Raw genomic sequence first — 72,089 nt, forward strand, 5'->3', positions numbered from 1 at the left:
TTCTAAAAAAAAAATATTGAGGTCCATATATCCTTGAGGGAGGCCCAGCTCGTTTGAGCTGTTTGCACCCCCTCAGGGACGCCCCTGCTCATAAGCTGCATTATCGCTTCGTGGCAGCTAACGGTAATCATAATTACTATGAGCTTGTAACTCATAGGCTGCATTATCTCTTCGTGGCAGCAAACGGTTATCATAATTACTATTAGCATTCAACTCATTGGCTGCATTATCTTTTCGTTGCTGCAAAAAAATATCAATTTTTAAGTATGACCAATTAGTCCATAGGTTGCATTCTCTCTTTGTTGCAATAAACGGATGTTAATTTTGAAATACTATGAACAATTAGTCCATAAACTGCATTATGTCTTCGTTGTAGAGAACGGCTTCTATCATAACGCTCAAAAAATCAAATCAACTGCATTTCTCATAAGTATATGATAAAGATAAACAAGTTATTTTAGCACTTCTCATATAGACATGCATCGAAAGAAACACACATGCATCAACAACAAAAGAAAACTTAACACTTTTCATCTCAAATCTTTATTTATTAATTTTGTTCGGTCTGCAGCAACTTAACCTAATTTTTTCCACTAATTTGCTTTATTAGGTTTGCAATTATTTAACCTAACAAATTCAATCTAAAAAAATGCATCACACCAATTTCATTTATATCTTGCCTTTTTTTTTTTTGAAGGAAAAATATTTTCTACACTTATTTGAGATCTGGAGAGAAGGTGGGAGACCATCAAAACTCATATCTGGTTACCAATTTCATGTAATGAATCCTTCTTTTACATTAGTTATTTGTGCTTTAGCCATGAGTAGCTAGATCCTTTGTGATTAGGTGAAGAGATGCTTCTGTTCTCACTCATGTTTATGTAACCAGTAACTCTTAATCTTTATGAATACCATTCTAGTTTATTCAGTATAAATCGTTTTTAATGCTTTTATGATTCTGACCCAATATAATTGATTCAAGAGTTTATATGACTACTGAAACTAGCGTGTAACTCTAACATATCTATACTGTTCAATCTAACGGAAAATCTAGGGATGGAGCGTTGTTAGCTAGGTTGTGATAATTGAATTAACGGGCACAAAACCTTTGATGATTATAGGTTCACCTAAGGGATTAGGGAATTATAATCAGAAAAGAGGGCCTAGGATCAAGGGATTGACCTAAGCTATTTTGTCATTAACTTTATAGCGTTCGTAGACTTATGAAGCAGGTTGATAATATGAGCGATGAGCAGATGAATTGAATGACCTAGTCATCTCTCCATATTATTTCTGAAACCAATTTTACCTAAACCATTTTATTTAAATTTGCAATTCAAAACAATTGCCTCAGTGCATACCTTCCCCCCCCCCCCCCCCCCCACCGAGTGAAAGTTGAAAAAGTTGAAACAGTCCCTTTGGATACAAATCTTTATAGATTTTATTACTTTGATATAAGTTAGTACACTTGCTAATTATCTGTCAAGTTTTTAGCGTCGTTGCTGGGGACCGTTGAATCATTTCAGCTTGGAAATTTCGTTATTGTTTAGGATTTCTTTCATTTACATTTTTTTTGTATATGTTAAAAAAAATTGAAAAAGATATATTATGATTTATGCTCTTCATGTTTATCTCATTGTACTTTGCTGCTAAAATGTTTATCCAAGTTTTGCAGCAATGATAGACAGGTTACGCCTTTATAACACTTATTTTGGAATTATTTTATTAATGTATCATGCTCTATAAAGATTAAAATCATAATGATATATTTTGGGTTGAATGAAAATATGAGTATACATATAAATTGGGATCTATAACATGTTTGATCTATCAAAGGTTATAGTAATTAGGTATTAGGAATACCAACCGGTACTTCTAGGTCTTTAGTACTCTTCAGATGGGGACAAAAGAATACATGCTTATATACGGTATGTTGGGGGACAAGAGCCTTGTATAGGACGATGGATAATTAGAGTTTTCCATTATTCTGTATATTTAATTATAACATCTTTTTAGACTCCAAATAAATTATTACTCCTCTTATTATGATGCTTTATCATTTTAAAAATTCAAAAATTAGAAAATTCATAACATTAGTTTTAACTTCCGAAAGTTTTGTCTAATCAACTTAATAACTTTTATATATAATTTTTTTTAGGGTTAACAATGGCGATGTAAACTCATCAGTACAAGATGTACCTAAGAGTACACCCTAACCAAATAAGAGTCATACAAGTTATATGCATGAGAACACAACATAGGATCCGACCACCATATGTGAGTGCCATACACAAACGTAGTGTTTTTAGCTTTTAGCCACCTCAAAGAATGAAATTTTACTTTATTTAAAAGTTGTAAAATAGGCGTTTCTATGCTGTTAAAAATCTTATTATTGTGTTCTCCCCATATCAGCCAGACACAAAGAACCCAAAGTAATTGAAGGAACGTTCGGCGAGCCTTTGATGAACCTGTATAATGAGTAAATTGGAAGAAGTGGTCAATTATATTGAGAGGGTCTACACCAGACACACCAATCCAAGACCGGATATGCTGCCATAGCGACTCGAAAACATCACAATGGAGAAACAAATGGGACGCTGACTCCGCATGACCGCACCCTGACACACAAATATCTCCCTCGATCGTTTCAAATACCCTTAAATCATTATTTAACAAAATTAAAAAATTCATTACAAACAACAAAATTTTAACTAAAAAAAAAAACTAATATATAATTTTTCATCATTTTTCAATACAATGTTTTCATTTTAAATTCTTTAACAAGAGTCTCAAACACATTCCTTTGCATTTCCAATTTTATATTACCCCAAAGCATCTCAATGGGGGACATATGTTTCTTTGCTCACTATTTTATCCTTTTCATCATTTCATGGTACCCCCACCCACCACTCTTCCCCCTATCAATTACGTTTCAACTTTTTCTTTAGTGAAAATCATTGAAGAACCATTATTTTTGTTGCCCCGTGCCACGTCATTAATTGTCCCAAAAAATTAGAAAACTTGAAAGGGTTATATGACACTTCCAATTCTCCTTTTTCTATAGCCGTGTGGACCAGTCACAACAATCATACCACCCACATGTAAGAAACTTCCTTCCTATTTTCTATTTCCTTTTTCTATGTCCTATTTCATGTTATTGCGTCTTTTTTACACGTTTCTGTTTTGAATTAGCCTTTGGAGTAAACATGAAAGTTGTAGATAATTGAGTTAGCTATATCCAGTGGCTTTGATTTGACGTGAAAAGGATTTTTGGTTCTTGAGATATGATGAAAATACTCCAAAGAGGTTTTAGTGAAATCTTATGAAAATTCAGCATAACCGTTTCTAAGTTAATTCAAAACTAGAGGAATAATTCAAAACCTCAAAACTAGAAGTACTATGAGTTCAAATATGGTGTTTAAGAGTATTTAACCTACGTTGTGATGGATCTAATTTAGTTTGACGTGAATATCTTTGTTGGATAATTTGAAATACATATATTATATGAATGTTGTTGTTGAATAATTTAAGTTACATATATTTATGTGGAAAATGTATGATATATAAAATAGGCTAAAGTGCACCTTTTCCCCCTATCTTTCAAAATCTTGCAATTTTGGCCCCCTAAGTACCAAAACCACAATTTCCCCCCCCCTAAGAATTAGCCCCTTTGCTTATTTCGTCCTTTTTCTCTATTTTGACTCAGTCAATGATGATTTGGCACACAATGACCGTCCACGTGGGTAAATATTTTTTTTTTTATTAAATTTTAAGCCACGCCGGATTTTAATGGAATTAAAAAAATAAAAAAAAAATACAAGTTGCTTTGGCACGTGAGAGTTTCTCAGTTGTTTCAAATTCTAGGGTAACTTTGTGTTTGCGTTTTTGGCCCCCTAAAATCGCTCAAACCATTCTTCTACCAAATTCCAAATCTTCATCAGCTGCCAAACTTGATTCTTGACAAATTCCAGTGTTTAATTTCGAAGTGGCTGGAAAACTTCATCAGCGACCAAATCGTTGAAAATGAAGTGGCTGGAAAGTGGAAAGTCGAAGGCGAATGCGAGTTCAGCGAAGGCGAATGCGAGTTCAGCGAAGTCGAAGGCGAATGCGAGTTCAGCGAAGGCGAAGGCGAATGGTTGTTTTCTGAAAGGGAGGTATGGTGGACATTTGTTATCAGCTGTTGGTAAAGATGGTAACAATCAAATGATCCCCATAGCTTTTGGTGTTGTGGAAGCTGAAACTAAAAGAAAGTTGGGATTGGTTTATGGAGCTGCTTCTATCTGACTTGAATGGAATTGAATTCAAAAGATGGTCTTTCATATCAGACCAACAAAAGGTAACATTTAATTAATTTAATTCATTTAATTAATTTAATTTGATTTACAATGATTAATCTAATTTTGTGTATTTTTTTTTTCAAGGGTTTGGTTAATACCATTGCTGCTATTGGTGAGCATGTTGAGCACAGACTATGTGTCAGACATTTATATGGAAACTGGAGGAAAAGGCATGCTGGAGAGAAGTTGAAAGAGGCTTTGTGGAAAGCTGCAAGGGCCAACACAATGCCTGAGTTTAACAAAGCTATGGAAAGTCTAAAAATGTTGAGTGTGCCAGCTTGGGAGGAAATGAAGCAATATGCACCAGGTATGTGGTCTAGGGCAGGATATAGCACTCATACAAACTGTGACTTGCAAGTGAATAATATGTGTGAGGCATTTAACTCTGCAATTCTTGATTTAAGGGATTTACCAATAATTTCACTTGTTGAGGGTTTGAAGTTCTATATTACAAATAGAATAGTAAAGTTAAGGGATTATATGCTGAGGTATCAAGGGGAAATTTGTCCAATGATAAGAAAGATAGTGGAAAAGGCCAAGAGGGATGCAGTTGGTTGGACACCAATATGGCATGGTGATAGTGAGTACTCACAATTTTCTATTACTGATGAAACTGACACTTATGATGTGAATCTCATAGCCAGAACATGTGCATGCAGAAAATGGGATTTAAGTGGTATCCCTTGTGCTCATGCCATATCTGCCATTTTTTACAATCAAGCTAACCCTGGTGATTATGTAGCACACTGGTACAGGTTAGTGTATATTACCTATTTTATTGTTTTTTAAGTTTTATCAAATGCACTTAATGATCATGCTTGCTGAGTTCTCTGTTTTGTATTCACTTGGTAGGAAACAAAAATTCCTGGATACATATGATAATCTGATCCTTCCTTCAAATGGCCCAAAACTATGGCCAGAAGTAAATGCTGAACCAATACTCCCACCTAAGGCCAGAAGGGCACCAAGGAGGCCTAAGAAGGCTAGAAGGAAGGAGAATGATGAACCAAAATCCACTAACAAGAAGGGCAAGAGAAATCAGGAAACTGTGAGGTGTAGAAGGTGTAAAGAGCTTGGACATAATCAAAGGACATGTGGGGGAAAGACAGGTGCTGATAGAAGTATTCGACCTGGAGGGAACAAGGTAGTATTGTTATATATTGATTTGTATCATAATTTAGTCTGCAAAAATAAGTTAAAACTTACATGTTAAATTTTACCAATATTTAGGATGCACAAACTGAACAAGCTACCACACAAGCTGCTGGCCTAAATGCTGATGCACAAGGTCCTACACATGCTGCTGGCCTAAATGCAACTGCACAAGCTCCTAGAAATGGTGCAAATGCAGTTGAACAAGCTACCACAATTTCTGCTAGAACAAATGCAAGTGCACAAGCTGCTGAACAGGGAAGCAAACAAAGCAAGAAGCAGACTGCTGCTGCTGTTAACAAGACTGCTGCTGTTAACATTGCTGCTGTTAATACTACCACAACCAACACATCTGGTACAACTTTAGGTGGCAGACATGTTGTTGGTGAGGTTTCATTGTTGGTGCCAAGAAAGTCTAGAACCACAGGGGTTAAGAGGTCAATTCATGAGGTTGGAAATGTTGGAACTCAACAATCAGTGAACAAGACTTAACCTATGAAAAAACATGATGAGAATGATGTTACTCTAAATTATATTTTGGTTATCTAATGTAATATCAAGTACTCTTAATTATATTTTGCTTATGTTTAGGTTAAGTGCTCTAAATTAGACTTAATTATCTTTTGGTGATGTACTCTAAATTTAAGTACTCATAACTCTGTTTTGGTGATGTTAAGTACTCTGTAATGTTAAGCACTCTAATTACAATGTATTTTGGTATGTGAATGCTAAGTTTTGTGGTTACATTTTGGTTATATTTTGGTTACATTTTGGTAAGCTGTAAATGCTAAGTTTTGTGGTTACATTATGGTAAGCTCTTTCAACTTCTCAAACTCCACAGGATACATACCAATCATAACATCAAACATCATAACAACAAATATAACTTTATTAGGACAATATGTCATTCAAAATATCAAACTTAATTTATTTCATACATCATAACAACATTACATAAGTTTTCATTATATAATAGCACTACATAACTTATCCAAGCTTAATCAAAATGACCAAAACACTAACAAACAACAACATTCCTAAAATTACAATAGTAAACACAAGCATTCTCTCTTTATTCTTCAATGCATCATTTTTCTTTAACAGCCCTCTAATTATTTTCTTCTGCCTTTGAGGAACTTCTGGATCAAACCAACGAAAAAAACTGCACTTTCTTCTCTGCCAATACTTCCCACATCCATGGAACCTCCTTCCTGGGTTTTCATCAGTCCAAGCCGTTACTAGAGGGGAATCAACGCCACAATAACATACCAACTTCGTTTTACCCAGACATGATGACCCACTCACTGTTGAACTTGATGAATATGGTTCACCCATTATTTTTCCTTCAAATCGATACAATAACAAAGGTTGGTTGATGAACTGCAATTCGAAAAGAATAAAAGGAAGGAACACAAAAGGACTTGATGAAGAAGGAATGAATCGAAAGAAGAAAAGAAGAAGAAAGGAAGAAGATCGATTACAGGAAAAGGACTTGGTTGATGAACTGCAATTCGAAAAGAATAAAAGGAAGGAACACAAAAGGACTTGATGAAGAAGGAATGAATCGAAAGAAGAAGAGAAGAAGAAAGGAAGAAGATCGATTACAGGAAAATGGAGATTGGGGAAAAAATTGGGGCTTTTAAAACCCTAACATTTTACCGTTGAACAGCTCTCACACGTGCCAAAGCAACTTGATTTTTTTTTTTTTTTTTAATTCCATTAAAATCCGGCGTGGCTTAAAATTTAATAAAAAAAAATATTTACCCACGTGGACGGTCATTGTGTGCCAAATCATCATTGACTGAGTCAAAATAGAGCAAAAGGACGAAATAAGCAAAGGGGCTAATTCTTAGGGGGGGAAAATTGTGGTTTTGGTACTTAGGGGGCCAAAATTGCAAGATTTTGAAAGATAGGGGGGAAAAGTGCACTTTAGCCTATAAAATAATGTTGTTATACCATTCAAGTTGTTGTTATTAATGATGCTATGTTGTGAAAGATGTTGATATGAAGTTGTAATGGTTATATTGGATGATTATTGTTGATGTTGACTTGCTGCATATTATTTAATGGGGCTACCTTGTTGTCGCGATTAGGATGCTAATGTTGGTCTAAGTTGTTGATGAGATAAAACCGCAAGTGCACAGTCTTACCGAAGTAGTATGAAAATAGTATCGTTCCGACAGGGAGTAGTTTAATTCAATTAACCTTTGAAAATGATTAGAGGAGAAAAGAATTGTAAGTTGGGGTTTTCAAGCGTTTGAAAGATAATAATAAAAGGAGCCTTGGGATCGTTGGTTCATCTAAATGATAAGTCCTTCACAAACCAAACTAAAAGCTTATAACTTTATGTTAGACCTAATTTCTCAAGACAGTTTCTCTTATGTTCCTCTAGAAACCAAGCCTATTTTGCTTACTTGATTACTATTAGATTTTCGTTCCTCTAACAACCAAGCCTATTTCTCTGACTTGATTATTATTTGTTCCCTTGAAGATCGAAACTATATGTCTCAAAGATTGCAAAGACTATTTCGCTGCCTTTGCAATCCTTGTCTAAATTCACTTGTTCGAATATCAAAGCTCCACTTTCGTTTTATGAATTGATATTTGGAATGATAGATAAACAATTATCAAACCCTCCACTTTCATTTCCACAGTTTGATAATGGTTGATCCATGTTAAAGCGGTGAATTTAGATAAGAAATTAGGGTTACATAAGATTAAGGCTTAGAGCTTGGCTTGATTAGGATTATGTCATTTAGACTTATCCAACAATCCCAAGACATGGAGAAGTCTACTCACTCATGTTCATCGTAGACATGGGGGAGAAGAGAGAAAGTATAAAAGTAAATGACAAGAAAATAAAGGAAAAGAAAAGAACTTTAATTAGAAAAGCAATTGTCACTTATTGAATTCCAAGTAAAGATGAATATTTGTGATGGATGGCTACTTTATTTATAGCATACATTTGACTTAAAATCTAAGCAATTACATTCGGGCTAAAAATAGAGTAGCTTAAACTCTAAGCAAAAGCAGCAAAAGTGACTCTGGAGGGTGGCACGGCCGTGCCAAGTTTCTGACTTGAGGGAGACGTATTTTTGTCTCCGAATCTTCGTATTTTTGCACTCAATCAGCTCCAAGTCCCTTTCTTTTGCTCTAAGACTCAATCCATCCAATATTCATTCCTGAAATAAAATAAAATGCAATTTGTAGTAAACTATCCAAAAAAGGAAATAATACTAATATAAAATAAAATAAAATCTAATTAAAACTAAACTAAAAAGCATATAAAAATAAGCAATAAATGACTCATCAGTTGTTTAAGTTGTAAGATGTTGATCCAAATTATTGGCGTCATATGAGATGTCTAAGTTGTTTAAGTTGTAAGATGTTGAGTCCATGCATACTCATTTAAGTTGAGGGTTTGATGCCCTGTAATGTAACGCCCTATCTAATTATTTGATTATTTTTAATGAGTTTAGAATATACTTATATGATTTGTATGATTTATATGATTTATTTTGATGAGCGATATTTTGTTATGATATATGTTGGTATTTATTAGTATAATATAAATGTTATTTGATTTAGAAATATATATATATATATATATATATATTATTTGATTTAGAAATATATATATGTTATTTGGTGTAGAAATATAAATGTTATTTGTTATAGAAATATATATGATTTGTTGCAGAAATAAATGTGATTTGTTATAGAAATAAATGTTATTTGTTGTAGAAGTATATATAATTTTTTGTAGAAATACACATGATTTGTTGTAGAAATATATGTTATTTTGTGTAGAGATATATGTTATTTTGTGTAGAAATATATGTTGTTTGGTGAAGAAATATATATGATTTGTGGTAGAAATATGTATGATTTGTTGCAGAAATATATGTTATATGGTGTAGAAATATATTTCTTCTTTGGTGTAGAAATATATATATGTAATAGAAATATATTTGTTATAGAGATATAATTGTTATTTGTTATATAAATATATAAATATATATATATATATATATATATATATATATATATATATATATATATATATATATATATATTAGAAAAGAATATTGAGATTTTGGTAGGCCATCTAATATATTTCTGTACTGAATAATATATTTTTTTACTTAATATAATATATTTTGGTACTCAATTGACATATTTAATTACTAGATCTAATAGGTGCATTACTTGTTTCCAAAGTTTCTCACTTATTAGTTGTAAACTATCTCTATAAATAGAGAACTCACACTGCATTCTACACACCGAAATTCACAGTTGATGCTTCCTGTGTTTTTCTTCTCTTCTCCCTCTTTTGACTTGTATTGACGAGTCTTTCTTCTTTTCTACTCCTTTCTGTCTCTTCGGAATTAAAAGTGTTCTTAAAACCATAATCCCTCTTCGGTTTAATATCCTTTTAGAGAAAAGAAAGCGGTAGAGTCCTTCGTCGATCAATCCAAGGTAAGGGTGAGACTAACTTTGCAATTCTGTTAAGTATGTGAATCAATGGTTAGGTTTAACATGAAGTAGAATGAGTTTTAGAGAAATTGAAAAGTAGGTTAAAATTCATAGAATTGATGATTAATCGGTGAAAACCTGTTATAATGATGTAGAAATTGTCGCTACACCTTAGATAATGATTATGATGAATTCTGGAATCGAGATTAGGCTTAAAACCATGAGAGTTAATGATTATGTAGAAATTGTCCCTAGACCTCAGATAATGATTATGATGAATTCTGGAATCGAGATTAGGCTTAAAACCATGAGAGTTAATGATTTGTAGGCAAAACAGCACTTCTGCCCGTAGCGACATTCATTGCTCGCCTCCCGAGCTATGATCCTCGCCACGGCGAGTGATGAATTTCATCGCTCGCCTCGGGAGTAAACCTTACCCGCCTCGCGAGTTGAACGTTGCAGCTCGCTATAGCGAGCAGTTGAACGTTGCAGCTCGCTATAGCGAGCAGTTGAACTCGCCTCGCGAGCACTAGTATTACAGAATGCCTTGTTTATGTTAAATACAATCTTTGTCGCACGAGTTGTTATGAGTTGAACCTTGGGATAGTAATGAGGAATATATAAGATATTAATGATGATCTGTGAAGTTGTTATATGATGATTTGATGATATTTATAATGTTATATAATTATATATATATTGCATTAATTATGTTTGATGATTGAGATGTTGATGACGTGCATTTGTAATTGTTATATATGATGATTATCATTATTAAATGATGCTATTTTGTTGTTGTGATAAATATGATTTACTTTGATGACATGATTAATGAGAGAATATTATATACTGGGAATTAATGATTAAATGCATTACTTGAAATATTATGGAATGATCAAGTTGTTGTTTGAAAATGAATTGATATTATGAAGTTATACTGTTGATGTGATATGATTATGCTGCTATTGTTAATTAACTAAGTTGCATGAGTCTGAATAAGATAATTGAAATGATGATGAACTCCAAATTATTGGATGTATAAGAGATTTAATGATTAAGATGTTTTGTTGATAGAGTCCATGCATTAGCATACATTGAGCTTTGTCCTCACCACGATTTGAGCTTTGTCCTCACCACGATCGGAGCTTTGTTCTCCACACGATTAAAGTATATTAATACTATGATGACGATTGGTACCACATGCATATAAGAGGTCTAAGTTGCATTGTCGCATTGTCGAGTCGAATGTTGTTATGTTAATTACGATGATAGAATGAAATGATTGCTTGATATTTTATTATCAATGATGCTATGATGTTTAAGATGATTATGTTTATGTTAAAGATTTATTATGTTGATTATGATATTGATTATGATATTGTTATGTTGTTATGATGTTGTTTATGATACTGATTATTATGTTATGTTATGATTAAGATAATGTTTATGTTGTATTGTATACAATTATTATTATTAAGTTATAATTATGTTGTATTAGATATGATTATTATTATTAAGTGAATATTATGTTATGATGTTATATTTTTATAAGATGATGAATATGTTGTTGTTATATTATTATAAAATGATGAGTATGTTGTTGTTATATTTCTATAAGATGATGAATATGTTGTTGTTATATTATTATAAAATGATGAATATGTTGTTATAAGATGATGTTTATGTTGTGATGTATATAATTATTATTAAGTGAAGATTATGTTGTATTATATATGATTATTATTATTAAGTGATGATTATATTGTGTTGTTTAATTTATTAGTGATGATGATTACATGATGTTATCTATGAGTTGTTAAATGTAATTGATGATGATTATGTTAAGTTGATAAGTTGTCTTTAATTCATGAATTGATAATGAGATGTTTGATAAATAATTATTATTATGAAATGATGATGTTACGTATAGTTGCTAAGTTGTCTTCTATTCATGAGTTGCTAATGAGATGCTTGGTGGAGAAATGTTATTACGAATTAATGATGTTGTTATGTTGTATATGAATTAGGATTAATGATGTTGTTATGTTGTATATGAATTATGATTAAGATGTTGTTATGTTGTATATGAACTATGATTATGATGTGATGATCTATGTTGTTATGATTTGGTTAATATGTGTTATATGATGATGTTTATAATGTGATGAATATGAAGTAAATGATAATTAGAAGTTGGTTGAACTATTAAGAATTATTACATAAAGAATTATTATTACTAATCGATGAAATTAATTATGTTGTTAAATATAATTATTGAATTATATGCTTGATATTATTGTTTTGTGAAATCTCACCCCTTCTACTTGGAAATGTTGCTCTTCGTATCAGTAACTTGCAGGTGATCGAGTTTAAGTTGCTGTTAGATTGCTGTTGTGAGTGGATTAGCTCTCATGTGTGTCTTTAGGTGCTCTGATACGTAACGGGATGAGAATTTTATTGTTGTCTTTCTATTCCTTATGTATTGTTTTAAGAAGAATTATGACTATGGTTTTAGATTGGATTATATGAGAAATTTATGAAGAGACCTTCGTGCCAAAGACTGTTTAGTTATTGAATAAATTCCGCTGCGAAGTGTTAAAGATTTTGTTATTGAATTTTAAAGGATAAATAGTTATTTATTCAGTTTATGATTTTAAGAAAAAGAATGTGACATTCCATTTATGTGAATACTCTGATTATATTTATGCGAAATTTTTATGTTGGGAAAACGGAGTGTTACATAATGTATATTTATACATATTATGTTGAGGGCTTGATGCCCTGTAAGTTAAGGGCTTGATGCCCTGTGAGCCTATTTACACTCAATACGTTAGGTGTAACGCACACCTTTGTTTAATCGTTTATTTAATCGAGTTTAGGCAATTATATTATAATTATATAGTATATGCATGATTTTGATATGTTTTGATGATTTGTGGTGATTTTAGTGATTTGATTGATGACGTGATAAGTTATGAGTTTTGGAAGATTTGATAAGGATATGAGATTTATTTTATTGTTAAATAGAATAAAGATTTGAAAATAATATAAAATATTTAGTTGAGGGCTGTTTTGATATTTTAGATAGTTTTGGGGGAGAAAGTGAGATAAGATAAGTAATTAATAGGAGATATAAAAGATTAGACCTAGTTTAGAAAAACATAACGTACGTACGACCGTTTTTGGAGAAAAGGGAGAAAAAGCCAAGTCTAGAGAAACCAAGGGGCAGTGCTGCGATTTTCTTCAAACAAGGTAAGGGTGAGACTAATAATTCAATAACGTTGATTGCTGTAATTCTGATGATTAATTGACAAAGTTAGGATTGGTTTAGAAAAGTTTTGGAATTAGGTCAAAACCCTAAAAATTGATGATCAAACGGTAAAACTTGTTTAGATTGATGTAGAAACCGTCCTTTAACCTTAGAACATGTTTAGGATGGATTATGGAATCAAAATTAGGCTTTGAACCATGTTGTTTGATGGATTTTCGAGTAAACCCTTAGTCTGCCCGAGCTTCTGTTCATCGCTCGCCTTGGCGAGGGATGATCCTCGCCTCGCGAGTGATGAACTTCATCGCCACGCGAGCAATTCCCTTCGCCTCGCGAGTTGTGTGACGCAGCTCGCCACTGCGAGCAACCTTACTCACCATCGCGAGCTAAGGCAGAGTGTATGTTAGATTTTGTGTTTCGACCTGTTTAGTTGGACCTTGTATGCCTTTGAGTGCCTGAACATACCTAGTATTGATTAGGAATGAATGTAGGATCAGAGGGAACCCAGAACAAGATTAGTTTGGGAGTTGAGTGGTACTCGCCATGGCGAGTAAGAACTCTCGCCTCGCGAGCACAATCAGAATGTAGTTGCTTGAGTGTTTGTGCGATCTGTGTCGCACGTGTTGACCAAGAGTGAACCCCTAATTGGTATTGAGACCTAATGATGACGTTTAATGCAGTCTGTAGACTTGTTTAAGTTATGTTGATATTAATTGAACATGAACTAATGTATTGTATATTCATGCAAGATATGAAGGTTTGATAATGATGCAATTTGTGTGCTATTGATATAATGATATCATCTTGTTATGTGACTTGTTTATGCTGCTTCCGTTATTTAACTAAGTGCATAAGTATATGATGAAGTTTAGCTCCAAATTATTGGATGCATGTTGATATGCTGATTACGATGTTTTGTTCATAAGTGTCCATGCATAGCATCTCATTGAGCTTAGTCCTCACCACGATTATTAGGAGTTTTGTCCTCCGCACATTTTATAGGAGCTTTGTCCTCCGCACGATTAAAGTATATTAATACTTATGATGACGATTGGTACCACATGCATATAAGGAGTCTAAGAGCATTGTCACATTGTCATGATTAAGATGCCTTGTTGATGATGATTGAATACGTGATTACGTGATAAATGTTTATCAATTATGTTATGTTGTTCATGATAATTGGATATATGATTACGGTATAACTGTTTAGTAAATATGCAATGTTGTTAAAGAAATGATTATGATGTTAATTTATGATTCGCAATTACATTGATTAATGTTATTTTGTTATGAAATCTCACCCCTTCTGCTTGAAAATGTTGCCCTTCGTATGGGTAACTTGCAGGTGATCGTGCTTAGTGTGCAGTTGCCGTCGTGAGTGGCCTTGTCTTCACTGTGTCGTCTAGGTCGCTCTGATACGTAACGGGATGGGGTTTAATGTTATACATGCTTCATTCTTTTACGTGATTAATATGTTATTTTTATCATGTTATGGATTACGAACTATTTTAATGGGGCCTACGTGCCAAACTGATTTATGATTTTCGAATTAGTATTCCGCTGCTATGTTAAGAATATTTTGTGAAGGTTAAATTATTATTTAACTGTTTTTGGATTACGTTTCTATGTGATATCCCGTTTATGGTTTTTACTCTGATAATTGTTTAAGAAATTTGTATATTGGGAAAACGGGGTGTTACATTGGGGGCTTGATGCCCTGGTTGGTACCACATGCATGATTAAGAAGTTGAAGTTGCATTTGTCGAGTTCAAGTTCTTGAAACCGCGTTGTCGTTTTCGTTAATTAAGTTGTAATTTATCAATGAGTTGTTAATGAAGAACTATGCGAAGTATTAATATTTATTAATCGTTGTTGTTTATGTTGTTATATGATGATGTTTATGATGCGAAATATTAATTATTATGTTATTGAATTTTGAAGGATAATTACTTAATTATTCCGTTTATGATTTTAAGAAAAGAAGTGTGACATACCGTTTATGTGGATTATTCTAATTATTTTTATGAAATTTTTATGTTGGGAAAACGGGGTGTTACAATTGGTATCAGAGCAGGTCGGTCCGTCCGGCCAAGTAGTTGAGTCATTTGTGTCGTGTGACAGTTGAATACTGTCGTTGTGTTTTCTAATTAATGGTTATGTTTTTATTTTTATTTTTTATGTGATCATGTCTGACTAACTAACTTTAATGTGATTTTTGTGTATTGATGAAGTTTCCATTTTGTTATATAGTTTAAGATATTTAAGTGATCATTGAATTCATTTTTCTCTTGTGTTTGAATTTCGAGTACGAAATTCTTTTAAGGGGGTAGAGTTGTAACGCCCTCTTTACTTATTTAATTATTTTATAGAGTTTATAGTCCACTTTGATAATTTATGTGATTTTATATGATTATGTGATGTATTGATATTTTATTTAAAGACTTGTTTTATTATTTACTAGAATAAGATTTGAAAATAAAATAAATATTGAGATGTGGGGCTGTTTTGGAATTTAGAAGAGTTTAGTGGAAATAGAGGAAATAAGATAAAGTGGATTGAGGAGAGATATAAGGAGGAAACTAGGTTTAGAATTTTTTTTTACGTGAAACTGCTTTTTGGAGAAAAAGGGAGAAAACAAGAAAAGAAGAGAACCCAGAGGGAGAGAGACCGCCGATCATCAATACTAAGGTAAGAGTGTGACTAACTTTCTCTAATTCTAGGTTGTATAATTCTGAAATTGAGTTTAACATGTTGTAGGTTGTAGTTATGGCAATTTGGGAATTAGGTTTTGAAGTTGTAATTGGTTGTTAATAGAGTAGAAAATCCGTTGAATTTATGTTTAGATCATGGTGGTTATTTTTAGTGCAATGTTTTATATGGTTTTGAGTGCCTTAGCATGTATAGAAATGGTTAGACAAGTTTTTGGATCAAATTTGGGCATAGGGAAGTTAAATTTGGGAATTTCGGGTGAAAAGTGGATTTTTCCCGAGTTGCTCTCTGACAGCATGTCCTGTTCCATGTTCTTGTGTCTTTTTCACACATTTCTGTTTTGAATTGGCCTTTGGTGTAAACATGAAAGTTGTAGATAATTGAGTTAGTTTTCCAGTGGCTTTGGTTTGACATGAAAATGATTTTTGGTTCTTGAGATATGATGAAAATACTCCAAGGAGGTCTTAGTGAAATCTTATGAAATTGAATATGAGGCTGGGTAGGTGGCTTGAATTGCTGAAGGACTATGAATTGAGTAGGAAGACTTTTCATATGTCCGCTATGATGGTAAAGGAGTTCGAGTTGCTTGAATAGTTCAAAGATTTGAGCCTAGTTTGCGAGATGTCATCTAAGAGTTTGAAGCTAGGAATGCTGAAGATTGATAATGAATTTCTGAAAAGTATTAAAGAAGCACATAAAGTTGATGTTAAGTTTGTAGACTTGTTGGTTGCTAGTAATCAGACTGAAGACAGTGATTTTAAAATCGATGATCAAGGTGTGTTGAGGTTTCAAAATAGAATATGTATTCCAGACGATGATGAGATGAAGAAGATGATTCTCGAAGAGAGTCATAGAAGTAGCTTGAGTATTCACCCGGGAGCTGCGAAGATGTAACATGATCTAAAGAAGTTATTTTGGTGGTCTGGGTTGAAACGCAATGTGGCACAATTTGTGTATTCTTGTTTGATTTGTCAGAAGTCGAAGGTTGAGCATCAGAAACCTGCTGGTATGATGGTGTCTTTAGATGTGCCAGAGTAGAAATGGGATAGCATATCCATGGATTTTGTGACAAGCTTGCCAAATACTCCTAAAGGGAATGACGTGATTTGGGTGATTGTTGATAGATTGACGAAGTCGGCTCATTTTCTTCCGATTAATATAAGTTTTCCTGTTTCTCAGTTGACAGAGATTTATATTCGAGATATTGTGAAGTTGCATGGTGTTCTTTCGAGTATTGTATCAGATAGAGATCCAAGATTTACTTCTAGATTTTGGAAAAGTTTGCAAGAGGCTTTGAGTTCTAAGTTGAGGTTGAGTTCGGCGTATCATCCGCAGACAGATGGTCTGTCAGAGAGGACGATTCAGTCGCTAGAGGACTTGTTGAGGGTTTGTGTGCTTGAGCAAGGAGGAACTTGGGATAGTCATCTTCCATTGATAGTGTTCATGTACAATAATAGTTATCATTCTAGTATTGGAATGGCACCTTATGAGGCTTTGTATGGTCGGAGATGCAGAACTCCGTTGTGTTGGTTTGAGTCAGGTGAAAGGGTGGTTTTAGGACCCGAGAATGTTCAACAAACTACTGAGAAAGTTAAAATGATTCAAGAAAAGATGAAAGCGTCGCAGAGTTGACAAAAGAGTTACCATGATAAGCGTAGAAAAGACCTTGAGTTTCAAGAAGGGGATCACGTATTTTTGAGAGTCACTCCTGTGACTGGTGTTGGACGTGCATTGAAGTAAAGGAAGTTGACTCCGAGATTTATTGGTCCATATCAGATATCAGAAAGAGTTGGAACGGTGGCGTACCGAGTGGGTTTACCACCGCATCTTTCGAATTTGCACGATGTGTTTGATGTGTCGCAACTTCGGAAGTATGTTCTGGATCCATCCCATGTGATCCAAAGTGATGATGTGCAAGTTAGAGATAACCTTACGGTTGAGACTTTACCGGTGAAGATTGATGATCGAAAAGTGAAGACGTTGAAAGGCAAGGAGATACCTCTTGTGAGAGTCGTTTGGGAAGGAGCGACTGGTGAAAGCTTAACGTGGGAGCTAGAGAGTAAGATGCTGGAATCTTATCCAGAGTTGTTTGCATGAGGTAAATTTTCGAGGATGAAAATCTTATAAGTATGGGAGAGTTGTAACGCCCTCTTTGAATTATTTAATTATTTAATTGAGTCTAGAAGTTATTAAGATGAGTTTATATTATATTTATATGATATATGTGTGATGAAAAAGATTTATATGATTGAGGCGTTGTGACTTATTTTATTGTTTAATAAAATAAGATTTGAAAATAAAATAATTATTGAGTTTAGGGGTTGTTTTGAGATTTTAGAGAGTTTTGGGGGAGAAAGAGAAATAAAATAAGATAAATGGAGGAGATATAAATAGGAGAGACCTAGTTTAGAAAAAAAAAAATTACGTACGATCAGTTTTTGGAGAAAAGAGAGAAAAAAGCCAAGAGGAGAGCAAGAGATCTAGAGTGCTGCAATTTTTTATTCTAAGGTAAGGGTGAGACTAGCATTCAATTCTATTATCCTATATAATTCATATGGTTGTATTTAGCAAATGTAGGATTGAATTATAGAAGTTTGAAAACTAGGGTTAATGAGAGAAATTGAGGATTAATTGATGTAGAATGGTTAGATTGATGTAGGAACTATTTACAAACTTTAGATAAGTCATAAGATGATTGCAGGAATCAATGTTAGGCTTAAAACCATGTGAAATAGTGAATTTTCGTGAAAACTGCAATTCTTCCCGAGCTATGATCCTCGCCATAGTGAGTGATGAACTTCATCGCTCGCCACGCAAACAAGTTTTCCCCGCCCCGCGAGTTGCACCTTGCAGCTCGCCATATAGTGAGCATATTCAATGGCCTAGCGAGTGTGACCAGAGAGGCATCATGATTTCATAATTTTGACCTTTAAGTTGAACCTTAGATGCTTTTGAGTGGCTGAACATGTATAATGATGATTAGGAAAGATTTTAGAATGAGGTTGAACCTGGAAAGATTTTAGAATGAAGTTTTGTGAGTTGCACCTGAACTCGCCATGGCGAGTAGAGGCTCTCGCCTCGCGAACTGCCCAATTACAGAATGCTTTGTTAGGTTAAATGTGATCCTTGTCGCACGAGTTGATGTGAGTTGATCTTAGAGGTTAGAAACTAAATTGTTTATCTTGATGTTGCTGTTTCAGTAAGCCTGAATTGTATAATCCAATGTTGTTGTTTCGATATTGTTATATCATGATGATTTGCATACTGCCTATGTTGCTGTTTGTTATTTAACTAAGCTGCATGAGTCGGTCTAAGTTGATTAAGATGATGATGTTGCCTTTGCTCACCACATTGGGGGCTTGATGCCCTGGAGCTTTAGCTCAATTATGTTGGGGGCTTGATGCTCTGGAAGTATATTAATACTTATTACGTTGAGGGCTTGATGCCCTGGATTGATACCACATGCATATAAGAGGTCTAAGTTGCATAGTCGCATTCGTCGAGTCAAAGATGTTAAGTTGCCAAGTTGTTGAAGTTGTGATTCTTTATATAAGTTATTAATGAAGTGATATATGATATATTATTATCCATGATGAATATTATGATGTTTTCATGTTGTTAAATATAATTGTTGAATTATATGTTTAATATTATTGTTTTGTGATATCTCACCCCTTCTGCTTGGAAATGTTGCTCTTCGCATGAGTAACTTGCAGGTGATCGAGAGTAGTTGTTGTTGCCTTGCTGTCGTGAGTGGTTATCCCTCACTGAGTCTTTTAGGTGCTTTGATACGTAACGGGATGAGATCTTTTGTGGCTATTTCTTATTCCTTTACGTATTTGTTTTATGAGTTTAAATGATTAAGTTGTTTAACTGATTTAGGAGATGTTTTGATGAGGCCTGCGTGCCAAGACTTATTTTTGTTGATGAATTTAATCCGCTGTAATGTTTTGGAATTGATTTATGTTGAAGGATAATTAGTTAATTATCTCATTTATGATTTTATGAAGTGTAGCATTTCGTTTATGTGTTGAATACTCTGATATATGTTTGAAATTTTTAAGTTGGGAAAACGGGGTGTTACACGGGGAGTGGTCGATCGCCGGTGCACAAGGCACGACAATGAACGACTCCCAACAGCTTATAGAGGAACTGAATCACACCGGAACGAGAGGGTTCCTGAGGTCGTGCAGGTATGGAACTGCATGGTTGAAGGAAAGCTTATAAGAATTGTTTGGTACTACCTATATCAACAAGATGAATCTTCTTTTCGGTAGCTCATTCCATAAGAACTCCGTACGAGTGAGGACAAAACACGCTGAAAAGACTCGTGTTGATTTGTGGGGTCAGTCGACAATCTTAGATGCAATCTGGAATGTTACATCAAGTTTCAGCTACCAAAGTCTACACTTTTACTACTAATGTCAAGTCTGAAACTTCCTTCTTATCTTCCATGTGGACCAATGTGGGACACTTCCTTTGAATTAGTAACGTGTACCGGTCAATGAAGGATGGATAGGTGGATGAAGACTAGTAATACTTATGTAAACCAATGCGTGCCTTTAAAATCAATGTCAATGACTTAAAAATCAAACTGACATTTTCAAATGGGTCCCTAAAAATTAATCAAGAACTGTGATATTTTGTTTAGACCTCAAAAGTTAAAAGTCGTTCTGATATTTATTATGTGTCCAAACAAATACTTAATCTCATCTATTGAACTGACATTTTCAGCTCTTATTATGTGTCTATACATTAACTTGATATTTATATTTGAAATTTGATTCACCTCTTGTAAATTCTTCATAAAGTTTGAAAGATAAATAATTAGTGTTGACATCCAATTTAAAAAGAGAAATGATATTTGTACAACTATTTTGTGACAACTTTTGTATAACTTTCCTTCTCATACTCACATGATGGTCTTATCCTCTCTCTTCCTTTTTTTCTCTCTCTCTCTATTATTTTTGACCAATAAAAAGAGAGAAAAACAAGGTTGTCATTAAAGTTGTCATGAAATGGATGTACAAATATCATTTGCTGATTTAAAAATGAATAAACTAAACAAGAAGCTATCATCTCTCTTTGAGAAACTTCATTTCAACATTTTAACCATTAGAAGAGTGAGGAAAATACAACATGTTAGTAAGCTAGGTGTGTGAAAATGATTTCATTTATAATTTCAGAAACTCAGTTCAAACGACAAGCAGGAAAAAATACTTCAACTTACAAAATGATTGATGTAAAATCATTATTTTTCATTTCTAAATTTTATCTGATTCTAATGTGTTGGTTGATTTAAAATATCATTTTAGTTGTATTAAAATATTTACATGGAAATGTTTAATTTGTAGGTGATTGATAATTTCTAGTTGAAAAAATATATTTTATTTAAGCTACAGAAACGAGCAAGAAAGTAGAGGGGAATGAATACCCTGTATGGTTCCTTATAAAATGAACCCATGAGAATATTGGTCCATGATGGACCAATTTTTTCAATAGTTAGATTAGATGAACCCCAAAATTTTATCATGATCTATAAACACTCAATCTAACCCATCTTCCCTTATCATTTTATAAAAAAATCATTTTTACCCTTTATAATTATTTTAATTTAAAATATTACATATTGTTATGGTAATTTTTTTTTCTTGACAAATTTGTTACAGTAAATTTTTTTGTTGCTGTTTACACTTTTTTTCATGAATTTGTTACGGTAAATGTTGGACAGCTGCATATTATTATTTGATTTTATTTTTACGAAAACTTACAAGTTTTTTTTAAGGAGAATTTTTTTTTTTTTTTTTTACAAATAGGTGAAAGGGTACATGCTATTTTTTTTAATAAGAAAAGGTACGTGTTATTTTTATTTTTTTGAAAGAAAAAAATACATGTTAATGTTACCTGAAAAGTTTAATTTAGTTACCGTTATCAATTATTTATTTTTGCATTGTTTTTTTAGAATAGTCATATTATCCTTTCCAAAAGACTAATAATAGCAGTAACTGTTCATTGCTATCTTTTATAAAACAAACTTTCTCGTTGCTATGTTTAAGTAAATGAAAATAAATTTTTGTGAGTAAATATTAATTTAATATTATAATATAAAAGATATGTTAAATTATTAAATTCTAAATATTGATCGAAAATGATGGGTTTTTATTGAAAACAATTGAAGATTGAATGTTGAAATTACAGAAAGAAAAAGAAGGCAGAAAAATATTTTAAAAAGAGTAAAGAAAATAATCAGACATGTAAAGTGCATTATGTTATTGTGCATACATATAATCCAATGGTTATAAATATTGGTCCATTATGAACCAATACTTACATAGGTCCAAGCTAAAGGGAGCAGATTCCCTCCTGTGAAAACTTTCTCCAGTTTTCTACTGTTTAAATCTAAACCATTAAATACATTATCTCTCTTCATTTTGACATTTAATTCCTATTTAATTCTTCACATGTATTTATCATTTAATGGCTAGGATTCCACAGGACTCTCCAGTCACAGGAGAAGATCCAATCCCCAAGCTAAATGCCACTTTTTGAGACTTTGCCAAAGCTCGACATGGTGTAACCACACGGTTAGAAGAATTCATTTTACTATTTTAGTAACATAAATAAAGCTCTTCACAAATAAGAACTGCTTCTTCCAAAATGTGATTACGTCGAAAAACATTTAAACAAAGTAAGACTGCATTCGTTCCATACAAATTTCATCATATTATTATTCCTCATGGAACTTCCCAACAGGAAATCTAAAGTGAAACCAGTAGGAATTTTTTGGGCTTTTGTCAAAACGTTATGGATGCATTGAACTTGTCAAACATAGAAACTGATAAAACTTCCAAGCTAAGAGGTATTTAATACAAAAAAACAAGCAATGTCAAGAAATACATTTTGCTCCTCTAAGTATCTTTTGTATCTCTTTATTGGGAATCCTGTCATACCCATCTAATGTGTTCTTCCATACTTCTATGTTCTTTCCAAACAAGTTAGAACCCACTATTTCTAAAACTAAGGGAATGCCCGAACCATATGAAACTGCACGGTTTAAAACATCTTCATAACTTGGCGGTACTTTGTTATTCTTAAAAGCCGTCCACCTCAACAATTCAAGAGCTTCCTTCCCATATAGCCCTCTTACTGCATATGTTCTTTCTATCCCATGACAGGTTAGTAAGTGTTTATCTCGGGTGGTGATGATGACTCTGCTTCCAGGACCGAACCAATCAAGTCCTCCAGCCAAAGCCTCTAGCTGATCCAGTTGGTCAACATCATCGAGAATCAAAAGAATCTTCTTCCTACATAGCCTTTCCTTAATGATTGGAATTCCCTCAGAAACATCTCTTAACTTAATGTTCAGTTGAACTGTTTTTGAAAGGAGCTCCTTCTGGAGATGTTTCAAGTTTTTACGAGCTGAATTCTCTCTAACATTATGAAGAAAGCATACTCCTTCAAATTGATCAGCAATGAAATTATAAATTGCTTTTGCAAGTGTTGATTTTCCCAAGCCTCTAGTACCATAAAGTCCTACCATGTTGACCCCTTCATCAGATTCCTCATCAAGAAGCAATTTTACTTGTTGTACTCGGGACTGTAATCCAACAGGGTATTTGGCAACGTGTAGAAAAACACGATTGATCCTATCGGAAATGTGTTCGACTATATTCTCAATAAGCTCGTACTCATATCTATTCATGTCCAATAGATAAGTTAGTAAAATCACATCCATGTATTGACAATATATTATACAATTCTAACTGTTTTGAAACATATACTTGTTTAAAAACATAAATAAAAAACATGCTTCCTTTTTAAGCTTTAAGATGAGATTAATGGGGAAAAGAAATTAAAGAAAAGAAAATATAAAAAGGAAAAATAATATTAAGTAAAGTGGGGTACCCTTGACTAAAATGGTGGCCGGAGAAGTTAGCAGCTTGGGTAAGAGCCATCTTCCATTTCTTCAACCTCTCCATGTTTTCCTTGTTATTTTGGAACTTATCTTCATGCTTAGTAAGATGCTCACCATAACTCCCAGTCTGATGTCGTACGTGAGTAGGATCCGCACCATAGAAAACAGGCAAAACCGAACAACCCCTTGTCTTGTAGCAGTGAATGATGTGGACAAGTTCGTCCAAGCAAAATGAAGAAGATGCATAGTTTGCAGAAAATATGGGAATCAAAATCCTAGACTCTTCAATGGCCTTGACAAGTGATGGTGTGCTTTCATCTCCTCTTTCAAGATCGTTGTCATCAATGAAGGTTTTGATTCCCTTGTCAATAAGAGCCTTGTAGAGATTGCCGGTAAAACCGTAAAGAGTGTCAATGTCCCTAAAACTGAGGAACACATGGTATTTGAACCCAGAGGAAATTGAAGAGGAAGAGGAAAGTGATTGCATAGCCATGAGAATTGAGAGAAATAAGATGAAAAAAAAGTTTGAGAATATGAATGAGTAAGTTTTTGTGGTCTGTGATGTGGAGTCTTTAATATGGATCTATATAACAAGGAGAAAACTTGTGACAAAAATGATTTGTGAAACTTCTTGGCCACTTCCTATAGCCGTGTGGACCAATCACTATATGGACCTACCACCTCTTCTTGCTAATTTCCTCAATATGATTACTGTTCAATTTTTGGACACAACTTAAATAAATAAACAAGTGAAAAGCCAAATAATATTTCACTATTATTTTTTTCTTTGTTTCTGCCTAATGCTACAATATACGGTTTTCAATTTTTTTATTTGGACACATGATTTCCAATATTGTATTTTGACATTGTATACCATTGAGAGTGATGTTGGTTGGAGTGAGCACGACCACCCGAGAAGAGAAAAAAACTATTTAAGACTATGAAACCAATAAGTATAGCGTGTGTCTAGATCTACGTTAAAAAAAATTCTACAAGACATTTTACAAGTTTTATTTTTCAACCGATTTTATTCTTGTGTGTGATTTTATTCTTGTGTGTGATTTTCAGTTTGTAAGTTAATTAATCAGTCCTAAATAACATGAAATAAAAATAAATGCAGCCTATGCTATTCTAACATCTAATAAGACAGTTACAAAATTAAATCTGTTACTTAATTACTCCTTTTTCATTTTTGTTATGTTAACTATTACAAATAGATATATACATATATATGGTTGAAAGTAAGTAACAGAAGAAATTTGATGAAGACTAGTTCTACCTAATAATTTTGCTTATTACAGAGTCAAATTTTTTCTTTAAAAATGGATTTACATGTCATTGGTGATCAACTATGTCTTCAAAATATGACCTGTTTAACTAAATGATTAATTAACCATGCACACACAATTATTAGTGTAGGTTGTTATGTTGAATGCTTAATTAGCCATACAACTGTAACATAGAAAATTTATATATATTTCATTCCAAATATGACAAGGCTTTGGAAAAATGACTTTAAATTTAAATTTTCAATTGAAGATGAGATGGAGAAGCTAATTTTATGTAAAAGATTCTTCTAACTGAATTAACAATCACATTTCAAAGTCAGAAATATGCTACCCTTCCCAAAGGAATATATATATATATATATATATATATTACATATATTCAAAAGTTTTGATAGTATTTCCGTCTTAAACTAACTAGTTAGTTAAAAACAAGATTAGGGTAACATAGATATGAAATATTCTTTCCTTCATTTATTTTCTCAAGTTTTGGCTACCAAGTCAACACTTTTACTACCGCATGTTGAGTCTGAAACTTTCTTCTCATCTTCCATGTGGACAAATGTGGGACACTTCCTTTGAATTTCTACATCTGTACGTGTGGACCATTCAGCAATAGCACCACTCAAAGACCAACCTTCAAAGTCATTATCCTTAACCTGTTTCCATCAATGAAGGATATGGATAGGTGGAAGAATAGTAATACTTGTGTAAACTAATGCGTGCCTTAAAAATTAAACTATGAATTGCGAGCTGTGATATTTTGTTTAGACCTCAAAAGTCAAAAGTCTTTCTGATAGTTATTGTGTGTGTCAAGACAAATACAATCTCATCTATTGAACTGACATTTTCTGCTCTTATTCTAAGTCTATACAAGAACTTGATATTTATATTTGAAATTTGATTCACCTCTTGTAAATTCCTCCTCATAAAATTTTAAAGATAAATAATTAGTGTTGGCACCCAATTTAAAAATGAATAAAACTAAAGAATACAACAAATATAAAAGTATAAACTATTAACGGAGGGGGGACACGGTTCTTTACTCCCAAAGATTGTTTCAACATCATTTAATATAATCAGAGAATCAATTATCCTTTAACAACAAAAGCTAGCAACAACAACTTCATGATATTTTTTTATTATTTCCATTATCCAAGGAAACAAAAGTTTACAAACGCGTCGACATTCAAATACATTATTCAAGGATATGGCCTCCATAGCAATTATGAGCATGGTTGTAAATTTAATCAAATAAAAACACAAATTGCAATTATATTTTATACTGCATAGGTCATGACTCTGGCAAAACGATCTCATGAATGTTGGCTCTCAGATTCAGTTCTTTATCCCATATTACTATAGAAATATAGAAAGAAATTGTATAATGTTGATAATTACAAATTTTGAATAGTAGAAGTAATGCTAGTTATAGCAAAACCCACTAACTATTGGTACAAGATATACTAACACACAGTTTTTATTTATATGACCAAGCCTTTGCATATTTCTTCATATTATCCGATGTGGGACATTATTCTAATTATTATTATTGAAATCCTCCCGCAATTGTATGGTTTGAGAGAGAGATGCAACTTGGACAGTAAGTACTCGAACCTAGGATGAAGCAGGGGTTTGGTTAGAATATCAGCAAGTTGATCATCGATAGAAACAAAGGATACTCGAAACTTGCCATTTCGAACATTTTCTCGGAAAAAATGATAGGCTAAGGCTATATGTTTCATCCGAGAGTGAAATACAGAATTAGCACTAAGGTGGGTACGTAGCACCGAGGTTGTCACAATAGATGACTGGATTGGATGGTGGAGTGTGGCCTGAAGGTGAAAAACACAAGAAGGGGGGGGGGTTGAATTGTGTTTTCTTTTTCTCTTAAAAAAGGATTCTTCTTCTGATAAAACTTCAGAAGCAGTTTGATTGCTTCTGATGAAATGATCAGAGTCAGATTGCAGCGGAAAAGAACAGAGCAGAGAAAAGAAAGACAAAGACACAGGCAGTTATCCTGGTTCCTTCCACAACACGGAAGTAGTCCAGTCCCCCTTGCACTTCCAAGGAGATTTCACTATAATCACAAGATTACAACTGCTCAATACTTTCAAAGTATGAGACTTCACAAAACAATGCTCAAGCACACACGCAAGAGTCTTCCAATGCTCAAGCACTAAGCAAGAGACTTCTAATGCTCAAGCACGCAGGCAAGAGACTTCTAATCAAACAAAAATACAGAGAATTGAGTTTGAATTGAACACTTGATATACAATCAGTGGTGTTCACAATACAATACAGAAAAGACTCTAGACTTTGAATTTCTAAGATGTATCAAATCAGTGCAGAAATTCAGTGTGCTTTGTAGAATCAAATTGACAGAGTTTTGGCGCTTTTGAACTTATGTATCTCTATCTAAAATCTTCAAGTCTTCATTCCTTTATATAGAGGCGTGAAAGAGACGTTGAGATAATCAGCACGTCTAAAGAGTCGTTTGAAATCCTTTGATTATCCACCAGTGATCCTTTGCCTGATTTGGGTGTAGTCCTTTGAAGGATAAACTTCAAATTCATTCCCATCTTGAGTGTACAAATTCTGCAGGCATGGCTGTTGTTTTGTCTTGTAGCGTAGACAGAAAACAGAGTAGTGGAGGTAGTGGTTGTACACTTGTACTTTGTCAACTCTATTAATGAGAGACAAGTGCTCAGTGCTATCCATATATCCGTTGATACCTCCCTTTCAATTCTTCATTCTTCTTTGATAAGACTGAATTGAGAATCAGCAACTTTGAATCTTCAGTTTGACTAAAGGATCAAATGTAGCTTCTGGTGAAAATATTGCTTCTGATGAAAACTTTTGCTTCTGATGACTTTCTGCTTCTGATGACGTCATCTCTTCAGGAGCAGTTTAGCTTCAGGAGCAGTTTTCTTCAGATGCTCAGAATTTCTTTTTCTTTCCATTGTTCTTCCAAGACCTATTGAAATAACTTGAGTAGCCTTTGGTCCTGTACACTTGAACAATTATTAGTAATAACCAATTGACAATTTTTAATACCTTGTTATCATCAAAACTTAATAAGGTTCATTGTGAAACACATTTTGTTCCAACAATCTCCCCTTTTTGATGATGACAAACAATAGTATTTAAAATGTTCAATTGTTGTTGATCTAATTAATAAGTTGACTACTGGGACAGAGGTTTGTAAGCTCCCCCTGAGTCTAATAGTTCTTTAAGGTGAGGTTTGTAAGCTCCCCCTAAGTTCTATTCTTATTAATTAAATTTCAATAAAATACTCATAAAAATCAAATCAGAGGTATTTAAAAGAAGTTTAGAAGTTGTTATAGTAGGGCTCAGTGCCTTAAAAATACTCATAAAAATCAAATCAGAGGTATTTAAAAGAAGTTTAGAAGTTGTTATAGTAGGGCTCAGTGCCTTAAAAATACTATACATTTACTCCCCCTTTTGTCATCAACAAAAAGAATAGAAACAAAAGAAAGAGTATCAGAGCAAGCAGCATTAAACAGTAAATATCATCAGAGTCAAAGCTTGTAAAACATATTGAAGGTGAAAAAGCACAAGATCCAGAAACAATGATAATATATATAAAGAAGATTAAGATACAAGGACACAGCTACGAAGAACAAAAGTAAAAAACAAGCTAGAGTTGGGTGTGCAACTAAGGTTGGGCTTGCTTATACAACTGTTCTAAGAGATACTTGATCTGATCATCCTTCTTCTGAAGTAGCTCATCCTTTTCCCTCATTCTTCTTTTATATCCAGCCTGAATTCTAGCAGCCCTAGTGATGTACTCTTCTTCTGGATAGAAAGGAGTGATGTCCAGCAGAGGCTCAAAATTCAGCTCTTTCTCCTTAGCTGCTTCATGCATATCATCCAAAAGCTTCTTCAGCATAGCAGAGTGAGATGACACACATTTAGTTCTAAGCTGATCCAGCAGCTCATCAAAGCTCTTCTGTAGATCCATCCACTGATCATAATAGTGAATAGGAGGTGCAGGAACTGTTCTGCGAAGAATCAGTGCCTGAATCTCATCACTAAGTCTGATCAGTTGTTCCTCTATATACTCAGACTCCAGGATATGGTCAGGGATGGGTGAAGGTTCAGTTTGAGTTGTATTTGATATGGAAGGTTGGTCAGAGGTTAAGTCTATTATAGTGGGTGAATCTGGTTGTTGTTGTTGTTCTGTTGTTTGGTCAGAAGGTATATGTTGGTCAGAAGTTGTTTGGTCAGGAGCAACTTGTTCAGAGGCAGTTTGCTCCTGAACAGTTTGCTCAGGGATGGTTTGGGTTACTGTTTGGGTTTCCAAGACAGTCTTTTCAGGAACTGTCTTAGAGGCCTTAGTGGGTGTTGGTTGCATTTCACCACCTAGATGTTTTTCTAAGTTGTGAAGGGTTGAGTATTCTTGGTGTTGGGGGGTTTCTGAAGTAGTTGCATCTGAAGCTACTTCAGAGGCTTTTTGTGTGGTTGAGTTATGTGGTGAGTTTGTTGTAGGTTCTGGGTTGGGTTGAGGTTGTTGTACACTAACAGGTTCAGGATTATCTGGATAGAGTGGATGAGTAGGAGGCAAATTGAATTTCTCACAAAGTTTAATTCTATTCTTAGAAAATTCTATTTGAGTTTGCTCCCAGTCAAGTGTTCCTAAATCTGTTAGTTTGGTAGGTTTGGTTTTTAGAAGCTTGTCTATGTGTTGGCTAAGGGGTTGGTCATCTGATTCTGTTGATGATGAAGAGGGTGAAGAGGGTAGAGATGGAATCTGAGTATTAGTTGGAGCGTTAGATGGATTACCTGAAGACTGAGCTTCTGGATGAACTGCTTCTGGAGCTTCTGAAGCTGGTTCTGATGAAGTTGCTCCTGAAGCTTGCTTATTCTTCAAGGCTTGAGAAAGCAGAGTTGCTCCATACTTAACAGTTTCTAACTCCGATGCTAAAGCAGCAATGTCAGGAGTAGGCACATACCCTGCAGCCTTGAGACGTTCATCCCTTTCTTGTTCATACAAAATCTTCATCCTTTTCTTTTCTGCTATCTTGGATGCAGCAACCTCCCTAGTATACTGCTCCATTTCTTCAGTCATTTCGAAACTGGGCATGACTATGGGCTCAGAAGTTGCAGTCCTTTTTGCTTTCTTAGGGCTTGAGTCTTCATCCCAGTTCTCTTCCAGTTCTTCCAACATTTGTGCCCTTCTTCCTTCACTTGTCTTCAGATTTCTTGTTAAATTAGACCTTTTCCTTTTGATGGTCTGAAGAGCAGCTTCTCTTTTATTTTTGGGACTTGGAGGCTTTTCAGAAGCAGCTTGATCAGAAGCAGCTTGTTCTGAACCAGCTTGTTCAGAAGCAGGCTGTTCTGCTGTTTCTTGAGTACTCCTTGTCCTTTTTCTGATAAGAGGGACATCTTCCAAATTCTCCACTTCCTCAAGAATGGTGGACATAGCAGATTTTACCTTTTTAGCTTTCTTATGCTTCTGAGCACCCACCTCAGTAGCATTTTCAGCAAGGTATTCTTCCTTGGTGATCTGCTTCTTCTTAGATTTTCTGCTTTTGGCCACAGGCAGCTCACCACCATACATTTGGTCAGGAACATCCTTCAAGCTGATTTTCTGGTTAAAGGATTTGTAGTGATCCATGATATATGCCCTTTGAACCTCCAAGGGATCTTGTTTACAGATGGGAGGAAAGTCTGGGATAAGATCTGATTTGGCATCAGAAGGTTTCAAGTCAGTAGGACTCTTCTTCACATCTTTTGCTTTAATCAGATGCATAGCCCTTAGAGTCTCACCATTGATAATCTTCCCTCTAACAGTTCCCAACTGTTCATCTGTGAAGATCTGAGCTTCTTTCAGCATCTCAATAATTCCTCCCTGATGGAAAATCTCAGAGAGTAGTCTTCCATAGGGTACCCAAGACCTTTTATTCAGTTGACTCTCTCTGAGTTGATGAACCATATGTCTGAATATGTATCTGGGAATATTTGCCTCTACACCCTTTATGACAAAGTGTAAGAGGATTTTATGTTCCAGAGAGGGCTGATCACCACCACCACCTTTTGGTAGTAGGTTTTCGTTCTGAATCTTCAACATAACCTTTGTCTTGGTGTTCATGTCAGAATAGGCAAAGTCCTTTACCTTGTTGTAGAGAGTTTTGTTAACAATAGCATTCCAGGGGCTGTCCTTTGGCTTTGAAATCCCAGCCTCATGTTCTCCTTCTGCTGGTCTTCTGATGACAAAGGCAATAGTGTCCTCAGTGATCCAGACACGGATTCCCATGATGCTTGATCTTATCTGGGTTTTGGAGAAAGTTTCCAAGCCCATTTCCGCTCTAGACTTCCCTTTGAGTTCAGGATTGAGAAGAACTTTTTCATCTTCTTCAATCTTGGCGGCTTCCCTGTCGTAGATGCTGGCTCTAACCCAGAAATGACGAACCAGTGTTTGATAAGTTGGTCCATTTAGAAGATTGAAGTACCTTCCCAGACCTTGTTTCTCGTAGTACTTGCCAATGTCACAGTCGTGAGCGGCCAAAGAATCAAAATCCACCGGACTTTCTGATTGAATGTTTAATTCCCATTCCTCCAAGGACATAGTTCTTCCTTTGATTTCATAAGCAGGAGTATCTATATCCATATTCGATGAAGAACCACCGGCAGAACTTGAAGATGCCATTGATATGAAGTGGTTTTAGGGTTCTAAAGAGTTTTTGAGAGGATGAGAGAATGTGCTTACTTACACAGAGGGTTGAGAAGAAATTAGAAAGTGTTTGTTGTGAAGTGAGAAGTGTGTGAAATGACTTAGTGTTTTTTATTAAAACGTTTGTAATTCAGAAGGGACAAACAAACACAGCATTAATGACAAATTGGGGGCGCGTGTAAGTATGTTAAAAAGCGAATAAAAACATCATTGCCCTTTTTGTTATACTCCAATACAAATAGACCACGTCAGAGACTCTTCAGAAAACTACCTTTTGGGTAATGGGACAGCTGTTACATAAAGTAACTGCCAGCGTTCCCACTAACCAAGCTATTCAGAAGCAAAGAATAACACTTCTGAAGTTTTAGTGCTGACGTCATCTTCAGAAGCACATTTTCCTCAGAACCTCAGTTTAAGAGCTTCTGATGAACCAAAAATGCTCCTGAATAAACTTCAGAACCAAACTTCTTATTCAGAGGCAAGCCATTTTTCAATCAGACACAAAATGCATGTTCAAATTTTTCTTAATAAAATCAAATCTTTCAACAGACAAAGGTTTTGCAAATATATCAGCCCATTGATGTTCAGTATCAATGAATTGTATATCTAAAATTCCTTTTTGAACATAGTCTCTGATAAAATGGTGTTTGATTTCAATATGCTTGGCTCTTGAATGTAGAATTGGATTCTTTGACAAACAAATAGCAGCAGTATTATCACAATAAATGGGAATACTGTTAGCATTGATCTGATAGTCTTCCAACTGATGTTTCATCCAAAGTAGTTGTGTGCAACAACTTGCAGCTGAAATGTACTCTGCTTCTGCTGTAGACATAGCAATAGTTGCTTGTCTTTTGCTTGCCCAGGATATCAGATTCTCTCCCAGGAATTGACAATTTCCACTGGTTGATTTTCTTTCAATCCTATCACCAGCATAATCAGCATCACAGAATCCAATCAACTTATAATCTAGGGATTTCCTATACAGGAGTCCAAGATTAGTTGTTCCTTTCAGATACCTGAAGATTCTCTTAACTGCAGTTAAATGAGATTCTCTAGGATCTGATTGAAATCTTGCACACAAGCATACACTGAATAAAATATCAGGTCTAGATGCAGTGAGGTATAACAGAGAACCAATCATACCTCTGTATAGCTTCTGGTCTACTACTGTTCCAGTATCTTCTTTGCTTAAGGTGCAGGTTGGATGCATTGGAGTGTTCATCACTTTACAATCTTCTAGCTTGAACTTCTTCAGAAGCTCCTTTGTATATTTTGTTTGATGAACATATACTCCTTCTTTACTTTGGTTGATTTGAATTCCCAGAAAGAATTTCAATTCTCCCATCATACTCATTTCAAATTCATCCTGCATTAACTTAGAAAATTCTTTGCAAAGAGATGCATTAGTAGAACCAAATATTATATCATCAACATATATTTGCACAATCAAAATATCTTTCTTAAGAGTCCTTCTGAAGAGTGTTGTGTCAACTTGTCCTCTTTCAAAATCATTTTTAATTAAGAAATTACTTAGTCTATCATACCAAGCTCTGGGAGCTTGTTTCAAGCCATATAGTGATTTCTTAAGTTTATAAACATGGTCAGGATGCTTAAGATCCTCAAACCCAGGAGGTTGTTTAACATACACTTCTTCTTCAATGACACCATTAAGAAAAGCACTTTTGACATCCATTTGATATAATATTATGCCATGATTAATTGCGTAGGATAGAAGTAACCTGATTGCTTCCAATCTTGCAACTGGAGCAAATGTTTCAGTGTAATCAATGCCTTCTTGTTGACTGTAGCCTTGAGCAACAAGTCTGGCTTTGTTTCTGGTTACTTCTCCTTGTTCATTCAGCTTGTTTCTGAATACCCATTTTGTTCCAATAATGTTCTTCTGAGAAGGTTTGGGTACCAGATCCCACACATCATTCCTTTGGAATTGATTTAGCTCTTCTTGCATAGCTAATATCCATCCGTCATCTGAGAGAGCTTCTTCAACAGTTTTAGGCTCAATTATTGAAAGCAGTCCTATTAGAGACTCTTCTTGTCTAAAATGTGATCTTGTTCTTCTAGGACTATCTTTGCTTCCAATGATTAACTCCTCAGGATGTGAAGATTTGTGCTTGAATTTAGGTTGAATAACCTGCTGAGTGTTATCTTGAAAGTCCTCAGAAGCACTTTCATTCTGTACTTTTGGGCTAGGTTCTGCTTCTGAATTAGACTCAGCTTCTGGAGTGATTTCAGCTTCTGGACAAGATTCAACTTCTGTATACTTTTCAGAATCAGAAGGTTGATCAGATTCTGATGCATCTTCAGAATCAGTTGTACCTGCATTACTTTCACTTTGCTCTGAAGTTTTACTTCCAGGCTCTCTATCATCAAATTTTACATGCATAGATTCTTCAACACATTGTGTTTCTGAATTATACACTCTGTATGCCTTTGACCTTTCAGAGTAACCTAAAAAGATTCCTCTTTGAGCCTTGGCATCAAATTTCTTCAGATAGTCTTTAGTGTTTAAGATGTAACAAGTACATCCAAACTGATGAAAGTAAGAGATATTGGGTCTTCTTCCTTTAAAGAGTTCATATGTTGTTTTCTCCAACATAGGTCTGATATAGATCCTATTTTGAATATAACATGAAGTATTGACTGCTTCTGCCCAAAAATGTTTAGCTAAGTTGTTTTCATGGATCATGGTTCTGGCCATTTCTTGTAAGGTTCTGTTCTTTCTTTCTACAACCCCATTTTGTTGTGGAGTTCTAGGAGAAGAAAACTCATGGAGAATCCCATGTTTTTCACAAAAAAGTTCAAATGGCTCATTTTCAAATTCTCCACCATGATCACTTCTGACTTTCAAAATTTTCAATTCTTTTTCAGATTGTATTTGAGTGCAGAAGCTGCTAAACACTTCACATGCATAGTCTTTACTTTTAATGAATTTTACCCAAGTCCATCTGCTGTAATCATCAACAATGACTAATCCGTATTTACTTCCATATAAAGATGCAGTGTTAACTGGACCAAAAAGATCAATATGGAGTAATTCTAAGGGTCTGGAGGTTGATATAATGTCCTTAGATTTGAAAGAACTTTTCACAATTTTCCCTTTCTGACATGCACCACAAAGTGCATCTGAATGATAATCAATGTTAGGCAATCCTTTGACCAGTTGTAACTTGCTAATTTTAGAAATTAATCTCCAATTAGCATGTCCCAACCTTTTATGCCATACCCATTTTTTATCATTCATTGACAGAAGGCAAACTACCTTCTGATCAGCCAGATCAGAGAAATTTATTTTATAAACATTCTCAACTCTCTTTCCCTTGAATGTAATGGATTTGTCATCCTTGTTGACTAGTGTGCAGTTGGTCTTACTGAACGTTACATCATACCCATTGTCACAAAATTGACTAATGCTCAATAGGTTATGCTTCAGACCATCTACTAGCCACACATTATTAATTGAGATGGAGGAATTACCAATAGTACCTGTACCAATGATCTTTCCAGTTTGGTTGCCACCAAACTTCACTTCTCCTCCATCTTTCATTGTAAGGGTAAGGAACAAAGCTTTCTCTCCAGTCATGTGCCTTGAACATCCGCTGTCTAGGTACCATGACCTTTGTTTCTCTCTTGCCCTTAAGCACACCTGCATTTTTGGCCAATTCAGATTTAGGTACCCATATCTTCATGGGTCCTTTTGGGTTAGTTTTGGAGGTTTTACTTTTCCTCCCTTGCACCTTAGGGTGAATGCTGAGTGGCTTCTGATCATTCAATACTTTGGGTTTGACACCTTTTGGTATTGTTTTCTCAGAAGCAGTAGCTGCTTTGTTCTTCTGATCCTTTTGTTTTGGAATTTTAGATTCTGGTTTAATCAGATTCTGATGAACAGGTTCTGATCTTTTCAGAATTTTAATCTTTTGACTCTTAGGATCAGATTTTGTCATTACCTTGATCTTAAGATTCTCTGGCTTTGATGTGATCTTAGCCTGTGAACCTGAAGCTTCAGGTTTTGACTGAACAGCAGTTATAGCATTTGTACCTTCAGGCACAAAGGTGGATTTCAATCCATCCTTGATACAATCACAGTAGCTCTTGAGACTGTATTCTTTGGATTTCTCCTCAGAATATCCAATCCCTTTGCCTTTGTTCTTGTATGTGCTGTAGATCATAGAAGCAACTTTGCTTCTGTCTATTCCAGCCATAATAAAATCATCCAAGGCAATCTCATGTTTATTGCCTGAACCTTTATCACATTTTTCTTGTAGCTTCTGACAAAGACTCTTGAGTCTATCTTCATATGTTGTTGATATGAGGTTAAACCCTTTGAGTTCTTCTTCAGAAGCTTTCAGTTCCAATAGAGTTGATTTTTGTTGTTTCATCAAATCAACATATTTTTCTTTTAAATCTGTCAACTCATTGGTTCTGTGTTCAAACAGTGATAAAAGTTCTTTTAGAGAATCAACAAGTTCTTGTCTAGGGATTTTGGAATATACCTCATTTTCATCTTCTGAATCTGATTCAGCTTCTGATACTGCTTCTGATGATACTGTTGCCACTAATCCAACGGCTGCCTTAGCATCATCATCAGCTTCTTCTTTATCAGAACCAGATTCACTATCCAAATCTTCCCAGGTCGCCATCAAGCTCTTTTTGATTTGCTTTCTGAATTTACTGGAGTTGAAGCTTGATTTCTTGGATTTGCCTTTAAACTTCTCCTTCTGAAGATCAGGGCAATCAGCAATGAAATGACCAGGCTTCTTACAATTGAAGCATCCCTTCTGATCTTCTTTCTTGAAGTTCTTGTAGCTACCTCTCTTGCTCAAAAATTTCTTCTGCTTCCTTGCCAGATACTCAAGCTTGTTGGACAGCATAGCCATCTTTACAGATTGATCTTCATCAGAATCTCCATCAGGTGATTCTTCTTCAGATTCACTGGCTTTGTAGGCTTTGGAAGACTTTGAGGTCTTTCCTTTAGATGGTAAAGCAATGGATTTACTCTTCTTAGAGGTTTCATGCTCATTTAAACTCATTTCATGCACTTTGAGTGAGCTAACAAGATCTTCAACACTTAAAGTATTTAGATCCTTAGCTTCCTCAATAGCAGTTACTTTGGGTCTCCATCTTGAAGGTAAGCTTCTCAAAATCTTACTAACATGATCAGAAGCAACATAGCTTTTCTTCAGTATCTGCAATCCAGAAACTAAAGTTTGAAATCTTGAGTACATTTCTTCTATACTCTCATCATCCTTCATTCTGAAAAGTTCATACTGATGAACTAGCATCAAAGCTTTAGCCTCTTTCACCTTCTTGCTGCCTTCAAAGTTGGCACATAGTGACGCAAACATAGCCTTCGCAGTAGATTTGTCACTCATCTTCATGTATTCAGTGCGAGGTATAGAAGCCACAATAATCCCTCTGATTTTGTGGTGCTTCTTGTAAAGCTTCTTCTGAGCAGGAGTATGTATTTTTCTATCTATAGCAGCTCCTTCTTCATCTAAATCCAGGTCATCAACTCCATCTTCCAGTATGTCCCATAACTCTTCATCTAATCCCATGATAAAGCTGTACATATTAGTTTTCCACCAAGAAAACTCTTCTGGATCTCCATTAAACCTTGGAGCTTTTCCAGAGTCTGTTTTCTTGTCAGCAGTATCATAGTCATGCTTGACGCTTGTGTATTTTGGAGTAACTGATTCCTCATCTCCAGACATGTTTTTCTAATAGATCTTGAACTGTAACACGGTTAAGTGCTGTGATAACAGAGCAGGCTCTGATACCAATTGAAGGTGAAAAACACAAGAAGGGGGGGTTGAATTGTGTTTTCTTTTTCTCTTAAAAAAGGATTCTTCTTCTGATAAAACTTCAGAAGCAGTTTGATTGCTTCTGATGAAATGATCAGAGTCAGATTGCAGCGGAAAAGAACAGAGCAGAGAAAAGAAAGACAAAGACACAGGCAGTTATCCTGGTTCCTTCCACAACACGGAAGTAGTCCAGTCCCCCTTGCACTTCCAAGGAGATTTCACTATAATCACAAGATTACAACTGCTCAATACTTTCAAAGTATGAGACTTCACAAAACAATGCTCAAGCACACACGCAAGAGTCTTCCAATGCTCAAGCACTAAGCAAGAGACTTCTAATGCTCAAGCACGCAGGCAAGAGACTTCTAATCAAACAAAAATACAGAGAATTGAGTTTGAATTGAACACTTGATATACAATCAGTGGTGTTCACAATACAATACAGAAAAGACTCTAGACTTTGAATTTCTAAGATGTATCAAATCAGTGCAGAAATTCAGTGTGCTTTGTAGAATCAAATTGACAGAGTTTTGGCGCTTTTGAACTTATGTATCTCTATCTAAAATCTTCAAGTCTTCATTCCTTTATATAGAGGCGTGAAAGAGACGTTGAGATAATCAGCACGTCTAAAGAGTCGTTTGAAATCCTTTGATTATCCACCAGTGATCCTTTGCCTGATTTGGGTGTAGTCCTTTGAAGAATAAACTTCAAATTCATTCCCATCTTGAGTGTACAAATTCTGCAGGCATGGCTGTTGTTTTGTCTTGTAGCGTAGACAGAAAACAGAGTAGTGGAGGTAGTGGTTGTACACTTGTACTTTGTCAACTCTATTAATGAGAGACAAGTGCTCAGTGCTATCCATATATCCGTTGATACCTCCCTTTCAATTCTTCATTCTTCTTTGATAAGACTGAATTGAGAATCAGCAACTTTGAATCTTCAGTTTGACTAAAGGATCAAATGTAGCTTCTGGTGAAAATATTGCTTCTGATGAAAACTTTTGCTTCTGATGACTTTCTGCTTCTGATGACGTCATCTCTTCAGGAGCAGTTTAGCTTCAGGAGCAGTTTTCTTCAGATGCTCAGAATTTCTTTTTCTTTCCATTGTTCTTCCAAGACCTATTGAAATAACTTGAGTAGCCTTTGGTCCTGTACACTTGAACAATTATTAGTAATAACCAATTGACAATTTTTAATACCTTGTTATCATCAAAACTTAATAAGGTTCATTGTGAAACACATTTTGTTCCAACATGGCCAAATTTAGTGAATAGGGAAAGGACCCATAACAGCTCACTCGCCGTGTCAGCCAAGGCTTTATATTCTGCTTCTGTAGAAGAGCGAGCAACAGAACATTGTTTTAGAGAGCTCCAAGAGATGGGCGTGCTGCCAAGATATAATAGATAACCAGTGGTCGCCTGCCCAGTCCGCATCTGAGTAGGCATGGAGATTTAATGGGTCGGTCGTCGAAATGAAGACACCTTTGTCACAGGAACCCGCCAAAGTATAGGAGCACTCTTTTGAGTGCAGTCCAATACACCGTTCTGGAGTTTTGCATGAATTGGGCGAGTTTGTTTGTGTTGAAGGCAATGTCTAGGAGAGTAAGGCTCAAGTGTTGGAGGCTTCCAACGAGCGCTCGATACTCGGTTGGGGACGTACGGTAGGAGATCGCCGGAATCCTTGAGTAACTTATTTGTGGCAGACAATGGAGCGAATGTTTGTTTTGTATCTGCCATGCCTGACTTATGCAGTAGATCAGTGATATATTTCCTTTGGGAAAGGAATATGCCCGTAGTAGAGGGAATAACTTCGACCCCCAAGAAATAATTAAGACATCCAAGGTCTTTCAAAGAAAAACGAGCAGCAGGTGTGGCGATGAGTGTTGAGACCTCTGCAGGAGAACTCCCAGTGACAATGATATCATCAACATATACTAATAAGTATGGTGTGTAACGCCCTCTTTAATTATTTGATTATTTTAAATGAGTTTAGAATATACTTATATGATTTGTATGATTTATTTTGATGAGTGATATTTTGTTATGTTATATGTTGGTATTTATTAGTATAATATATATGTTATTTGATTTAGAAATATGTATATGTTATTTGATTTAGAAATATATATATGTTATTTAGAAATATATATGTTATTTGATTTAGAAATATATATATGTGATTTAGAAATATGTATATGTTATTTGATTTAGAAATATATATATATATATGTTATTTAGAAATATATATGTTATTTGATTTAGAAATATATATGTTAATTGATTTAGAAATATACATGATTTGTCATAGAAATATACATGATCTGTTATAGAAATATATATGATTTATGGTAGAAATATATGTCATTTGCTATGGAAATATAAATGATTTGTTATAGAAATATATATAATTTGTTGTAGAAAATATATGTTATTTAGTATGGAAATATATATATGTTATAGAGATACATTTGTTATTTATTATTGTTATAGAAATATTTTATAATATATATATATATATATATTAGAATAGAATATTAAGATTGGGATATAAGAGAAAAATAAGTAGGTTAAGGATTTATATAAATAGGAGAGACCTAGTTTAGAAAAAACATAACGTACGACTGTTTTTGGAGAAAAGGGAGAAAAAGTCAAGAGAAGAGGGAGAAGACCTAGAGGCTGCGATTTTTATTCTTTAAGGTAAGGGTGAGACTAACTTTGCAATTCTATTAAGTATGTGAATCAATTGTTAGGTTTAACATGATGTAGGATGAGTTTTGAGGAATTGAAAAGTAGGTTAAAATTGTAGAATTAATGAATAAACGGTGGAAACTTGTTAAAAAGATGTAGAAACTGTTCTTAGACCTTAGATAATGATTAAGATGAATTCTGGAATTGAGATTAAGCTTAAAACCATGAGAGTTGATGATTTTTAGGCAAAACTGCACTTCTGCTTGTAGCGACATTCATCGCTCGCCTCCCGAGCTATGATCCTCGCCACGGCGAGTGATGAACTTCATCGCTCGCCACGCGAGCAACCTTTCCTCGCCTCGCGAGTTGCACGTTGCAGCTCGCCATAGCGAGCAGTTGAACTCGCCTCGCGAGCTTGACCAGAGAGCATGCAAGATTTCGTGATTTTGACTTTTGAGTTGAACCTTAGATGTCTTTGAGTACCTTTAGGTGTCTACTAGATATTAGAGGATTAATTAGAACAAGATTGAACCTGGAACAACCTTAGTTGGGAATCTGGCTTGTACTCGCCATGGCGAGCGGATGCTCTCGCCTCGCGAGCACTTCCAGAATTGAGTGCATTTGAGGATTTTGAGACCTGAGTTGCTTGGATTGATTAGGAGAGGAACCTTAGGTACTAATGAGACCTATTTAAGATGTTAACTGAGAACTGTGAAGCTATTGTGAAATGTTAAGTGATTATAATGTGATATAATGTTTTATGCATTACCTAAGAATTATTTGAATACTCAAGATGTTGTTGAATTGAAATTGATAATATTATGTCATGCTGTTTGTATGCTGCCTATGTTGCTGTTGTTGGTTATGTGAAATATTTATATGCCTTATGTGGAAAATGTATGATGTTTAAGTTGTTGATGCTTCACATTAATATTGTTATGTTGTGAATTGCTTGTGCTGTTTCTGTTGCTGTTATGAACTGCTAAGTTGTTTGTAATGTGATTTAATGATTAAATGCATTACTCTAAATATTAATGAATGATCAAGATGTTGTTGAAATGAATTGTTATTAAGCTTGATTGATTATGCTGCAATTGTTATTTAACTAAGTTGCATGAGTATGAATATGTTGATGATGAACTCCAAATTATTGGATGTATAAGTGATAAGTTGATTAAGGTGTCTTGTTGATAGAGTCCATGCATTAGCATTCATTGAGCTTTGTCCTCACCATGATTAGGAGCTTTGTCCTCCGCACGATAGGAGTTTTGTCCTCCGCACGATTAAAGTATATTAATACTTATGATGACGATTGGTACCACATGCATATAAGTGTCTAAGTTGCATTGTCGCATCTGTCGAGTCGAAGTCGTTGTTGATGAATTATCATCTATGAGTTGTTAAGTGTACTTGATGATGTTTATGTTAAGTTGATAGGTTGTCTTTTATTCATGAATTGATAATGAGATGTTTGATGAATAAGTATTATTATGAATTGATGATGTTACGTATAATTGCTAAGTTGTCTTCTATTATGAGTTGCTAATGAGATGCTTGGTGGAGAAATGTTATTACGAATTAATGATGTCGTTATGTTGTATATGAATTATGATTATGATGTGATGATCTACGTTGGTTAGGATTTAGTTATTATGTGTTATATGATGATGTTTATAATGTGATGAATATGAAGTAAATGATAATTAGAAGTTGGTTGAGTTATTAAGAATTATTACATGAAAGATTATTATTATTATTAATAGAGGAAGTTATTTGTGTTGTTAAATATAATTATTGAATTATATGCTTGATATTATTGTTTTGTGAAATCTCACCCCTTCTGCTTGAAAATGTTGCTCTTCGTATGAGTAACTTGCAGGTGATCGAGTTTAAGTTGCTGTTAGATTACTGTTGTGAGTGGATTAGCTCTCATGTGTGTCTTTAGATGCTCTGATACGTAACGGGATGGAAATTTTATTGTTGTCTTTCTATTCCTTACGTATTGTTTTTAAGAAGATTTATGACTATGTTTTTAGATTGGATTATATGAGATAATTATGAAGAGGCCTTCGTGCCAAAGACTATTTTAGATGTTGAAATAAATTCCGCTGCGAAGTATTAAAGATTTTGTTATTGAATTTTAAAGGATAAATAGTTATTTATTCAGTTTATGACTTTAAGAAAAGAATGTGACATTCCGTTTTTGTGAATACTCTGATTAATTAAATGAAATTTTTACATTGGGAAAACGGGGTGTTGCATGGTGGAACACCTGGTTTGTGGTGGATGAATAAAGAGGCATCAGCAGTGGAGTTGACGAAGCCAAGGGATAAAAGGAATACTCGAAGCTCCGTATACCAGGCACGAGGTGCTTGCCTTAAGCCGTAAAGTGCATTTTTGAGACGACAAATATGATCAGTGAAGTTTTTCTCGACAAATCCAGGTGGTTGTAACATGAATACTTCCTCCTTGAGTGTACCTTGGAGGAACGCATTGTTAACATCAAGCTGGCGAAGGGACCATCCTTGACGAACTGCAAGTGTAAGGAGAATTCGAATAGTCGCCGGTTTAACAACTGGACTGAATGTTTTTGTGTAGTCACAACCAAGGCGTTGATGAAATCCTATGGCGACTAGTCGTGCCTTGTTACGATCAGTGGAGCCATCCGGATTTCGTTTGATACGAAAAACCAATTTACATCCAACCAAATTCTGAGCAAAGGACCGGCTAACAAGATCCCATGTGTTATTGTTCTGTAAGGCATCAAATTCATCTTGCATAATCGAGCGCCAATCATGGTCACGAAGGGCTTGAGTGATATTGCTTGGTTCGATGGGACATAAGGGGCGAACATGAAGGTTAAGCTTTTTGATGGTTTTAACAATGTTGTTTTGAGAACGGGTGATGATCCCACCGACGTTGGTAGTGTGGTTGTTGTGTGGGCGAGCAGTGGGTGGGGGCGGTGGTGGAGGTGTTGGCGATGTAGTGATGTTGGCCAGTTCATTGGATGTTGGAGATGCGGGCGAGGATATTTGAATGTTTTGGGCGACCTCATTGGAGTTTGGTGAAGAGGGCGAAGATGTTTGAGTGGATTCGGCGAGCTCGCTGGATGTTTTTGAGGACGGCGACTGTTGTTGAGTGGTGTGAGCGAGGTCATTGGGCATTGGTGATGAGGGCGCAGACGGGTGAGTGATATGGGCGAGATCATCTGACATTACACCACTGACATTTGCCGAGGAAGGGTTTGCGATTTCCAGGGCGTTGATTTGATTGTGTGGGGAGCTTGGCAGGGCGCCGTTTGTTGTTGGGTCTTACCTGAGCATTCAAGGCAGTGAATGGGGCAGGGGGTTGTTGCTGAACAGCGGCGATTGATAGTTCCTGGATGAGAAGCTTCTCAAGAAGGTCGTCAAAGGTAATTAAGTTATCCCTTGCATTCACTCCGTCATTGACAGAGCTATAGCCGTCGTCGTGGCCAAGTGTTTAGTTTAAGAAACCCATCCAACCATAGCCATTTTGACCTACATTTACATAAATAAATAAAATGTTAATATTAATAAAAAACTTACAATAGCAACAAAAACTGAACACATTTCATTATGAAAATAGGATAGAACAACTCTTCCCATTCAGCAAAAAAAAAAATAATAATAAATACATTTGTTCCTTCCTTGTAGCTATGAAGCTTTGGGGACAGATAATTTAAAACGCAAGTCCTCACCAAGGGCACGCATGGATAGCACGAAAGGAAATACGTCGAGCTGCAGAAAGCCAGGCGGCCACGGACTATGTGGTTTGAGCCACTGCGAGACACGTCCTATGACAATGCAAAAAGCCAGACAACAATCGATGGATTTCTGGTAATGAACTGTAAAAGAAGAAATGAATGCTTAGGTCATAGTTAGAGAAAAGTTCCAAAAATAACTGACTGGACAGTCTGAAATTCTCATGCACACCATTATGCAGAAAACCAGAAACCTAACTTGCTACAATTGTGAAAAGGAAACGTGCATTCAAAATGAGAAGAAAAAAAAAGAGAGGTTAATTTCATCAGATAAAAGGACTTTCAATCTATGTAGTCATAGAATTTCATTTCTATTTTTGATGTACTAAACTACAATTTTGTTATGAAACACATATAAGATGAAGTTTTGATCTAATTTTACCTGCCGGAAAAAGGTACACATTTACATTAATGGTCTTCATACTACTTCTTTTCATAATACCTAAGAAATGACAAGTTATTGCTATTTGAAAATATATTATTTTCGGATAATGATCAACTTCTTTTTAAAAAGATGTTTCGAAAATATTATGATTATAAGAACTTATGCTTTCAAAGTATAAGGATCTTACTTGTAACAGCATTCATCTATATGATCCACCGCAATTTATTAGACGTCAGTTGAAAAGCTTCCATCACCTTTTAAGAGTTCTGGACTGAAGGGATATAGCTGGAGGACGCGAGAGATGGATTCCCAAACTTTCATCAGACCTGATTGCTTTTGATGCCTCTGAAGCATCCTTATGTACTAGTTGAACAAAAATTCAAGTTGATAGCTATGGCTTCTCCATTCTGCAAGTCACAAGCATTCAAATAGATGTGATAAGTAACACAATATACAGTTATGCTGCAACAGAGAAGATCGATATTGATTACTCGACAAATTTTTGTACTCCCTCTAAACTTGTCATCATTCTTTTTGTCTGATTTTCAATCACAATATCTCCCCACTTCAAACAATATGCATTATTAACTTTCATGAAATTCATTTTACTTGTTGTTTCGTTTTTGACATGCAGGTTTGTGACTAACCCAAGATAATACGTTATCGTAGTAGCTATTTGATTGGTTGACTTAAGGATTTGATATAAACGTCTACCACTCTGCAATGCACTTGCGTTTCATTTTTAACATACAGGTTTAGGACAATCTTAGAAAATACTTCATTCTTCTCTATGTAGGACCGAGACAAATACGTTCATCGGACACGACACTGCCATGCCGACACTACATGTATTAGTGTCCGACACCGAATACGCTTTTGAAGTCAAGTCTTACAAGCTGTTTGTGTCTGAGACCTTAGGGTAGCTCCTAAGGACAACAAACTAATAAAAGTAAAGGAATGGAAAGAGAAATGAATCCCAGATTGTCTTGATTAAGCTTTTATATCCAAACATGTAAATTTGAACCACATACAAACAAATCATTTTCAGGAATTCCTTTTCAAGTGAAGTTGAACTCATATTTTCTTCTAAAGAATTTTCAAATGGTCATTCAGATATATAACAAACCTTCCAATCGGCCATAATATATAAATCCAAACATAAAAAGGTTTCAGAATATATACTAACAACTTAATTTAAAATGAATGACTAATATATATTTATCCAAACTTATAAGGTTTCAATATTTTGCCATTAAAACAACAAACCATATTAATGCTTCTGTTAGAGGAAATTTTGTTGACAGTCTGTAGCTTAAAACTGAAACAATTCAAACTAATTAGCGTTTTGTACTTTGCCGCATAGCTAGACCCTGATTTCTTGTTTTTGCAGCCAAACACATGTTCAACTTACAACTAGACATTAAATTATTGGGAATAATATGGTATGAACTTTAATATATATAATACAGACATTAATCAAATTGTGGATAACAACTAAAGCAAATTTACTGGTTGAAAATGCAGCAAGGACAAACAATACATTGTGACTGTGCCCAAACGATACTCATGTGATCACGAAAAGAACAGTGTTCATCCATTTCCTACTCTTATTTCCTATATGCAATGCAATGGTGTCCATAGAGGAAAAAGAGTGCTATGGATGTCACTCAAATCCAACGCCAGAGACAAGAAGCTGAAAACCCTAAAATTTTCTCTATCAGTTGGTAGCCACAGAGGAGAAAAATCAGCACTCATCACCGCTGGGATAAAATATGATGATGCAGAAACCAGGGATATTGAAGCTGAAGGTCGGGTGTTGTGATGTTTCTGCCATTGTGTCAGTGAGCAGAAAGGTGAACATTTGACCGGGATTGAAAGTTTGAGGGATCGTGTCAAGGAATGTCCATAGGGAATCCTCACAATCGAGCCGGTTAGGAAGCCTATCTTGTAAGAGTCTCCAACCATACACAACTTTTTTTAGCACTGATGTGAGCCATAATCTATGCACTGCCTTCAATAATTCATCGTCGAAATCATTGAAAAACGCAAATTTCACAGCTCTTGATAACATCCTTTCTCTGAGAATCTGCTGTACTCTCCGGCAACAATTTAACAAAATCTGATACAGGTTCCTGCAGCTATAAATTTTCCACCATTCTTTGCTCATTCCCATTCAGACTTCGCCACCAGCACCAGCGCCAAACCTGTATATTTTCCGCCTACATCCGCTTTTGCGACATGGTATTGCATCTGTCTGCAGCCAATATGTACAGTTCAGGAAATAGAAACTGATTGGTTGGTTACACTTCCACAATTCATTGCAAAGTAATGTGGTTTTCACCATTTCCTATCGCACTTCTAAGAAGAGTTGCAAACCAGTTTGGTTCAATGTCAATATCCCTTCCAATTCTATTGAGGGATGCTTTAATTACTTTTATGGTAAAATACACTCGTCAAATATGTGCTAAGGTTTTTGAAGTTGATCATATGAATATTCAATTATATCTTCTAATAATTTCTGTGATTATATATTGTAATTACTTAGAATATGGAAAGTATGGGTAGCATGTGTAAAGCTGGCTGTTATGGGTTTTTTTGGCTCATGAATTTGTTGGTGGTATCTCATTCTGTGTTGGTTTAGAGTTCTCTTCCTTTAGTTTTTGGTCCAATGGGGGGTGAACTCTAGTGATTTCACTAATTAGTTTTTTATCAGCTCCGGTTACTGGTTTTTGGCCTTGTGGGAGGTTCTTAGTTTTTTCTCATTTTAATGGGTTTTGGCTTACTCTCCCATTCTGGATGGTACAATAATTATATTTTAAAAGCTATTATGATATAATATATACAATACCTTTTTTATGAGAATATTCAAAGTCTAGTTGTAATTAAAAATCAAACACTTTTATTTAAGAAATGTTAGTTCACATCATTGAATAGAGATTTGAGATGAACCATCTGTCAGAATCATACATACATTTGTTGTTGCTGCGACACAAGTTCTGTTGCAGAAAAATGATTTGGCAGAAAACTGCTTTTACACAAGAATACCTTATTAATTACAAGAGCCATACAGTGTTGTTTCTGCTACTCAAGTTCTGTCTCAAAAAACTTCTGAGTTCTGATCTTCATCTGCTTTAATCTTTCTATACGGATTCAAGTTTGTGTACTAAGATTGAAATTCTCAAAACCAACGGATTCTATGCTGCGAGCAATCTCTAGACATGTCGCATGACAATGCAAATAGCCAGATGACTACAGATGGTTTCCTGACAATGTACAGACAAAGAACAAGTAAATGCTTAGTTTTCGTTAGAGAAAAGTTGCCTGAGTTTCAAACATAATTTCTTTATGTTTATTTCAACAAGAGAGAATCCACTCTTGAAATTGTCATACAAACCATTATGCAGAAAACAAAAAATTCTGACATGTTACGGTCAAAATGAGAAAATAAAATGAAATTCAGTTTAAAATATTAATAAATCATATGAAGGAAATATGAATTCTTGAGATACATTAAGGAGTAGCAGATCGAAGTAAATTAATTTTTCCTATTGTAAGTACAAAACCAAAACTTAGAATTATAAAAAAGGCTTCTTTATACCATGAAGTACATACATTTAAATATTTCCTGAACAGATTTTTTTAATTTTTTTTTTTTTTGCAATTTTTAATCCCTTAAACTATCTATTTAACTGTGATATAAGATGAAGTTTGTATCTAAATTGACCTGTTGGACAAAAGATACACATTTTTATAACGGTCTTCATACACCCTAAGAAATGACAAGTCATGCATATTTATAAAGATTATAATTAAAAGTATTTATGGTTTCAAAGTATAAGGATCTTACTTGTAACAACATTCACAGAGGATCCGCCGCAATTTATTGGATGTGGTGCAATTTATTAGATGTTTTTGTGGATATGTCCAACTTCCACCACAGCTTTTAAAAGTTCTGGACTGAAGGGATATAGGTGGAGGCCCTGAGAGATGGATTCCCGACCCCGATCCGAAACATTCATCAGACCTGATTGTTTCAGATGCCTCTGATAGCTCTGGATTCAACTTTCCACTGGTCACATGCATTCAAATAGATTTGATAAGTAACATAATATACAGTTATGCTCAACAGATAAGATCCATATTGATTATTTCGACAAAACTAAGCATTTAGCTCACTGTAAACCTCGTGTGTGCTTATAAGCTAGTGGAATTTTTATGAATTATGTATCATGTTTGAATTGCAATCACGTTAAATTTCATTCATAAAAGTTAAAAATCCAAATAGCCTGAAAGCATATAACATTAGTTAGGACTTCTTCAAGTTTATGAAACGTATATGTTTACTAGCTAATAGTAAAGCCACTTTCTTAATCAACTAAATGTAGAGCAATATTAAAAAACATGTGTCGACACTGGTAGAAATTGAAGAAAATAACATATTTGAATGTAGTCAGTGGTGTCGATGTCGAACTTACAGACATGTGTCGGACATGTACACGTCTTCGTGAGAAGTGTATGTGCTACAAAGCATCCTCCACAGTAAGTTGAAGCAATATTTTAGAGTGAACAAACATTAATCAAGGAATGTTGAGATTGAGAGAATAACAACAAAGCGGTTAACTTTATGATGAACCTAGACCAAGGAATGTACCCAACATCTTTGTATTCTCTTCTTTCATCAATTCCTTTTGTTGCACCCACATCTTTCTCTGAAAATCCATAAGGATTGAAAATTTGTTTTGTTTCCTTTTCTTTTCTGATAATGATGCATTGAGATAGTCAGCTAATTTTTTTCATAACGGTCTTCATACACCCTAAGAAATAACAAGTCATGCATATTATGATCAAAAGCATATTTATAAATATATTACTATGAGATGGCAATCAATTTCTTTTTCAAATTATCTTTTATAAATATTATGATCAAAAGCATTTATGATCAAAATCTTCGAAGTATAAGGGTCTTGCTTGTAACAACGTTAATTCATGATCCGTCCCAATTTATAAGACCTTGTGTGAAAGTTTCCAGCTCCACTACACCTATTAAAAGTTCTGGACCAAAGGGATTCCAAACCTCAAAGTTCATACCTCTGAAGCATCCTTATGTAATGGCCATGCAAATATTCAAGTTGATAGCTGTGGATTCTTATTTCTGCAGGTCGCCTGCATTCAAATTTCAAACAGATGTGATAAGTAACACAATATAGAGTTATGCTGCAACATATAAGATCGATATTGATTACTCGACAAGATGAATTTACATAGCATGCCAAAACTAAGCATTTTGTGCACTGTCTGACTCCAGAAACGTCTTTAATGATTTGAAAAACTTGTGCAGGAAGAAACAATTATTTGGTTCATGATAAAGTTAAATATATACCTTGACCATGGAATCTATCTATCAACGGTGTTCCTTTTCTTTTGTTTCAGTAAGCACGAAGTTTGGCATGCCTGACACTAAAGCGTCGAATTGTGATTGCAAAGCATTGCGACATTCATCTAATTTTATCTTTCCATAAGAATTGGTGAATATGGCATTCTCCTCCATGTTGTTTTTCTCCTTGTACATGATTCCCATTTTTACATTTGATGAATAATAGTAGAAGTGCTTCCTTGAGTTTAGGCACAAGTTTCCCACACTACAAAGTGCTTTGTCAAAAAGAGTATATTTATAGCCATTGACAAACAAAGAAGAATAATAATAATTGTTCTAAAAGGGATCTTTTTACGAAACCAGAAAGAAATGGTGTGTCCCTTGCTTCTGTGCCTTGATTTGCATTGAAATCCAGAAAACTTTTCTAGATTCGATGGAATCCCTCGATCTTCCTCAAAACACTTGCATTCATCCAATCTAAGGATCCTAAGAAGGTTAATTTTTAAATTGTCACCTGATATTGTTAAGTGACGAAGTTCACTAAGATTTTGAAAGGAAAATGGAAATTCTCCTATGGAAGTTTCCTTCAACAAGATAGATTTTATATTTGTCATCTTGCATAATAATTCTGGAAAACTCTTGAGACTCTTACAATTAGAGAGTTCCAAATTCTGAAGAGAGGGAGACTGTAAGGGTGGAAAACTCTCGAGCTTCTCGCAACCCTCTGCATTTAAGATTTCTAATCTATTTAGGTATCTAAGTGAATTGTGAATTGTAACTAAATTATGACATCTTGCAAACGAGAACTTTTCTAAATTTGGAAGCCATGAGACATCGGGTGTATAGATTAAATCTTGACAATTGTCGAATATCAACACTTTCATATTCTCAAGCTTCTGCATAAACACACAGAAGAAACAAAAAATAAATAAATAAAAACCAAACACTATACTCTCATAGTGAATTATAAATATATACAATTAGGAAATGGAACTATATATGTACAAAAAAAATGATATTGTTTAACTTGCCTTATTCAAACTACTAGATGATGGAGACCTCAGAATACATCCTTTCATTACCCTCAAACTTCTTGGAAGATACTTGAGACTTTGAATATGATAGCCATTTTCAGTAATAAACGTTTTGAGGTGTGTCATCTTCTTGAAGGCCTTTCCATTCTTGTCTATTACGGATTCCATAGAGTGCAAATTCATATATATCATTTCAATTTTACTGGTTCCCTTTTAACGAAAAAAAAAAAAAAAGATGAATCAACCACAATACAAATAAGATAGAGAAATTTATGTGTAATTAACTGAAAAGAATTAGTAGTATCAGATGCTTGTATACATATCCAAAAAGAGCAAAGTCATGTTAAAAGCTAAATAACAAATTGTTCCTGCATATCAATCTTACTCACAGTGTTTTCTTCTAGAACTTCAAATATATCCTTTTCAAACCATAACCTGCTTCTTTTTCCAGGCTCAAAAGGTGATTCTAGTCGGACGAGTTCTTTACCCATGTTCTCTATCAAGTTATGTAATGACACATGACTATCGTATTCAAAATGGTCAATGAGACATTTTTCAACTAGCACTTCAACATGATGATTTATGCAATGACCATAATGAGCATGAAGTATTTCTTTGACCTTTTCCCATTTACAACCTTTGAAGCAACAAGCAATGTCTAGAAAGACACTTTGCTCCTCTTCCTCCAAAGAATCATAGCTCACTTTAAGTATTCTTTGGATCTCTTTATTGGGAATCTTTTCATACCAATCTAATGTATTCTTGCATTCTTCTATGTTCTTTCCAAACAAGTTAGAACCCACTATTTCTATAACTACCGGAAGGCCAGAAGCATAAGCAACTACACGATTCAAAATCTTTTCATAACTTGAAGGAACTTTGTCATTTTTAAAAGCCATCCACCTCAACAATTCAAGAGCTTCTGTCACATTCAACCCTTTTACTGCATATGTTTTTTCTATCTCATGACAGGCTAGTAAGTGTTTATCTCGGGTGGTGATGATGACTCGGCTTCCAGGACCGAACCAATCAACTCCTCCAGCCAAAGCATTCAGTTGCTTCATATTGTCAACGTCATCGAGAATCAAAAGAATCTTCTTTCTACACAACCTTTCCTTTATGATTGAGATTCCCTCACTGACATCTGCTAACTTAATTTTCAGTTGAAGTGTCTTTGAAAGGAGCATCTCCTGGAAACGTTTCAAGCTATTTGAAGCTGAATTCTCTCTGACTTGTTCAAGAAAACATAAACCTTCAAATTGATCAGCAACAAAATTATAGATTGCTCTTGCAAGTGTTGATTTACCTGAGCCTCCAATCCCATAAATTCCAACCATATGGACCCCATCATCAGGTCCCTCATCAAGAAGCGATTTCACTTGTTGTACTCGAGACTGCAATCCAACAGGGTAAGTGGCAACATGTAAGGACTGTCGACTGATCTTGTTGGAGATGTATTTGACTATCTTTCCAATAAGCTCGTATTCATATCTATTCATGTCCAATAATATAAGTTAGTATGTAACAACATCACACAATCACATCCATGTACTCATAATATATTATACATTTTTAACTATTTTGACATATAAATAACTAACAATTGTTTAAAAACATAAATAAAAAAGGTGTTACACATTTAGGCTTTAAGATGGTATTGAGGAATAGAAATTAAATAAATTAAATGCAAAAAGCAAAACAGGAATTAAGTAAATAGGCGTACCCATGACTATCATCATGGTAGCTGGGCAAGTTAGCAGCCAGACTCAGAGCCACTTTCCATTGCTGCAACCTCTCCATGTTTTTCGTATCATTTTGAAACCTATTTTCATGCTCAGCCAATGCTTTACCATACCTACCTGTATGATGTCGCACATCAGTAGGTTCCACACCAAAGAAAACAGGCAAAACGAGGCAACCCTTGGTTTTGTAGCAGTGAATGATGTGGACAAGTGTGTCCAAACAAGATGAAGAAGATGCATAGTTGGCAGAAAATATGGGAATCAAAATCCTGGATTCTTCAATAATGATTGGTGTGACTTTGTCTCTTCTTTGAAGATCACTGTCATCGTCATCATGGAAGGTACGAATTCCCTTGTCAATAAGAGCCTTCAAGAGATTGCCGGTGAAACCGTACCGAGTGTCGGTGCCCTTACAAATGAGGAACACATCGTAACTGAATGCATAGGAAAATGAAGAGGAATAGAAAGGTAATTGCATGGCCATGAGAATTGAGAGAAATAAGATGAGAAGAGTTTGAGAATGCAGAATATGAATGAGGATGTTTTTGTGGTGTGATGTGAAACTTTAAGACAAGGAGAAAACTTCTGACGAAAAATGGTCTATGAAACTTCCTTGCCATTTCCTATTGCCGTGTGGACCAGTCATTGTCTACCGCCTCTTGTAAAGTAATTTCTTCAATGTGGTTACTGTTCAACTTTTGGGGAAAACTTAAATAAATAATAAATAAATAACCGGTTAACAACCTAAAAGTATAAAAATTAAATTAAATTTTGCATTGAAAATAACACTTTTTCAACATTTAAAAAATAACTAAAAAAGAGAATATTTCATTTTATAACTCTCAACAAGTGTTCTTCCTTATTTATATTGTACTATGTTTATTCATTTTCTCATCTTGCGTGTGGACCGGTGTAGAAAACTTTTTTTTTTTTTTTGAAAGGACCAGTGTAGAGAACTTGTTATGACAAATTTTCTATATCCCTGCGTGTGGACCAATCACCAATAATCTATATCCCTACGTGTTGACCAATACCAACCCTGCCTTGAAAATATTACCACTTGACCCAATTGGTTAGTTAACTAACCATGCATGCACACACAATTATTGCCCTAGGTTTTAGGTTAAATAATCATTTTTAAAATGAGTGTCACTTTAGTCAAAAAAAATTGTTTAAAAATAAATATCTTTATCTTTATCTTTATTATATATATTGCGCTATTTTTTCTTAAAAGTACACGTGTCATCCTAGAATTCTAAGGAACATTTAATGTTGTTCTGATTCAATGCATTTCATGTTTTTTTATTTAAATTGTTTTTGCTATTTAATTTCATTACTAAATTAAGGGCAAAATTGATGCAATTTACTTGCTTCTTTTTTTCTATAAATATTGTTCGTGAGTCTCAACATTTTCACGTCATTCAGAATTCAATTTTGAAATTCTTCTCTGAAATCTCTCTTATATTTTATTGAAACACTTTTCTTCTTAGCATATTTTTTTTCATCACTCTAATTTCAAAAGCTGATTCAATTTATGATATCAATCCACTAAATGTTGTGGATATCCATGTATTTTGTCCAAATTCACATATTCGCCCTATGATAATTTCAAGTTCTAACGGTTTATGGCATGGATGTAACGCCCACTTTCGTTTAATCGTTATTTAATCGAGTTTAGGCAATTATATTATAATTATATAATATATGCATGATTTTGATATGTTTTGATGATTTGATTGATGACGTGATAAGTTATGAGGTTTGGAGGATTTGATTAAGATATGAGATTTATTTTATTGATAAATAGAATAAAGATTTGAAAATAATATAAAATATTTAGTTGAGGGCTGTTTTGATATTTTAGATAGTTTTGGGGGAGAAAGTGAGATAAGATAAGTAATTAGGAAGAGATATAAATAGAGAAGACCTAATTGTTAGAAAAACTGATTGTACGTGAAAACTTTTGGAAAAGGGAGAAAAAGCTTAGAGAGGAGCAAGAGACCAAGAGGGCTGCGATTTTCTTCATAACCAGGTAAGGGTGGGACTAATAACTCAGTAGCATTAACCTCTGTAATTCTGATGATTAGTTGACAAAGTTAGGATTGATTTAGAGAAGTTTTGGAATTAGGTCAAAACCCTAAAATTTGAGAATAAACGGTAAAACTTGTTTAGATTGATGTAAGAATTGTCCTGTAACCTTAGAATATGTTTAGGATGAATTCTGGAATCAAAACCAAGCTTAGAACCATGTGAAACGTCGGATTTTTGTGATTTTAGGAAGCCTGGCCGTAGCGACATTCATCGCTCGCCACGGCGAGCTATGATCCTCGCCTCGCGAGTGATGAAGTTCATCGCTCGCCACGCGAGCCCTTCCTTTTCGCCTCGCGAGTTGTTTGGTTCAACTCGCCATGGCGAGCAACCCCTCCTCGCCTCGCGAGCTTAGGCAGAGTGCATGTCATATTTTGTGTTTCGACCTTTTTAGTTGGACCTTGGATGCCTATGAGTGCCTAAACATACCTAGAGATGATTAGGAATGATTTTAGGACAGGATTGAACCCAGAACAACATTAGTTTGGGAGATTAGTGTTACTCGCCATGGCGAGTAAGTACTCTCGCCTCGCGAGTACAACCAGAATGTAGTTGCTTGAGTGTTTGTGCGATCTGTGTCGCACGAGTTGATCAAGAGTGAACCCCTAATTGGTATTGAGACCTAGTGGTGACGTTTAATGCAGCCTGTAGAGTTGTTTAAGTTATATTGATATTAATTGAGCAAGAACTAATGTATTGTATATTCATGCAAGATATGAAGATTTGATAATAATGCAATTTATGTGCTATTGATATAATGATATCATCTTGATATGTGACTTGTTTATGCTGCTTCCGTTATTTAACTAAGTGCATATGTTTATGATAAGGTTTAGCTCCAAATTATTGGATGCATGTTGATTACGATGATTACGTGTTTTGTTCATAAGTGTCCATGCATAGCATATCATTGAGCTTAGTCCTCACCACGAAAATTAGGAGCTTTGTCCTCCGCACGTTTTATAGGAGCTTTGTCCTCCGCACGATTAAAGTATATTAATACTTATGATGACGATTGGTACCACATGCATATAAGGAGTCTAAGAGCATTGTCACATTGTCATGATTAAGATGCCTTGTTGATGATGATTGGTTATGTGATTACGTGATATGTGTTTATTAATTATGATATGTTATTCCTAATGATTGGATATATGATTACGTGATAACTGTTTAGCAATTATGCAAAGTTAGTAATGGAATGAATATGATGTTAATGTATGATTCTCATTTACATTGATTAATGTTATTGTATTATGAAATCTCACCCCTTCTGCTTGGAAATGTTGCCTTTCGTATGGGTAACTTGCAGGTGATCGTGCTTAGTGTGCAGTTGCCGTCGTGAGTGGCCTTGCCTTCACTGTGTCGTCTAGGTCGCTCTGATACGTAACGGGATGGGGTTATATGCTATAACATGCTTCATTCTCTTACGTGGATAATATGTTATTTTTATTATGTTATGGAATATGAACTATTTTGATGGGGCCTACGTGCCAAACTGATTTATGATTTTTGAATTAAATATTCTGCTGCTATGTTAAAGATATGGTGAAGGTTAAATTATTATTTAACTGTTTTTGGATTACGTTTCTATGTGATATCCCGTTTATGGTTTTTACTCTGATAATTGTTTATGAAATTTGTATATTGGGAAAACGGGGTGTTACAATGGACATCATAGATCTACCCAAAAAAAAGTTAGATAATATAATTTTTTTTTTGTTGTTGTGGAGAATGTCCATTTGTTGGGTTTTTTTCCATCTATAATATATGTTATGTTCGGTTTCATATTCTATTGAAATTTTGCCTTTAGATTGTTGGTTAGTCCTGTATAAATATTTTTGTAAGATTTTGTTTTGTTTGTGTCTGCTTCCCATTTGTACTTATTCCATAAAAGATTTTGATTTATTGTGTTATTTCCTTTTGGTTGCCATTGTAACACTAAGATCAATTATTTTTATATCTATGATCTTTTGTTTAATTTATTCATGTTTTGATGTGTATATACGTTTGTAATCATTTTGTATATAATCAATTCATTTCTTAGACATATAATTCATAGGTACCTAAATTAGAGTGATTTTATTTGTCAATATACAACGAATGTGATTCGGTGGATGCTATCAAAATGAGATTGATTTCGTCAATAATATAATATTAATTTATTTCTCCTAAAAACATTTATTCATTTTACATTTTTATAATTTAATTGGGAATAATTATACTCCAAGCAATAATTATTCTAAAAGATATTTAAACATAAATTGTTACGAATCAAAAAAATAGAAACTTCTTTTTTATACAAAAAAAAAATTAGAAACTATTAACCGTCAATTGCCAAAGTATGTCTGACATATATATTAGCATATATTCCTTGGAGTAAGCATCAATTTTCCTCATAGAACCGCTTGACCAAATATTACAAAACAAAACACGATATAATGATCCATTTTAATATTGGTTTGATCTCTACCAAAAAAAATATATATTGGTTTGATCTTAATTGCTTTAATGGAACTTAAATAAAATATAATGTAATTGATTCATTTTAATATTGTTAAAGTAAACATAAATGATTGCAATTAAAAAAAAAGTAAACAAAAATGTCACACAATTATCCAAGAGCGTTTAGATGAGATGACACGAGTCTCTTCTAGCTTAACCAGGTCCTTGAGCAAGCAACAATTTTAACTTTTGTCACACATTTAGGTCCCACAAGACTCGAAAGATTAGTCTCCACGGTTACGCGCCCGGAGGATATCTGATTTCCACAAAACAAATGTCACATAGTTTCCATTTCTAAAATTGTTACTGTACACATGACATCTTTCTTTGTCAAACCTACCTAAGCAATATTGATATGCCTCTATCTGATCATGAGACATCACCGGAACAGAGAAAAAAAATGATATATTAATAAAACCAACGATTGCATAAACACAAACACATAGCTAGAGACTCTAGAAAAGATCCTTGCAACTCCAAGTAAATAAAAAATATATATGTTGTCGTGAACTTTAAAAACAAGTTTTGTTTAAATTTATTTATTTCATTCAAACCCTACAAAAATGCATCATTTTAGGTAAATTTATTAGAAAAAGTAGGTAAAAGAGAACAAATGTGTTTCATTCTAATTTTGGACCAAAATATCAATTTTCTATAATATACTTTTATTTACGATTACGGTTTGAGAGAGTTTTTTTTTTCATAAGTGTCTCATTATATGTATTGGTCACCTTTACATAATTTTTATCACAAAAAAATTAATAATAAGTATGGGTTCTTTCATATGGCCGTTTTCAAATGTAGTACTCGATGTTATGTTATGTTATGTTATGATTGGTATATTAGTTAATTTCAATTTTTTTAATTTTTTTTATCACTATTACTTCCAAAAGATCAATACTCACTATTACAATTTAGTTTTATGATTTATATCAAAACAATTTTTAAACAACTACCATCTATCTCTAATTATAAGCAAAAATGTTCATTCAAGCAGTTTAGCATGCATTGTTTGTCGGCCTATTAAATTTAGTAGTATTTTCTCCTTTCTTAAGGAGGTTGTAATGAATGATATGATGAATAAAATGCTAGGTGTTAACGTCATTAGTTGTTTCTAGGATGAATATGGTGTCAAATGATCTTAATATAACATTTAAATCATATGGTATGCAATTTCAATTAACATTTTATTTTGCAATAACCATAAATAGAAGTCATATAAATGTCTATGTAGGTATTTATCTTTCGAATCATGTCTTTACACATGGATAACTTTATGTTATTGTCTCTCGCCTTACATCTAAAAATGAATGAAATTTCTAAATTCGATGAAGAAAATAATATTTGCAATGAGACTACGAATGTTTTGTATCACAATGTTTTGCAAAATTTGTAAACATTAATAATGAAATCAAGTTATTTCTTTTATAGGGAAATGCTAACCGGTGCCCCCGGGGCACTGGTTAAGGGTATGAAAAAGGAAATTATATAGTAGTTAATGCATTAAAATTGTGTAATTAATTTATCATAATGTCAAAAATAGTTTCCTTTTATGGTAATAATTCCCTTTTATGGTATGTTTAACCCGTTCCCCGGGGGCACCGGTTAGCAAGACCCTTCTTTATATTATATTATGCTATTGTTATTCTTAAAATTTATTTGTGGTTTATATCAGTAGCAATTAACCTCTCATTATTGTATTTATGGCACTAGAAATGACAATAAATTGGTTTCAATGCAATGATATATATGACAACAACATGTATTGCATTTAAATAAGGATGTAACTTTCTTCCCTTTCAATTCTTCCCTTTCGAATTTGAAATCTTAACCATTATTTCCTTTATTTTCATTCCCGCATATTTCATCTATTAGAGACCAAAATAATTAAATTCAAATGGTTAATACACCTCAATATGACCAATACATGAACCAAATAATTGAATTCAAATGGTTAATAAGCTCTCTAAGGACATATTGTATGAAAACACACACTCCTCATCATCTAAATAAAGCTTGCTTATTGGGTGTACTGCATAGTCACTCATTCATGTTAGCATTTTTTTCCAATAAATTTCAACACATGTTGAATTACATGCATTATACATATTTTTCCTTCAAAAAAATGCATTATACATATTTAAATTTGTCATTTATTTTAATTGATTTATGGTGAAAAATAGCCAAAAAAATTTAACGTGCAAGATGCAAATTAGCCAAGTTTTCTTCTTATTTTTAAACGCTAATAATTGCAATAGTTTTCCTAATAAATGCATTACTAACTATTTAATCATTAATTAACCATTTTTTTTTTGAAGAATCATTAATTAACCATTAAGTTTAGCATATTTCCTCACTTTTTATATTTTACGATCCATAAATCATGCAATTGCTTATGTGATTTTTATTAAGTCATGTAGTTTTTTTTTCTCTAAAAAAAAAGTCATGTGGTTTTTTTAATCTCTATTATAAACATTTCCCTTATTTTATTTTGATAGTATATGTGGCAAGCTTATATTGAAAGGTGCAGTTAATGTCTTTCTATCAACCAATGAGTATGAATCGTGACTCATAATCTTTGAACTAACGAATCAAAATAGATCATGACTCATTTTGTTAAGTGAATGTGGCATCTTCACATGATCTACATCTCATTTAATGTTTTCTTATCATCCAATTAAATTGAATTATGACTCATTTATTTTTTATTAGCCAATCAAGATGGACCATGACTCATTTAGTTTTCACCAACCAATCAAAATTGATTACACAATGATTTTTGTCTCTGTATATAGACAATTTGTTTTTCATTATTTTCATGTGTCTCTTCCCCCCATAAATTTTTTCGTAAAAACAAGTATTTTATGTGTTTTTCTTTTTTATTTGTATCTAATTGTTTATTGTTAATGCTACTTTCTCAGGGTTCCATTGGAGAGCATGTGTCTACGTTCTACGACTTCAAGATGTTCAACATCAACAATATAATTTTTAATCAACAATATATTGCAAAGAAAAAATGATGTATTGTCGAAATTTAAATAATTGAGGTTACTTAAAAAACTATTGAATATTTTATTTTTTTTAAAATAAACTAAAAATAAAAATATTTTAAGTTTTTTATTATTGTTTCACATCTAATTTTTCAAAAGGAATATTTCATGTACTAAAAAAAATCGATAAATTTAAAAAAAAATCATTAAATTTTGAATAATTCAATTTGAATAATTAGTTTTTTTTTTCATGTATAATCATGACAAAATAAATTAAGACTCATTAATGTGACCATTTAAATTAAAATGATTCTATTAAATGTCTCATTTATTGGGTCAGATGATAAAAAAAATATTATTTAAATGATACTATTATATGATATCATGTTTTGATTCACTATTGTTGCTATTAATAGCATTCCTAATTAAGATTGGCTCGGCTAATAACGAGTTAACTCAACCTCAAGAGCTTTGATTTAAACCCCACTATTATCGTGAAGATATCTTTGATAGGGAGTAACTTTGTGAGTGTTCATTGTGTCATGAGACATATCTTGATCTTGATGTGTCCTCAGAGTCTAACTCACCTAAAAAAAATTATAATAAAAAAAAACATTTTTTTTTAAATTGTAAAATGTATAGATTATGATAGTAGTCTTTGAAAAACATCAATTTATTTTATGAAAAGTTAAGGGTGTGTTTGTTTCAAGGCAAGAAATTACATTCCTTGAAACGACATTCCTACCCATTTCTTTGGTAAAAATTTAGATTTCCTGAAATATTTTAGAAATTAATTAATTTAAAAAATAAAAATGGAAATAAACGTTAATGGTAGTTAGAATTTATGGCAAGTTGAGTTTTATTACCATATGAATTTTAGATTTCCATCCTTTAAGCATGAAAATAACAATAGAAGAAAACATGTGTAAATAACATTCCTCATAATATAATATTCATGGGAACAAATTTTCAAAACTTGAAACAAACATGAGAATGTTGCATATTTCTAATCTCACGTTCGTAGGAGTCATATTACAAACCTTGAAATAAACACACCCTAAGGCCTAAAGTCTCTTTAACATATTCTAAAGGAACTTTTTTTTTTTTTTTTAAGAAATAATAATAACAAACACAAATTAAAAGGAGAATTGAATGATATCAAAAATTAAATTTTAGCAATAACTCAGTGATTTTGTAATTTTCAATTTTACGAATTTTCAACGAAACTTTTTATACAATTTATTTAGGGGCCCTCAAAAAAGTGAATATAGATAGGGTGCTTCTATAGCCACCATTCTCTACATGCACCTTATTTATTTGCTCCACAATGGGGGTGTTTATTTATTATGGTGTTAAATAGGTGAAACACTCATCATTGTGGATAGTCTTAGAGATAAAAGAGCACTCACAAATATATTTATGTTTACTTATCTCCAAGGATATTAGCTGAGTTCGAAACTCAAAATCTTGAAATTCAAAGTTTGTCCTTCTGCTACTAGATTAAACCCTTAAGTTGGAAAATCGCATTGAACAACAAAATGAATTTTTATTTCAAATTAATAATGACAAATGAAATATCCCTTATACCCAAACCATCTCTCATCTTAATTTTTTACTAAAAGAGTTTGTTGGTTTAATTGTTCATGCTAATTGGGATTGCTCAGTCAAACATATTTTTCAAAAGTTATTGGTAATTTTGTGGATTTTTTGAAGGAGTTGAAAAAATGACACCACAAAATGAATAAAACCTTAAGTCATCAAGTATATTGGTCATCTAACGTATATGTAAAATCTACTTTAGCATCCAATATAGAACTTTAACTCGCACTTGACACATTGACATCTCTACATTAAGTTTCAGACTCTTTGCGACTGGGATATAGAGATATAATAAAATAAAGTTATACAGATGCACAACATGCTAAAAAAGGTAGGTTAATGGTGACTTTATATAGAGTTTTTATCCCTTTCATTCATGATAAATAAAGAATTAAGCAAGTGTAATCCAAAATAGAAGAAAACAATTTATCTTAATGTTAGGACTTAGCGTAAACTGGGTTGGATAATCAGATTAGACTAAGAGCAACTACTCAAGTGAGATTAACATCACATATTCATCCAAATCCTAAAGACATTAGATTATAGGTCATCTCACTTATATGTTTGTCACTATATTTTCTTGCATTCAATCTGAAACTAATATAAGACATGTTAACATCTCTCCCTTTAGGTGTGAGACTGACATCTGTGATTTGGTAACAAAGCCAAATAAAACTAGATGAAGACATATCATTGTAAAAATGGTCAGTTGGTGGTGATTTAATGGATGGAGGTTTACGTTAATTTCTTTCATGAGATGTTACGAAATAAATTAGATAAGGAAATAAATTAAAATAATAATTTGAACATGAGAGAAATGATAAGAAAAAAAAAGGATTGTGTGCTTTTATGGTTGCGTATAAGGAATAGAGTGAATTATCAATAATTTTACTGGTTCGATTCAGGAGTTGGACATTTTTTAGTAAATATTTAACCAAAATATTAGACTAACTAAAAAAACGCCAAGTTATTTTAAAGTTTCTGATAAGTATTTATTTTGTCAAATCAACCGCAGTTGAGCACGTAAACGAATTCCTTCTATCATTGGTTCCAGGAGACGAAAAGGAATATATCAGTTCTGATACGATTTGCAAATCAGACGAGAATAATGAGGTACAAAGTGTCAAGTTATGGATTTGATAAAGAGAGCGACAAAACTGCTATGTTCAAAATCAATAGGCTAAAGTGCACTTTTCTCCCCTTAACTTTAAAAAAGTTGCAATTTTGGCCCCCTATAAATAAAAACTACAATTTTGACCCCCTAAGATTTAGCTCCTTTGCAACTTTGGTCCTTTTGGCCAATTTTGACCAAATCAACGCTGATTTGGCATGCCATGTGTGTATTTTTTAATTATTAATTTTTTAAAAGCTACATAATCATGTATTAAATTAAATAAATTAAAAAAGAAATTGAAAATTTTTTAAAATCAAAAAATTGTAAAAAAAAATAGTATTATTTATTACATCATTTATGTTATTAACCATTTTTTTTTAAAGGAATGTTATTACCCATTTGATTATCCCTTTTATTTTATTTGTTTAACAACAAATTACAGGTGAGGTCTATGTTACCCTCTCTTGTTTAGAGGGTAATTTATCTTCTCATGATATCAACCAATCAAAATGTAATATACATGGGTACATTAAATGTCAAATAAATGAGTAGATTTTTTCTAAAATAAAAGTGTTAATTTTAAATTTTTTTTAAGGAAAGTTAATCTTAATCATAAGGTAACTTTTAATACTTTTAATTTTTATTTAATTTTTTTTTGTAAAATAACAAATGATTTTTTTTTTTATATTAAGGTGTTCAATCTTAATTAACTTACACTACAAGACTTATAACAAATAAAATTTTACATCAAATTTCTTTCGTTTGGATGTCCTTAAATTCATCATTTACATTCATAAAATTTCTTCCATTCCATTACTCAAAACGTGAGAACAAAAATATCTCCTTCTTTCAAATTTCTTCTTCTTTATTCTTCCATATTGATCAATTTTGTTTCTTTTTCATTATTCTTTCCATTTTGATTGTTCAATTTTGTCGTTCCAAATTGCCGCAATTTCCAATTATCGTGAGAATTGTCGTTGTTTCTAGAACCGCGTCAGGTATCGTGACTTATTTTTTTTAGGTTTAATACATCATTTGGTCCCTTAACTTATTTTTGGATTTCATTTTGGTCCTTTAACTATAAAGTGTCTCAATTTGATCCCATAAATATTCTGCCGTTTACTCTTTTGGTCATCTCCGTTAATTTTTTAAAATATATTATTCTTGATATAATTTTAACCACTTGATTGCAGGTCTATAGTATCTAAGAGTGAACCATCAACACTTGATTTTTTACGGTTTTCTTCATCTTCTCTCTTCTTCATACTATGCAAACTTCAAATATGCAGAACCAAAAAATACATCAAATCCTAAAATCTTAAACACATCAACAACACCTTGTTTAACACTCATAAAAAAAGTCCATAGAAATTTATCAATAGTAATCAACAACAAAATCATCATCTCATATTATCACACCTCCAATTTCTTAAATCCAGAAATCGTCAACAACAATGTCTTTTTCTTCTTAGAATTTGATTATCGGCTACAATAAATAAATCTTTCAAAACCTTTAAAGGTCCACACTTACGGTTTATACCTCCTTTTCCTTTATAAATTCATAGCTTTAATTCCTACAACAACCCAACAGACACATATTATTCTTTGTTTAATTTCTGTCTATCTCTTATATTTCACTTTCTTGTTGCCTTCTCTAAAATAATACAAATATGAACAAAATTGCAGCCTTGTTCTTCATGGCACTTTTACTCTCCTGCATGCTCTTCCACTCTTCACGCCCTGACCCATCTTTTCAAAAGGAATTTTTGGTAGCAACACATAATCCGGATAAAAGCAAAACTCAAAGAAATCATCAAACCCAAAAAAAAAAAAAAAAATATAAAATCTCCAGGTCCAAAGTAATTTACTTATAAACAACCCAGCAAGAACAACTGATTATTGCTAAGATGAAAGGGACCAGATTTGAATCAAACCCAACAATTGAATATGTATATTTGAATTCAAACGAAACATGAGATGAATTGCGTTGTTTCAAGAGATCAGATAAAAGGGGCAGATTGTACGGGAATGAGATGAATTGCGTTGTATGCAAGATGAAGGAATGAGTTTTAGAGATAGGGAGAGATGGGGGTGGTTATGATCGAGAGAAAGAGGTCCATAGAGAGATGGTTAGTTGATAGAGTGGAAATGGATCTTTCTGGTTTTTTTTTTTTTTTTTTTTTAAGATGAAGATGAATAAAGATCTGATGTAGAAGACTACTACGGAAAGAAGATGAAGAAAAAAAATGAGGTGATTGTGGTTTATTATAAGCTACAGAAGATCCCCCTCTATGATCCAACAATTTTCATTTTAAAAAAAGATCAAACGGTTAAAATTAAAAAATTTAATAAAGTTTATGGTAGACCACCTACAAAGTTAATTCACCTTAGACATTTAAAGTTAAAAATTAACGGAGAGGACCAAAATAGTAAACGGAAGAAGATTTATGGGACCAAATTGAGACAATTTAAAGTTAAGGGATCAAAATGAAATTCAAAAATAAGTTAAGGGACCAAATGATGTATTAAGCTTTATAAGCAGCCAACCTAATAAAATCTGTTAACACGCATAGACCTGTCTCATTATCAGCAAACGTCTTTAATTTCAAATAAAAGAACAAAAGCCTCATCACATAACCATTTCAGCAGCAACCAAAAAAATGCTAGCAAACTCCCACAACAACACCTACTAGCAGCCCTCAAAGTACAACGGATGATTTACCCAATTGTTATAATTAACTACCTCACAACCAAGAAAAATCAAATCAAAAAGAAAAATCAAGTCATCATACCTGACGTTGTACTAGAAATAACGACATTTCTCACGATATTTGAAATCATGACGATTCTCACAAAAATTGAAAAATACGGCAGTTGGGAACGACAAAATTGAACAATCAAAATGGAAGGAATAAATTTTATGAATATAACTGATAAATTTAAGGGCATTCAGATGAAAGAATTTTGATGTGAAATTTTAATTGTTCTAATTAAGCCAGTCATGTAGTGTAGATTAATTAAGATTGAACACCTAAATATAATTAAGGCAATATTATATTATGGGTCATTTATCTTATTTATTTGTAACACTTTGGTACTTTGTCTTTATTTTTTTCCCGCTTAGGTCCTTTATCTCTCTTAAAAGCACATATAAATCTTTTTTCGCATTTTTTTAATTAAAAAATACATAATTTTATTTTTAAAAATATATTTTTATTAAACTTGGAAAAAAATCCAAAAATATGATGAAGATGTTCATCATCTTCATCTTCTTCCTATGAATCTTCATCATCTTCTTTAAATAAATAAAAAATTCTACTAAAATATATCTCCAAATATCGTGAATTAATATTATATTCACATCAAATCTTATTTTAAACACAAAAATCAAAACCTTAATTTCACAAATGTTGTAAGGCGAATGGTGGAGGCTTAGTCAGTGGCGGAAGGGTTAGGCTTTACGAAAGTTAATATTGTTCTGGAAACAACAAAATTGATGTGCAAAGCTGCTATCAATTTTGGGGTTATTTTTATGTCGGGCTTGAATATTGAGTTAGAAAATAATAATAATATACAGCGTGACAATTTATATAACTAATTTTTTTTTTTTTTTTGTGATGAAACTAAATCTCTTTCTCTATAGGGGTTTGATTTTTGTGTTTAAAAGAAGATTTGAGGTGAATATAACATTAATTCATGATATTTGGAGATATGTTTGTGTGGAAATGTTTTTGATTCAATGAAGATGATGAACATCTTCGTCATATTTCTGGATTGAAAAATGTTACATGAACACCCTTTAATCATACACCCTATTGTACATCCTATGTATTAAGGATATTTTGGTAAATTCATCTCACAACCATACTTTCTCTTTCATCTCCTCTCCCTTTTCCTTGCCACATGTCAGGATTTTATGTGGGTGTAAGAGGTGTATTGCCACATGGGTGTGTACATGTATCACCACTCTTCTGGATTTGTTTCATTTTAATATAACCCCCCATTGCATTTTTCACATTTATTAAGAAATGTTGTCTGTGCAGTTAATGTGTCTGATTTATGTTACAATTTTACTAAACTACCCTCATTCCACTATTAATGGATTACCTCGGTTGCCTTTATTATACTTACATTAATTGTACTTTTTTAATGAAGAACTACACCACCATATTTATGACAACGCCTCCTTTTTTTTTTCTTTTCCATTTAGTGACCTCGTTCCACTTGCCAACTGCATTGGTACTAAAGTTAACTATTAAAATTCTGAAAATTTCACACTAAATGGCGCCAGTATTTTGTTTTCTTTTTTGTATTCTTTTTCTTCATAGCTGTCATTTTCATACTCATATTCGGGGAACTTCTCAATGTGCACACCTTGGACTTCATTTTCTTCAGTTTGTTTGGATTGGACTTCATCTTCTTCAGCATGTACCATAGCAGCAACTTGTTGGACTACCTCTGATGCAACACTATCATAGGAATCTTCCACTACCTCCATTGTAATGTCAAAATCGTATGAATCTTGGGCTACCTCCATTTGTGCCGTAGTACTAATATGGTTCTGATAGTATCAATAACTTCTCATTTTATACTACTCCTACCAAACTAGAGTAAGGTTATCAAGAGTCACTAGGGAGTAATTGTTACGGATGCATACAACCAAAGAGAGAATTAAACTCTTTTCTCTTCCCGGTGTTGTTTAATAAGATAATGTGAAAAGTCAATTTATTGTAATTTTAGAATTAGTAGTAGTATTAAATAAGGGTATATATGGAAAAAATAATTAATGCGTGTTGTAATTTGAAAAGGGTTTACATTTAGGACAAAAATAAAAACAAAATGTGGTTACATATAGGGATGGAGGGAGTAAACTCTAGCAAAAAAAGTGTGATTGCGATTAATTCTAAAAAGTGCGATTGCGATTAATTGAAAATCGCAGAAGCTCTCACAAACTGACTTACTGCGATTAAACGATTGCGATTGCGGTTAATTGAAAAGTCATGCGATTGAAATTCTTCAAGTTGCGATTGCCTTAAGAATACAAACGTGTTGCGTCTATCACTTCTGTGTTGCTTTAAGTGCTTCTTCTTCCTTCTTCCCAACATGCGATTTGCAGTTGCGACGGGTTCTATTGAAAAGAAATTGAATTAACAAACACAGCTAGTTTTGCGATTGGTTACTCACGATTTGCAATTGCTTCTGCGATTTGTGCGATTCAACTACCTGAGTTTTCATTACTGTAAGTCACTGCTTTACATTCCAACTTCGAGTTGGACTCAGCTACTCTAGTGCAGCGCTATCGTCTCTAGGCCATGGTGATTCAGAATTTTATGCTATTGTTTCTAGTATTATATTTCAGTTATCTTTACATTCCACCAACTTTGAGGTGAAGTTTGTTAGGAGAGAAGCGAACATGGTTGCTCATAGCTTAGCTAGGGCGGTCTGTTCTTGGGCTAGTCACTGTATTTTTGATTCATATCCTTCTTCTATTGATTAATGATAATAGTTAACTTTGCTTTGGTAAAAAAACAAAAAAAACTAAACTCTGCTTAATACATAAAACCAATTTTTGTTATAAAACTAATTTTGCAGGAAATTAGGAACAATGTATAAAACCAACGCATAGTAACATTTTTGTATTATGTACATTTGCTATTGACATCTTTTCTTAATTTATCGTCAATATTCCTATGTGACCTCCAGTATGGAGGATGCAGAAAGCTCAAAGATAAATTTAAGATAGGCTCTGATACCATATCAAAATTTAGGATACGGTCTAACTCAACCTTACAAAATCGGATTGTACGGTGAGGAGTGTTTCCTCTTTATAAACTCTTCTCAAGAATCCTATCTATCTGATGTGGTACTAATCCCACCGAGTGTTGGAACATCAAATACATTAGCCAATGATGCCTCCATATTGGAATGACACCATTTGATATATTTTTATGTCCAATAATAATTTTTCTTTGTCTTATTTTTTAGGCTTAAGTGCAGTTTTTCCCCCTTAAGTTTCAAAAAGTTGCAATTTTGACCTCTTATTTAATAAAATGACAAATTTAATCCCTTATGTTTTAACCCCTTTACAATAGTAGTCCTTTTGTTCAATTTTGACTTTGTCAATGCTTACATGTCATGCCACGTGTGCAATAATTAAATTAAAAGATTAAAAAATACCACATAATTATTTTTTAAATTAAATAAATTAAAAAAGAAAATGAAAAATTAAAAGTATCAAAAAAATTGAAAAAAAAATAGAAAAGGAAAAGAAAAAAGAAGAAAAAAAACGTGAATTCATAGAACAACAACAATTTCAGCAAGGTTCCATTATTCTTCAATTTATTTCCTTCTTCATTATCTAATCTAACTTATTCCTAATCGTAGTTAACACTCCAAACCCTAATTCTACTTTTTTAGGCGCCAAACAATCCTAGCCCTTGGATCTACACCTTTGGGCGCCACTTATTTATCAGCCATAGATCTGATCTTGCTGCTGGCTGGCACAAATCACAATTCAAATTCAAGTTTACGGTGCATTGTAAATTGACAAATAGTTAATGTTATCGGTTTTGAATACAGTGTTGCATATCCATTTCATTGGGAAACAATGGCTCTGACCTAACCCTCCTTTCTCTCCATCTCTCTACGATTCCTCGTCTTCTTCAAAAACACACAAAATCCCTTCTTCTTCTTCTTCTGCCTTCATTTCGACCCTCTAAAGTAAATGCATCATCGTTGACCACCACTGCGTCGGAATATGCTCTTAACCGCGCCGGAGTTGAACCACCGTTGTTAATCACCGCGTCGGATTCGCTCTTTATCGCACCAGTGTCGCTGTTAGAAGCTTCTCCACCGTTCAATTTTTAATTCCGCAACTTCACCCGTAATCGCTGCGATAAAGATTGAGAGCTAAAAAAGAATCCCGCATCAAACAAAGTTAAGGTAATGATTAATGATTCGTTATACTTTGCTTGCTATAGATACATAGATGAATAAATTTGGTGGCTTGCCTTCATTTGATTTTGCTTGCTGTTGAAATTGGGTTTTCAAGGTGTAGTTTTGAACCAATCAATTTGCTCGATTCATCATTTGTTAATTTTTGTTTTTAATTTTTTTTAGCTTCAGTTCAAAATAGTTGAAGAACTTAACGGGGTTGTGAGTTTTTGTTTTATATAATTTCTAATATGCGATTATGTCTTTTTTGCATGTTTGTTCATGATGTTTAACTCTGTATTTCCCTTTTTTGTTACTTATGTAGGTTGTTTTGGTTTTTGTTCTAATCATGGAAAATCATTTGAGTTTAGTGTTACAAAGTGAGCTTGAAAATCTATACAAAGATGCTATGAGAACATTGAGTTCACTTGCTTTTTGAATCTTCTTAGAGTTTGGTGTTCTATGTTAAAAAAAATTAAAACCACTACCATAGGATGAAGCAATAGTTTTAGAATCAAATGTTGATTGACAGGAAGATATATTTATTGTCGAAGATGTCTAACTTGCTGCCCCTGTGTTTGTTGTTATGTTATATTACTTTATTAGATTCTATGATCGATTATTTCCTTCATTCTTTATGGTTAAATCTGCAATTTTTGTTTGAGGATTCCAAAATATCATGTTTGCTCCTATGCACAATAAGAATTCTGCTAATTGAATTTGCTAGATAATTATCAACTAGCTCATGTAGTTCTGCATTTAAAAAGTAATAGGGCATTCTGAAGCAGCAATTAGCCAACATACTGGTGTTTGCATATATTTTTAGTTCATTTGTAAGTGTTATCTTACTATTGCTTCCTTTTCTCTCCAAACAGATTTTGCTCCAACAGAAAATAAAGATGTTATGTCAGTTCTATTAATGATTTTTCCGAAGTAATATTTTGATTTTTGGAAGACTTAAAATGACATCCATCCAAGCTTGAGTGATTCATCAAATGGATGAACAACAAAGCATCATGAACAACTTTCTTGATATATTAACTGATGGTGTTCATTCCTTGAAGCAGGAAAACAACAAAGGCTATGAAAGGTGACTTTTTATGATCTATATGAAATACTGCATGTTTGCTGCTATATTAATTTTGAAGAATTAAAGTGCTGCTATATTAATTTTGACTAAGTCAAATCAACCAAAGTGTTGATATAGTATTATATAGTACAAAGAAGGAATACTCTAAAAAAATATAATTATGCACATGTATGTCACTTTGTGTAGCTAAAACCATTTTCATTATATACGTCGACCATGCTTTGCTGTCAAAGTTTATAAATGAAATCTATATGTGGTCATATTAAGCCTAATGCTAGTATCAATGTCACTTAAGTGAAGGAGGTGTGCACTGCTACCGTAATGCTTATCTTTTCCATCTCATGAATTCTAATGATCAAATTTAGTATATGCAAAGGCTATATTACTCTGCATGATCATATTAGCAAAATGCTTGATAGAAAAGACTGAACCCAATAAGATAAATATTTTGAAATAGTCTTGGTATATGTAGCATAGTGATTGTTTTAATTATGCTTGAAAATTGCAAGACTTAACACTTGGAATAGGCAACCAAGATCCTATCTTCAAGCAATACAGCTTGCCAAAGGGTGAGGTTGGTTACCCCAATGGAATATTTAACCCTTTGCACCAACTTTGGAGGCTAAAGAGAAGGAAATTTCTAACGTTATATTTGCAATGTTGGCATTCTTGGGATTTATCAGTCAGCACAGTGTCACAGGAAAAGGACGATTTGATAACCTCTTGCAGCACCTTTCAGACCCATGGCACAACACCATTGTTCAAACACTGAGTGGCGGCAACTAAAATGTTTGTTGTATCTAATGATATGAAAGCCTATGTTATTCTAATGTAATCATGAATGGATGAATTTTGAAAGATATCTGAGCATGATTGTTAAGATCCTTAATTTATTTCCATGTACAGAGGAACTAAGTGGGTTTTTTAAATAAAAAAAATAGGCGTAGGTGTACCTTAGTGGTTATGGAACTCTTTTGCAAGCCATCCATTTAATATATGACAATTCCCGTTCTTTGAGTGAAATCAGATTCTACATATATTTGAGTTTTATATGCATGTGGTCTTGGTTTAATTTTGATGTCTTGACTTTACTATATACACAATTT

At 33.6% G+C, this 72,089-nt stretch overlaps 2 protein-coding genes across 3 annotated transcripts; both read right to left on the bottom strand.

Annotated features, from left to right (window-relative positions):
- Positions 1-22,188: 22,188 nt before the first annotated feature.
- LOC11414644 (disease resistance protein RPV1) lies at positions 22,189-24,435 on the bottom strand. The gene is made up of 2 exons (XM_003619965.4): positions 23,851-24,435; positions 22,189-23,639 (listed from the first exon to the last, which is right to left on the bottom strand). Exons 1-2 carry the CDS (start codon positions 24,351-24,353, stop codon positions 22,832-22,834), a joined length of 1,311 nt encoding a protein of 436 aa, XP_003620013.1. The 5' UTR covers positions 24,354-24,435; the 3' UTR covers positions 22,189-22,831.
- Positions 24,436-47,393: 22,958 nt separating this feature from the next.
- Positions 47,394-53,277, bottom strand: LOC25479404 (TMV resistance protein N). 2 transcript variants are annotated; one of them, XM_024774871.2, is made up of 8 exons: positions 52,646-53,277; positions 51,312-52,413; positions 50,920-51,132; positions 49,895-50,784; positions 49,603-49,677; positions 48,990-49,270; positions 48,362-48,583; positions 47,394-47,777 (listed from the first exon to the last, which is right to left on the bottom strand). In XM_024774871.2, exons 1-4 carry the CDS (start codon positions 53,146-53,148, stop codon positions 50,134-50,136), a joined length of 2,469 nt encoding a protein of 822 aa, XP_024630639.1. In that variant the 5' UTR covers positions 53,149-53,277; the 3' UTR covers positions 47,394-47,777; positions 48,362-48,583; positions 48,990-49,270; positions 49,603-49,677; positions 49,895-50,133. The 2 variants fall into 2 exon arrangements, with proteins under 2 accessions (XP_024630639.1, XP_024630637.1); XM_024774869.2 differs by having other exon boundaries at positions 48,990-49,328.
- Between the last annotated feature and the right edge of the window lie 18,812 nt (positions 53,278-72,089).

The sequence above is a fragment of the Medicago truncatula genome, chromosome 6 (genome assembly GCF_003473485.1).
Source record: "Medicago truncatula cultivar Jemalong A17 chromosome 6, MtrunA17r5.0-ANR, whole genome shotgun sequence".
Taxonomy (NCBI): domain Eukaryota; kingdom Viridiplantae; phylum Streptophyta; class Magnoliopsida; order Fabales; family Fabaceae; genus Medicago; species Medicago truncatula.

Bases quoted from the DNA above. Each gene is read 5' to 3' on its own strand.
- LOC11414644 (XM_003619965.4), bottom strand. From the start codon at position 24,353: ATGGCTATGCAATCACTTTCCTCTTCCTCTTCAATTTCCTCTGGGTTC. The intron at 23,640-23,850 runs GTACCCCACTTT...GGACATGAATAG, and splicing joins GGCCACCATTTTAGTCAAGG to ATATGAGTACGAGCTTATTG.
- LOC25479404 (XM_024774871.2), bottom strand. From the start codon at position 53,148: ATGGCCATGCAATTACCTTTCTATTCCTCTTCATTTTCCTATGCATTC. The intron at 52,414-52,645 runs GTACGCCTATTT...GGACATGAATAG, and splicing joins TACCATGATGATAGTCATGG to ATATGAATACGAGCTTATTG. The intron at 51,133-51,311 runs GTGAGTAAGATT...TTTCGTTAAAAG, and splicing joins AAGTTCTAGAAGAAAACACT to GGAACCAGTAAAATTGAAAT.